This window comes from Triturus cristatus, chromosome 8 (assembly GCF_964204655.1).
Source record: "Triturus cristatus chromosome 8, aTriCri1.1, whole genome shotgun sequence".
In the NCBI taxonomy this organism is placed as follows: Eukaryota; Metazoa; Chordata; class Amphibia; order Caudata; family Salamandridae; genus Triturus; species Triturus cristatus.
This window is the reverse complement of record NC_140591.1, coordinates 176,910,658-176,982,746: the sequence shown is the minus strand read 5'-3', so window position 1 is coordinate 176,982,746 and position 72,089 is coordinate 176,910,658.

Below are 72,089 nucleotides of genomic sequence, written 5' to 3'. Positions count from 1 at the left end.
GGTAAAAAGACCGGATACGAGTCATACGGGGAATTTTTTTACAGGATCGTTATCGGCACCTTTATGATTTGGACATACAAATTCAGGGTGGCACTCCACATACTATTACACTTTTATTCTGGCAGAATTTAACTAACAAATATGATATCCTCTTGGCTGAGGTAGATTGGCTGCTCGAGTTTGTTAGAAAAGTCCCACAAGGGGAGGATGTAATAATACTTTCCTTTTCAGTTATTGTTCCCTAGAAGGTTAAAGCAACTTATACTACAGACTGGGCTTTTGCACAAGCCCCAACATTATATTGCAATCAAGCACATTGGGTTAAAGACTCACCTTATCATGTTATACCTAAAAGGTCCAGCCCACAGGTGCTTGTACAATACCCTATTAAACATGGAGCTAAGAGCTTGTTTAGGGAGATTCTATGACAGTTAGAATATTAAGGTATGATTGAGCCGGGTGTCTCCCCTATGAATGATTCAGTATTTCCTGTGCTTAAACCTGATCATTCTTATCATACAGTCTTAGACTATCAACATTTACCCAGTCCCAAGTACTTTTACTCTACAGAATTACAACAGCACTGGTTTGATAAATAAAATTGTTTGTAATAAAACAAAACTACATTAGACATTTCCAGTGTCTCTATTTTTGTAATAAGCAGTGGGCTACTGACCATACGACTATTCTCAGGCATTTACAGACAGACATGCTTGAGTCTAAACACTTACTTACTCATGGTAACACTACTAACTTAGTGTTTCGCATAATTGTGGGTTCCAGTGGTTACACATATGTTTTATTTAATGAAAGAGAAACAGTGCTGATTGCTTAAAAAAATATATATATTCCAATGCAGAAATGCATTCTGCTTCCACTAAAAAGACTTCGACTGGCGTTCAGACTGCTGTATTAAAAGAACGTCCATTGGCTCAGGGGAAACACACATTTGTAGTGTCTCCTGTTCCTGGCTTACAGTCTGTCATCCCTAACATGAAAGCCTTACATTCAAAATGTATCCAGTAGACCACTTTCTTCATAGCTACTGATGTAGATTATGTTTTTGACCCTACTTTGCAAACACAGAAATATCACCAGTATGAACAGGAATTTCCCATGCCTAGTGACATTTTGCCTCTTGATGAATATAGTTTTGTAATCATATACTGATGGTTCAGCCCAGCCTGAGATTAGTACAAAGTACAAGTACTCAGTTTCATGCGCTGCAGTAAAGCGTGTAATGAAAGATGTCAGGCACAAAAAACATTAAAGAAACTTTAGGTGACTGTACCGCTCAGCTGGCTAAATTGAAAGCTTTGGTTCTTGCTTGGCAGGATATGGATTCAGAGTTTCCCACACTCATAGATGCCGATTACGATCCTGGAGAAACCGGGTACGAACCATCGGTCGGAGCGTATTCTCCGTCCGACTCGTACCCGGTTGCAAAACTTTACAAACATGAAAGTACGATTCGCACGGAAACACCATTTCCGTACGAGTCGTACAAAACACCGACCGACGAAAATATACATACGAATGTGATCCGGGAATGCTCCGACGTGATGTCGGGACGCTTTCAGGCAGCGTTTCACGACCCAGGAAGTACGAATCGAACCGACAGCAGTCCGGACGGCAATATTTTTACAGCACCCAAAAAGTGCCGGAAAAGCGAAGTACGCCGTGAAACGACCAGATTAGGGGGCCCGGTACGCGCCGTACCCCCCCCCCAGCCCCCGTGAGTACGCGCCGAACCCCCGTGTATGTACACCCATGTACGTACGCGCCGTACCCCCATGTATGTACACCCGTGTACGTACGAGTCGTACCCCCGTGTATGTACACCTGTGTACGTACGCACCATACCCCCGTGTATGTACACCCGTGTACGTACACGCCGTACCCCCGTGTATGTACACCTGTGTACGTACGCGCCGTACCCCCGTGTATGTACACCCGTGTACGTACGAGTCATACCCCCCGTGTATGTACACCCGTGTATGTACGCGCCGTACCCCCGTGTATGTACACCCGTGTACGTACGAGTCGTACCCCCGTGTATGTACACCCGTGTACGTACGAGTCGTTCCCCCACCCGTGTATGTACGGTGCGTACCCCCAGCGCTACGTGCTGGGGGTACGCACCGTACATACACGGGGGTACGACTCGTACGTACACGGGGGGTTCGGCGCGTACATACGGGGGCTGGGGGGCTGGTTCGGCGCGTACATACGGGGGCTGGGGGGTGGTTCGGTGCGTACATACGGGGGCTGGGGGGGTGGTTCGGCGCGTACATACGGGGGCTGGGGGGGTGGTTCGGCGCGTACATAAGGGGGCTGGGGGGGTGGTTCGGCGTGTACATACGGGGGCTGGGGGGGTGGTTCGGCGCGTACATACGGGGGCTGGGGGGGTGGTTCGGCGCGTACATACGGGGGCTGGGGGGGTGGTTCGGCGCGTACATACGGGGGCTGGGGGGGTGTTCGGCGCGTATGTGGGCACATGACTCCATGGTTGCTATGGGAGTTCAGTGCGGACAGTGTATTTTCCATACGGTTGTGACATCGGACGCACGGGATGGATCGTACGTGCGCGGTCGGACTTCACTTTTCACGTTTGTACGCTAAATCGTCCGAGGACGTGTTGGACACATTTTCCGACCCGAGGACGTGTGGGGAATTATTCCCAATGCGATTCGTATGGAGTTTTTCCCATGCGAATCGTACTTGGCAGTTTGTACGGCACTTGTACGATTCGTACGGTAAAAAGACCGGATACGAGTCGTACGGGGAACATTTTTCCAGGATCCTAATCGGCACCAAAGTGTGTGATTTCTATTACTGCATCCAGACCTTTAATGATAACTTACCTTAATGGTGCTTGAATGGATTCAGAGATTCTAAAGGTACCTCTATTAAACATAAGCTTATTTGGTGAAAGGTGGCAGCACTGAAAGATGCTTTGCCTCAGGCTTGAGGTGCCTGCCACTGGGTGCAGGGATGAACTGTACAATTGCTCTTTCAATGAGAGCACGCATTCCGTTCGGAGTGCGTGCTGTCATTGAAAGATATAGGCATGCGACCGAACAGGGTTGGGTAGCATCCTACTTGCAGATCTGTAACCGACGACAGGAGGTCATTCGGTTACAGTTACTGACCGATGTCGGCCCCTTAATGTTTTGTATACGTCACTTGAAATGAAATTTGGAAACTTTTTCAACAAGAAACTGCTGAACACTTAAGACAATTGATAAGGAAAGTTTGGATAAGGCATTGGCTGTTGTCAATAATGGGATGACCACATTGCCAAATCGTATTTACTCATTCAATAATGTTATTTTCCTTTACATTTGATATCATACAAAATTACATGTCTATGCTTTAACATGGCCAAAGTGAATTAAAAGAGCAATTTTACAATTGAGTTGGACTTCACAGGTGTTTAAGTCTATTTGAGTGGCATGAAAGTATTTGAATGCAACTGAAATGTTTTTGCTTTATAATTTGAAATGCACACAAAAGATTATGGCTATGAAAGAAGTAACCTTCACTATGGTTAATATTGAACGTCTAGAAAAGTTGCCTTTACTGTTGCTGAAACACCATCTGCCACTCGGCTCATTCACAGTTTCATTTCTCTTCCCATTTCAAAGTTTTATTTCACATCATGTCATAAACGTTTTACAGTGGGCAGATATGAGGAGATAGGTGCAAGTTTTTTACACGAAGCTTGGTTTGTCCCTTTTCAATACAGATGCATGAACTAGAAGAAAGAGGTTTTTGTTAGTTTACATGATTTTGGCCACTCCTTCATCTGTAAGGAAATAACGATAATGCTCCATGGAGTCTGTATTATATCCAAGGCTAACATAGCATGTTATTTAAAGGATGTTCCTGTACAGTTTATTATGCCTGAATTTGTGTTGCTTTCTAATGGAAACTACTTATTTTAAATGAGCAGAGTTGTTGCATGATGGAACCAAGTGTCCCTTATGTAGTCACTGTTTCCGAGGTTGTGACTTGCTGTATGAATATCTTATATCCTCCTACAAATTCCACTTGGGAAGTTCCTTTGTAGCCGAAGGTCTCTGTTGCTCAAATTAACTTTGACCGATTAAGCCGACTGAAAGCCTTATTGTTTCTAAAAACATGTGTCCCTAACATCTGCTCAAGAAACATTTTATCTCCAGACAGCATGATCGTCGTCTGAGATGCAATCACTTTTACAAACTCAATTACCACAGCATTTTGGTGAGCTTGTACACTGTATTTTCAATGCTTCTAACACTGCTGGTGTGGCGCATTTTTCTTAAAGTGATTTGACATGGATTTGTTTCTGTATTTCAGACTGTGCTTGATGTTATCCTGTGTTTTTTACATTAGCTGTTTTCAAGCTTTTTTGAAGGCATTCCAATTGCATTATTCCTTCTGGTTACTATTTTCAATCAGTTTTTGATGCTTCGCACTGGATGCCCCACAATGAGGCTTTATGGTAATGGAACTGCCACACATCCCTCTGTGTAATGAAGGTATGCTACAGTACAGTAGAGAGTCTCTGTTATTGGAACTCAATGAGAACTGTTCTCTGTCCTTCCAGCCTGTGTGGTTTCAGAGAGTGAAGCCTGTGTTCCGCTTCCTGTGGTACTCTTTCGACTGTGCACTTGACTTGTGCCTTGCTATGCAATTGTTGCAGACTATGGATCTGCTTGTGTGTCCTTTGTGGTCGCATCTGCTCTGGTGTCCTGTGATGACGCTTCCTTTGCTGCAAGATGTTTATTATGAGTTACCTCCGCCAATGTCGGATGCTCCTTCAATTTCAGGTCTGTCATCTGGGTCCTCTTTGGAGACTGCACTCTTGCAGCTGTTGCCTTTGGTTGCTGCTGCATGGGCTTGAGATGGCTCTCTTTGTCCTCCGGATGTTGCTCTTCAGGTCTTTGTTGCTGTGTTGTCTGCAGATGAGGGTTCCATCCTGGACCCCGACGACACTTTAAAAATGGATGTGTTGTATGTTTTGGAGATGCCGTCTTTTTGATTCGGATGCCTTCTAGACTCTTTAATTGTTTTTTTGTTTTTTTAAAAGTGTTTTATTCATTTTTCAGTAGTTTGTGTGTTTTTGATTTGGCATTTTGTATGGCTTTATGCGTCTACATATGCAGTTCAAGTTTTATATGAAACTCAACGCTTTTTTTACATATATTCATTGCTATAGTCGTCTCATCCAACCAAGGGATGCATCTTTTTCTAATGGTGGTTTGCACATATTTTCCCCTAATATGAGAATGTGCCACACACATGTTTACATTCTTGTTGTGTAGTCTACACATGTAGTTCCAGGGTCACACATATTAGAACACAATGTCCTTGTTTTATTTCTGTGCTCATAGGAGATGACTCTTTCTCCCCAGACTAACTAAAGATGTGGTTCTGCGTTTCTTGCAGAATACGATAAGGCTGGTGTTTTATTATTTAAACAGCATCCATGCTAGACAGGGTGCCTTCGTTAATGCACTGAGACCACCTTCCTGACACATTATACCACAGTATGGGGTTAGATCATTCCAAGTGATCTGCCAGAAGGGTGTTCCCGATATGAACTTTCTAGTTTAGTGGTATTAGTGATAGATATGAGTAATATTAGGAACAGTTAACATGGTTGAATTATTTTTTTTACCATTCTAATAATGCTTATAACAATGATGTGTTTCATCTGTCTAATAATCGCAGCCATATTTGAATAAATATAAATAAATATTTGAAAATGCATTTTGGTATCTTTTCTTTGTGACACCTCGTGCATGTAAAAGTGACAAATGAAAGTAAAGTGTTAAATCTGTTTCCAACAATTCATTGGGAATCAAAATGGTCATGTTCGAGGTTACTGACTTAGGTGCCGATTACGATCCTGGAAAAAAAATCCCCGTACGACTCGTATCCGGTCTTTTTACCGTAAGAATCGTACAAGTACCGTACAAACTGCCAAGTACGATTCGCATGGGAAAAACTCCATACGAGTCGCATTGGGAATAATTCCCCACAAGTCCTCGGGTCGGAAAATGTGTCCGACACTTCCCCGGACGATTTCCCGTACAAACGTGAAAAGTGAAGTCCGACCGCGCAAGTACGATCCATCCCGTGCGTCCGATGTCACAAGCGTATGGAAAAAACACCGTCCGCACCGAACTCCCATTGCAACCATGGAGACATGTGCCCACATACGCGCCGTACCCCCCCAGCCCCCGTGAGTACGCGCCGTACCCCCCCCAGCCCCTGTGAGTACACGCCGTACCCCCCCAGCCCCCGTGAGTACGTGTCGTACCCCCCCAGCCGCCGTGAGTACGTGTCGTACCCCCCCAGGCCCCCAGCCCCCGTGAGTACGTGTCGTACCCCCCCAGCCCCCGTGAGTACGTGTCGTACCCCCCGTGTATGTACACCCGTGTACGTGTCGAACCCCCCCGTGTATGTACACCCGTGTACGTTTTGAACCCCCCCGTGTATGTACACCCGTGTACGTGTCGAACCCCCCGTGTATGTACACCCGAGTACGTGTCGAACCCCCCGTGTATGTACACCCGTGTAAGTTCGAGTCGTACCCCCACCCGTGTATGTACGGTGCGCACCCCCAGCGTCCCCGGAGGCTATAATAGCATGAGGTGGATGTGGTCGCGATATGGTCCTTCATGGACAACAACCGATCAATTTTTATGCCCAGGTTTTTTACTGAAAATTTGGGGGTAGGGGCAGAGCCCAATTGAGCAGGCCACCAATCATCGGACCAGATATCAATTGCTTTACCCAGCAGCATAATCTCTGAAGCATGGTTCAGAGACCACGTGGCACCTGTGGGACTTTCCCCATACTTTTGCATCGAACGGGCTCACAGAATTCCAACTGGACCGCCCAGACCTGGCGCACCGCCCCGCCCTCTGATAGTAAAAATCCTAAACTATAGGGACCGCGACGTCCTACTACAGAAGGCGAGAGAAAAAGCACTAATCCAATTTGAAAACCACCGTATATCATTATACCCCACTATAGCATCTTGGTGCAGAGGCAGAGATCGTCCTATCAAGCGGTAAAGAAAAAACTACAGAAAGCACAACTCAAAAACGCACTTCTGTATCCAGCCCGGCTGAAAGTTATTTACGACAAAAAGACTCCCTTCTTTGAGAGCCCAGCAGATGCTGAGGAGTTGATGGAAGTTATGTGGATTGGCTCTAGCCAGCTCAGCCACTCAGACCGCTCTTCTCAGGACTTGGACACACTCCCTAAACGGGGCACCCATCGATCCCAGAACTCCAACCAGAGTAAAGGCGGCGCCGGTCCATTGCGCGACCAACAACGTTGCAACCAGGAGGGGGCCCTTGCAGTTGCTGGTGCATTCCATGCAGATTAAAAAAAAATCCCCACGGATTCGGAGGAGAGCACTCTGAATTCGGACTCTGAACACAGTATAACTCTCTTCCCCACGATTACACCCCGGGCAGCAGACGACATAATTGATAACTGAACACTGACGACCAATCTACGATGCCACCAGAAATATCCTTTGGTATCCGCTTCTGTAGATAGCACGGACTCCACAAATCAGAGCCTGTTTTCACAACTGTACATATGAACATTATCACTCTGCTATAGCCGGTTTATTAATATGGAGGGCTTGAATGGTTTGATGCAGTGATATAGATTGATCTCCTCTGTAAATGTGAACAGAACTATGTTTTTGTGGGGACTTCGGAATTCTCTTACAAATGATTGTTTAAGACGGGAATAATGTTTTGACAAGTCTACTTATAACACCCCCCCAGGGCAGGGTTCCGTAGAGCCGCCAGGTTGCGGACCTCATTATGACCATGACTAGGGGCGGCCGCCTCCCTACTAGCGTATGCACCGTTATCTGTTATGTATTGCTTGTGCATTATTGTTGGGCCCAGCAGAGTTCAGGCGCTGAGCCAAGTTCTGTTAATGTTTCGGGGAAAGGGGACTCCTGGTCGAGCTAGGTCTACTGGCTCCGCGTGCGCTGGAGCTCCACACTATACACGGTGACATGCCCAGGACTGTTACAGCTTTAGGGTCTTACAACCTAATCACATGGAACGTATGTGGGCTGGAGGCGATTCAGAAACGTCATGCATATCTCCTCAGGCGTAAGACACATGTAGCGTTCCTCCAAGAATCCCATTTAACTGAGTCTGAAACACAAAAAACGCGCAAAAAATGGAGAGGACAGATTTACTCTACTAATTATTAGGCTTTTGCCAGAGGTGCGACCATTTGGATACGCCACAGGGTCCCATTTCTTTAGCTGGAACGCCGAGTTGATGACCAAGGGAGATATATCCTGTTGAAAGGTACGCTTGATGGTTCTACGGTGGTCCTCGGCAGTGTTTATGCCCCTAACTTTGATCAGTACCGCTTCCTGCATAGACTAGGAGCAGCATTAGTGGACTGGGATGGTATACCCTGGGTACTGGGGGGAGATTGGAATGTTGTATTGGACACTACCCTAAACAGGTCACATCCGCCCCTACATGGAACAAATGCTAGTAAATTGCCCGACCAGTTCACGACATGGGCTGACGGATGGGCACTCTCTGACACATGGCGATGTCTCCACCCCACCCACAAAGAATACTCCTTTTATTCTTCAGTACACAGTCTCTATACCAGAATTGATAGATTCCTTTGCTCTAGATCCATCATCACTCATTTCTGCCAGTCCACATATTTGGCAAAAACCTTCTTCGATCATAACCCTCTAGAGTTCACACTTAACTGGGGTAATGTGCCCACCCCAGTGCTCACCTGGAAGTTCCACCCACAGCTGCTAGAAGATGCTCCATGCCGTACAGCTCTTTCCAACACCATAACTAACTATCTAGCCGAAAATTGGAACACAGCCTCTTCTAATCTAATTGAATGGGACGCCCTGAAAGTGGTGTTATGGGGGGTAACGATAGGGCAGTTGGTGGGAGCCTCTATAGCAGAGTTTTTACAGGATCTCCCCTTTCCGGTAATCCCCGAAGACGTACGAAAAGACATGGATGGCCCCATAACCCAACAAGAAATTTGAGTGCAATTAAGGGTCTGAATCGTAACAAAGCACCTGGGATGGCTGGACTACCAGTTGAATTTTACCATACATACTCAGAGACCATGGTACCCACACTGGAATTAGTATACAAAGTTGCCTTTGAGACTGGTCACCTACCACATTCCACCATGCAAGCACTGGTCACATCAATACCCAAACCGGGACGTGACGGCTTAGAGCTGTCTAATTATAGACCCCTCTCCCGGCTAGCCACTGAATATAACATTTTCAGTAAGGCCCTTGCTAATCGTATACAGCCATATCTTAATACACTCATACACAGTGACCAATGCGGGATACCTACCGAACCGTAGCACATCCCTTAATAGCAGACGGTTACACTACGTAATGAAGGCTACTCCATATGCTTACCAGTCTGCGGGATGCATAGCATTAGACCTCAGGCAGGCCTTCTATTCCCTCTCTTGGGACTTTATGTTTGCGACTTTGCAACGTTTTGGGTTCCCGGACACATATCTCATATGGGTTTGCTTATTATATACATCCCCCACAGCCAGAGCACGCACGGGCCGTTACATCTCAGATCAATATACTATTCATAGGGGGTACAAGGCAGGGGTGTCCACTATCCCCCCTGTTGTTTGTGCTCGCGCTGGAGCCCCTGGCTATAGCACTTAGAGGGTCGGCGGACCAGCTCGGCATCCCCATTGATGGTGTAGATCACCTACTATCCATTTATGCAGACAACATACTCTTGTATTTACGAGATCTGAAAGCTGATAATACCCCTCTTCCCGAGGTATTTGCCAATTTTGAACGCCTTTCGGGTCTGGCTATAAAGCCTGGGAAATCTACCGCCTACTTCTTTCAGGACACACCATACCCAAATAACCTGCAGTTTGGCGACTACACCCTACCGGTGGCCCCCACCACCTTTAAATATTTAGGCATTCACATATACAGAACGCAGACAGATCAAACTGACGGCAACATTGTGCGAGCGATAACGGCCCTTCATGCCAGTGTGGTCTTCTTGTCATCTTTGCCGTTATCGGTGAAGGGAAGAGTCACCATCTCGAAGATGGTGATGCTGCCTCGCCTATTATATTATTTTGTAAACTTGCCTGTGGTTCTCCCACTGTCCATTTTTAACACACTGAATACTATACTGGTGAATCTCATTTGGGGCACAAGCCGCAGACGAATGAGTCTGTGGAAGCTCCAACTGGAGAGCCGAAGTGGTGGCCTGGCAGTCCCTGACTTCAGGGCCTACTACTACGCCAGTCAGCTCCAGTGGCTATCGTACTGGACTGCGGGGAGAAATCTGCAAGAGATTGGGTTTATGCCACATAGATTAGACCGGGGCGAGCTGCACTCACTACTATTGCCTAGGACCAAGATTCCTACAGATAGCCCTCCTCTACTGAAGACAGCCCCTACAATGCTGGAGGAAGGCATTATCATACACCTCCCCAGCGACCCCTTACGCAACGAACATCCCCCTCCTGGGTATTCCCACACCACAAGGCAGACTCACGAAGGCCAGGATACAGGACTGGGGTGGAAGACATTGGTGCATTCTTCGGCGATGGTACCATGCTGGATCATGACTCCTTTCTGCAGGCTACGGGCGCACCACTACGCTTATACTTACTACACGCTACAGTGTCACACTATATTAGGCGCGCCTGGGCCCCACAGTGGAGTGAACACTCATATCATAATCTAGTACACCTCTTATGCTACATGGGAAATGGGGGACACTTGGTCCGTTGGTTATACACAGGTATCCGAACACATGCAGCAATCGCACTCACATCCCTTAGGGCGCACTGGTCCGAGGACTCCAATATTAAAATTACTGACAAGGCCTGGGAATGTATGATTGAACAACCCAAAAAAGTGTCACGTAACGTGAGACTGAAGTTTATCCAGACGATGGTTCTCCATAGAGCATGCCTTACCCCTGGGAGGATTCATCGCATGTTCCCAGACTCTCCCCATCACTGTCCCTGCTGTAAGGGAGATGAGGCGGACTTCCTCCATATGCTATGGTCCTGCCCCTGCCTTAGAGGCTACTGGGTGGGAGTCTGCCACGCTCTGAGCGAAGTCATACATATCCCGGTCCCGGACGATGCTCTGAACTGCCTCACAGGCCTCCGCAGACGCACAAAGGTGCAGAAGGTACAGTTAAAGTTTTTATACCTGGCCCTCATTTTAGCAGTAAGAGCCCTCACCATGAGGTGGAAATCTTCCAGGGCTCCCACGGTATCCACGTGGCAGGCTGACATGCTTCAGTGGGGGAGAGCAGAGGGTGCAGCTCTTCGCAGAGAGGAAGAGAGGGGGCTGAGAAAGCAGCCCATCTCGATGGACTGGGAGGCGATGATGCTTGAACTAGAATCGCTTGACTTATTAACTCCGCAGGATACCCCAACCCTATAGCACACAATGTCGCCCAGTGACTTCTCATCTGTAGGTTGTGAGACCCAGACACATACTTTCTAACCCAAGGACACTACAGTCCTTCGAGTGTTATACCGTTAGTGACCTATATTGATTGACATGAAAGCCGAAGTAAGACTGACCAGGAGTCGGGGTTGGGGGGGCTAAGGAGGGAGGGGGACACTGTTGAATAGGTTCTTCTTGTTAATTGGGAATATAACGGCTTTATACTGTAAATTTCTGTACTGGGACTCCAACGTATTAGTACCAACGACGTCATTGGAGATCAAGGTCCTCAGTTTTCTATATCACATAGAGTGACATATACAGAAGTTGCATGTAACATGTATATTGTAAATTCCTACAAAAACAAAAGACTGCCTCTGTAGGATGAACATTGCATTGTATGAAATGTCAAAGTCATCAATAAAGTGTGTTAAAAAAAAAAAGAATTTAAAAAAAGTCTCTGACCGGGGTCATAATAGGCCCCTGAATATCAATTAAATAAATATTAAATAAAAAATAATCATAAATTTATTATAATTAAATTACTTCACACCCTATACCCGTATAAACCCACAACCTGCTATTGAACTAAAAAATTCAACATTTAATTAAATTTTATTTAATCACTTAAAATCTACCACATATATTAAAAAGCATAAACAATAATTATACAAAAGAATTACATCATATATATTTAAAATATATACTAAAATAGATAATAATAAAAAACTATATTTTTTTCAAACAATTATATTTTTGCAAATGATATTAATCACTTCTATATTTTAAAACTCAATGTTACTTACCTTCAAATCGATATTCTTGACATCGATACTCTTACTGATGATATTTCCATATCACAATATTTTGGACTTGATATTTTGGTATAGGGATATATTTCTTTCGATTTTCTGTCTAAATACCTATTTTAAATAGTGATAGATTTAAATAATTGTAATTTAATGTAAAAACAATCTAAAAATGAAGCATAAATCATTTTATTTTAACAGATTTATAACCTTTTTTTTAAATTAAGTTAACTTTCGTATTTATTAAAATATATCTAAATTAATTTTAATTATTTCGAGACATCACTTTAAGTAATTATTAAACCACAATAAACAAATATATTATTTCACTTAAGGTGGGATTTGTTTTATTTAAAACATCAGAAAAAATATTTGTTTTAATTTAATATGTTCAGAATAATACATTTTTAAATGTAAAGTAATTTAGTATTAAAATTAAAGTGCAATATTTTTTAAGAAGAATTATGTTTCTTTTTTTTCAAGTTTAATAAACCTTTTTACTTTTCTGTAAGAAATTGGGTTATAGGTTGAATGGGGTGTAAGCCCTGGTCAAGCAGCAATCCCTGTCAGGGTAAGGCACCAGCAACACCCAAATAAACGTCTGCTCATCTCCCTGGTAGCTTGGTACAGAGCAGTCAGGTTTACCGTAGAGGCAATGTGAAAAGCATTTGTGCAACACTTCAAACAGGAAAACAGGAAAAACACCATACAAAAAGATCTCACACTCAGGGCCGATTAGTATGGCGGGCGGATTTTATTCCGCCCGCCACCATAGCGGTGCTGGGACCGGCCGCCAGTGGTGCGGCGGTCCCGCACCTGCAATTAGGATGCCACCGCCAACGTGGCGGTGGCATCCTCCTTTCCCAGCATTGTGGCGGGCGGTGCTCACAGCACTGCCCGCCACAATGCTGGGAATGCACTGTGTGCATTGTCATGCACAGGGTGACTGGCACCACGCGGTGCCTGCCACCTTGTCCATGACAATGTAGGGGGGTACCATAGGTACCCCCCCTTAGTACCCCCCACCCCCCAATACCCTGGGGGCCCACAATCCGCATGCCTTTCCGTGGCAGCATTGGTGCCACGGAAAGGCAGCTTCCCGCTGCCTTCCTAATATGGATGGCGGTGTCTAACAGACACCGCCACCATAGCAGGCCCCTTTTCCGCCCGGTCACCTGTCCGTCCGCCGGGTTCCCCCCACCATACTAATATGACGGGGAGAAATGGGTGGCGGGCGGGGAAGTATGTAGGGCAGATCGCCACCGCCATGCGGGCGGTGGCGATCCGCCCTACATCCTAATGGACCCCTCAGTAAGAAGAATAGAGCTGAATTTAATAAATAAAACAAGACCAAACTGATAAAAAGCCAATCAGTAGAACTGAAGTTATGAATTTTCAAAAAATAAAGTGAACAGCAGCACCTAAAAGCCTAAAGCGCCAACACTTCGATATCCGGTCATGCTAGACTACGTCAAATTCAAACGTTTAGGCCGATGGCAATGGGGTGCGGGTCAGACACAATTCCAGGTTAGTCCCAGGTTAGTAAGTTTATCTTCTCAAGTTTTTGTGCCAAGAGATCTGTTTGTGTTAAAGAGGTCAGTGAGGAGCAAGGAGAGCCTCACTTTAGGCTGCTGTTGTGGCGCCAATAGCAGGCCAGGTGTTGCAGATGGATGGTCCCCCATGAACGGTTAATACTGCCATACGAAGAGACGTCAGACAGCCATTTGCATGGATTTTCAATCGAGTGGTGCGGTCTGAGTGGGAATGGGCCCGTTTGTGGTCTTAAAGAGCCCAAAAAGCTTGATTTAAGCTTGTTGAGCCACACCAAGGTTCCAGGACCTGAGGGGCACCACTTGGGGGTCAGGAACTCAGCTGGGTCCTGGAGCTGGTTGGGGAACCTTTTATGTATCTGAGGGTCAGATCAGGAGGCCAGCAGACTGGCCCTTGAAGTATCTCAGGGTTCCTGGGTTCAAGACGAAGTTGCAGGCCAGTTCTTCTTCCCCATGGAAGATGGCAGCAGGTCAGCACAGCAGGGCTGCTGTTACTTTAGAGCAGCAGACCAGCAGAGTGGCAGTCCTTGTAGCAGCACAGCAGTCGTTCTTCCTGAAAGAGTATCCACAGGTCAAGACGTGTCCTGAAGTGGTGGTGTCTGAGGTCCAGTATTTATACACAGTTGCACCTTTTAAGTGGGAAGAAGTTTCTAGAAGCATGCTTTTAAAGTGCCCATGTGCCCTGCCATACCGACCTTAGCTAGGGACTGCATCCCTTTGTGTGGAAACAGCCTATTCAAGTGTAAGAGGGGCTGGGCCCAACTCCTCCTACCCATTCTTCCAGTGATAGCCCATCTAGTCACACCTAAGCTCCCCGTTGTGTCTGGCTGGCTAGGAGGAATACACATAACACAACTGTCAACTACACCCAGTGATGTGACCCAGAGAAAGGCATAAAATGTCTAAGGAAAGAAAATGCCAACTTTCTAAAAGTGGCATTTTCAAAATTGTAATTTAAAACCCAACTTCTCCATACGTTAGGATTTTAAATTCCAAACATGAACTGATTTTCCATTACCATTTGGAAATTATACTTATAAAATGTAATAAGGCAACCTCAATGTTATCCTATGGGAGAGATAGGCCTGGAAGTAGTGAAAAACGAATTTAAGAGTTTTTCACTACCAGGACATGTAAAACATAAATGTACATGCCCTACTTTATAAACATGATAGTCCAGGGTCTAACCTAGGGGTGACTTATGAGTATTATAAAGGAAGGTGTGGGCCTGGCAAAAGGTTTATTTTGCCAGGTCGAAATGGTAGTCTAAGCTACACACACAAGCTCTGCAAAGGCAACCCTGAGACGTGTTTAAAGTGCTACTTAGGTGGGTTGCACAACCAGTGCTTAAGGCTGACTAGTAGCATTTAATATACAGGCCCCGGGCACATGTAGTATCATCTTAGTAGGAACTTACAAGTAAATAAAATATGCCAATTGGTTATGAGCCATATTTAAGGAAAAGAGCACAAGCACTTTAGCACTGGTTAGCAGTGGTAAAGTCTGCAGAGTCCTAAGGCCAGCAGAAACAAAGTCAGCAAAATCAGGAGGTATCAAGCCAAAAAGTCGGGGGAAACCACACCAAGGATGCAGGTATAACAGGCCCTATCTCCAAGTCTGTTGGCCTTTGGTTCATCAGAACAAAAGTCATCATATCACAAAGAGTGATGTAATAGAACATAAAGAAAAGGAAACATTAGCAAGCAAATATAAGAATATCCAAAAAGATAAACTTTATGAGGGGGATGGGAAATCAACTGTCTATAAGTAACCTCTTAATAGGAATAAAGGAATAGTGATGTGAATGCAGTACTTAAACTGTAATAAAGTGAAAACACACTTGAGAAAAATCCCATACCACTTTAGACAAGTACAGTACAATATAATGAATTATCTGACACCAAAATGACAAAAATCCAATCAGTAGAATCGCAGATATGCATGTTCAAAGTTTTAAGGTAAATATAGCACCTATAAGCACAAAGCACCACTCACTGTTATTTGGTCGTTCAAGACCAGGTGAAAGTCACAAGTTCAGGCTGACCGTGAAAGAGTGTGGGCCAGATATAGGGAGCAGGTTAGCTCTGCTGAAAAGCTACATTTTAAAGTCAAGCATGAAGAGTCACATTCACGGTACCGTAAGCGCGAGAAGCAGGGAGAGCATTGCGGATGGTCGTTGCAGTAGGGTAAAAAGCAAGCCGGGAGTCAGGGATAGTCAACGCTGTAGTGCGAAGATCCTGTTGGACGTCCCTGATGGCTGCTGCTGGAGATTTGTGTTGGTGGTCACTGCGGGCTGTCGATGCTGTAGCACGAAGTGCAGAACTCGCATTACCGGTTGCCTCTGACGTTCGCTGTAGCGGGAAGAGTCCGGTTCACCAGATCTTTGCGTTGGCTGTTAGTGTAGGTGGCAAGATCTTGGCACGAACAAGCCAGTTCACCATCATGAAGAGCCCAAAACTTCAGGATTTCTTTCTTTTTCAATGATGAGCTCAACTTTTGCCAAACCACAGGTTCAGGACTTGAGATACACCTCTTGGGGATCAGGAACTCACTCCAGCAGAGGCCATCAGGGCTCAAGCAGGCCCAGGGAGGCCTCTGAAGCTTATGTCCTCATAGCTCAGAACAGGAGGTCAGTCTGCTGTTCTTTTGAGTCACTTTAGCCTGGGATGAAGAATGAACTTCCAGTCTTCCTTCTCAGACAGCAGAGTAGGCCTCAGGCAGGTCCAGTTGCAGGTCCAAGCAGGCCTGGTGCATCAGGTGAGTTGGGTAGTCCTTCATCTGTAGTATTCACAGATCCAGGAGTGTCTTGCAGAGTGGATCTAATGGTCCTCTTTTTACACCTGGTGCCCACTTTGAAGTAGAAGAAGGTTCTGGAGTTGTCTGGAATTTCCTACCTCCCTACCCTAGTCCCAGTCTATCTGAAGGCCCAATAGGCTAGTGTGAAGTATACGTGTTTTAGCTGAGGCACTGTCTTTGAATTGCAAGTGTGACAGGTGACAGGTCCCCTCCCTCGTCAGCTCAGGATGGCCCATCTTGCCCACGTCCAGACCCTCTAATGTGTGGCTGTGTGCAAGGAATACACAAAGACCTGCTGCTAACTACACCTAGTCATGTGACCCAGAAACAGGCTGCCGGTACCAAATGGTTAGGGCAGAAAATGCCAACTGTCTAAAAATGGCATTTTTCAGAATTGTGATTTAAAATCCTACTTTATCATTAAAGAATCTTTTGAATTACAATGCCCCAGACACCAAACATAACATTCCTACCTGCTCCCAACAAAATGTTTGCACTTACTAAATGTAATAAGGTAACCAAACGTTATCCTATGTGAGAAGTAGGTCTTGCAATAGTGAAAAGCAAATTTGAGGGGTTTTTCACTACTTGGACAACTTGAAAGTACATATTGAACTTTTTAAATACAACGCACGCTGCCCTACGGGCCATTTAGGGACTACCCTAGGGGTGACTTATATGTAGTAAAAAGGACGGTTTAGGCTTTGCAAAAGGTTTATTATGCCAGGTCAAAATGGTAGTTTAAAACAGCACAAACAGGGTGCAATGGCAGGCCTCAGACAGTTTAAAAAGACTACTTAAGAGGATGGCACAATAAGTGCTGCAGGTCCACTGGTAGCATTTAATTTACTAGCCCTTCATACAAGTAGTACCACTTTACTAAGGACTTACAAGTACATAGTATGTGCCAATTGGGTGTAGGCCAATTTTACCATGTTTAGAGGAGAGGGCACAATCACTTTAGCACTGGTTAGCAGTGGTAAGGTGCACAGAACCCTAAAGTCAACAAACATCAAATCAGCAAAACAGAAGGGGTGAATGCAAAACGTTTGGGGGTGACCCTGCAAAGAGGGGCAGGCCAAACAGGTAGAGAAATCTTCTTTAGGGAAACCTTCTCTATTAATATAGCCAGGAGAAGGTGATTTTGGTAACTGAATAATATTAACTGTCATCTTGAACATTAGCCTTTGCTTTATTTCTCATGAACAGACCTAGTGACGGTTTTAAACTACACATTAGGGAGGATCCCGCTTGGGGCCTAGCGGGATCTTAGCAGAGATGGCAAAGTAAATCACTTTCTGATGACTTTGCCTTTTGTACCTTTTTTCCACCTGACCAGGAAGACTTATTATGACATCTTCTTAATCACTTGAGGTAATATCAATGCTGGGGCAAAGAAGCACGATTGTGACAATAACTCCTATGACTGGTTGTTAGAAGGACACCATGTGGGTAGTGATATACTGCAGCACTTGTCAGACATTATTGCTTATGAGACTGGTGCATGCTTCCATGGCAACAGGTACCTAATATTTTATAGCCACATATGACTGACAACTGGGCACAGATTTACTAACAGTTGGTGCAAAGCAACATAGCAAGACAACTTGCCGAACTGAGACAAATGGTGACATATGGAGAGAGCAGAAATGTGCCATAGTTACTAAGATATGGTGGATTCCTGCTCTCTTTCTGTGCAGGCACGCTGAGTGCTGCCAATGCAGGCACTCTTTCACCATGGTGAAAGGGTGCCTGCATTACAGGCAGGATTGTTTTTATGTAGGAAGGAGCACCTTTCTCCTCAAAAAGAATCCTCAGGGGCGCTTTCCTCTTTCTATGTGTGCTGTAGAATGTAGCACATATAGAAAGAGGAAATAACTACGAGATATAAACATATTTCTCCTCGTTATGCCTCTGTTGGGATGGTATACCATTCTGATGCATTCTCAAGTTACTAGTCTCAGTAAAAGTGGGAATGCATCAAAATCCATTGGTGGAAGGCTGGGAATGCCGTCACTCCAACCATGGAACACCTTCCCAGAGCAGAGTAATGCAAGGCAGCAATGTGCACTACTTTGCATTTACTCAAGATTTACTAGGCAATGCAAGGTGGCTTTGCATGGCTTTGTAAATCTGACTTAAGGGCTTGTGTTGCGTTACGCCACCTTGAGTGACACAAGGGCAACGCAGGTCCTTAGTAAATCTGATGTACAGGGGAGTAACACAGTCCCTGTGGTGCAGGGGGCTGCTAAGCCTTCAGGTCCCACATTCAGCCTATGGTCAATTAATATCTGCGCGATGTAAGAGGCTCACGGGCTCCTCACCACATTCTGCAGGGGAGCCCCATCATCACTGCTCATTAGAATGTAGCGGAGATACAAGCACTTAAAGGGAATGCTAGACGCTGGTTCAACTGTCCCATTTCCAAAAAATGCCACCAAAGCAGTGGTTCCTGTAGTTCAACATTCTGGATTCCATTAAACTCCTCCCAGCAGGTTAAGGACCTCAAAAAACCTGTGCACGTCTGGCTGGCAATGTGCTTAGTTTTTTGCTTCAATACCTTTCAATTAGAAATAGTCACTTCTGAATTCTTTGGTGAGGATGCTAATAGCACATAGCTGCAATTTTGCTGGTCATTGTTTCACGATTGAAGAGATGATTGCATATGCAGAGAAAAGTACTTTCTTTATGTTGTATTTCCAATCTTCAATTCCACAGGTCTCCGAGGTATTTAAATGAATTTGGTCTGTGATCTTCTACATTTTATTTTATTAATTTCATCTTTTTTTTATATAGATCGGAGCCTTACTAGAGTGCCAAAGTGCCACTTTGGGAAAAAAGTAATACAGTGAATTCAGCTGTTAAACAGAATCTCTCTTTGCACATCAATACATCAAAAATACAGGTCATACTTGTCTATGGCAGACAGAAAATTTACATACTTAGGGCCTGATTGCCAAAGAAAGTTGTAAATATGTCCTCGCAGATTTACCCTGTTTGTTAGTGCTGGTTCACAACGTGTTGTAATTCACAAACATTTCTAGTAATACACATGGAAAACTGCCCCATATGCAGGTTCCCACTCCTATTACTGAGAGACCATGTGACAATCCCAGCAAGATCATTTTCCCGCTGTGCAGAATTCTCCATAATGTAGGACTTCACACAGAGGGAATAGAATACCCTTTGAGAACACCGAATTTTTTTGTTTTTTTTCTACTTGGAGAAAATATTTTCCCCCCTGGTGAGAAAAATTCACCTCGGGGTTGATCCATTCCCCTTTCAACCCTGAAAATCCATTTATACCAGCCTTTGGCGGGAGTACAAATCAGACCCTTTCCAGGGTGGAGTGAGAAAGGCGAGGAATTTTATTTAATGTTGTCAAATATCCATATTTGTAGGCAATAGCACACTTTCAAAGCTGACCATGCCTTGGACCGCCTACTTTCCCACCCCTTTTGTAGGATTTGTGGGATTCAAATAACTCTGTGCTACTGGTAGAAATCTTCACACATTTAACTCGGCTGACATCTATCAGCAATCGACTTGTCAATTCCTCGCAGGCGTAAGTAATGTAAACTTAATCAGAAACATGCAATTATGATCAAATTAAACTTTGTGACATGGCCCAGACAGGCATGGGATGGTCCGGCTCGCAACTTCATCAGTTAGATGGTTGGACTACCCAAGGCCAGTGGTGATGTCATGATAGAAACTTGTGACAGGGCCCATAGGGTAGCATCATTTTGGGACAGAAACAGTGACTGCTGATTCCAATCTGACTTGGGGTAGTGGGGGGATAGCGCGGAGAAAAAAGTAATAATAATAAAAAAATTAACTTACCTTTCGTGGCCGGCCGCCGTAATCTGTTATTGCGCCGTGGTGCTCATCTGCTGGCACTTCCAATCCCAATGAGCACAGGCTCCTAGACTCTCCACGCAATCCCAACGCTGCTCTCATGCTATTACTCCCAGCATGAGAGAAGCACTGGGATTGGGTGGAGCAGGCCAGTCTCACGCTCCAGCACGGAGTGGGAGCCTGCGCCTTGAGCGCTGGGGATATCTCCAAGGGAACATCCTGGAGATATCCAAGTGCACATGTCGGTTTGGCAAACCACTCTCTGCAGCTGATGACGCGACATAGCCCCATCCTGTTCTAGACTCGCAGACTAGAAGTAAAAAATAAATTGACAATAAAATAGTTTTATTGTCATTTTGTTTTTCTTTTGCGTGCTGCGTTTCAGCAGTGGGGCGATGCTGCTCTGCTATAGCGGAGGAGCCGCCCCTGTCCAGAAAGTATCCCTTATGTTGGTCGTGAATAGCAGAAAGGAGACAGTCATGCATGTGTTTGTTGGGAGGCAGTTCAGTGAGAAGACGAGCTTTATCATAGAACCTTTATTTTTATTTTTTTTTGAAAAACCTTTATTACAGTTTCAGAGACATACAAGTATGGGCCTACAACCAACAGGCCGGCCGCTAATGCACACTATAAGCATAGACACATCTTAACAGCCACATCGGTGAAGCAATAAGAGAGCTACTGGAGTGCTAATCAACTCAGCCAGCCGCAGCCGCAGTCCATAGACAAGCAAAGAAAGGTTTCATATTTTTAAAGAAAACGAAAAACATCACACACACAAGGCAGAGAAGGTCAATAGTAGTAACATGTGCTCCCCGTATCGAAGGGGTAAACAAACCCAGGGAAAAAGAGGGGGGGAGGGGAGGCAGAAGAAACCAAATGCACATGTCGCAGGAGCATAGAGGAATGCGCGGGCTAGGGAGACAGAGCAGCATCCATCTCTCGCGTCTGGGGCGCCCCGCAAATACCTCCACGATAGGAGTTCCAGGGACCCCACACCTTAATCCACTTCCCAGGCTTGCCTCTCGCCACATACACCGTTTTCTCTCTGAACATACACCAGTCCATGTGTTCCTTCCACGCTGAGACCGTTGGTGGCCTCTGGGAGCCCCACAGTTGTGCAATGTCACGCTTCGCTACCATATAGCGTCACCCACTGCATCTGCATCACATTGTAATCAGTCGGCTCCCAGACATTCAGCAAACATCTCCGTGCCTCCGGCAACAAGGCAACATGCGTGACTTCTTCTAACACCGCATGCACTCTACACCAAAACCGAGTCACCTCCGGACACTCCCACAGGATATGGAGGAAAGTCCCCAGTAGTCCACAGCCTCGCTTACACAGACCATCCACCGAATACCCCATACGCATCAAACCAGGCCCCGTGACGTACACTCTATGAAGAATCTTAAGCTGGACGAAACGCAAGCGGGCCGGGATAGCCACCTCTTTCGGGGAGGCCACCGCTGACACCCAATCCTCGTCGTCAAGTTCCAAACCGTCGGCAGTCCATGTCTCTCGCAATGAGGTCAGCAAACCCATTCGATCATTGATAAGCTTCTTATAAATCAGCGAAATGGTGCTATCCGGCACATAGCCGTCCAATACTCTATCTTCCAACGGGGAGGACTCCGGAATAGCCGCAACGTCCGGGAATACGGAACACAAAGCGTGATGAACCTGAGCGTACCGAAAGTATTCCCTATCGTTCAACTGATATTCGGTTTTCAGCATGTCGAACGTCTTAAATTTCCCTTTCGTCCAGAGATCCCCTACCTTGCTGATACCAATCATATCCCATTTCTCAAAGCCTTTCGTAGTACATAGATAACCCAAACGCCGGGAAGCGTACAATGGCGTTGCCCGAGTCAAGCGATCCCTCCATCCCATCGCCGCATTGGCTGCATGCCACACCTGCACCGCGACCCGCGTCGGGCCTGTCAATCGCGCATCAAGGGACCCCGAGTATAGTGCTCGATTATAATCCCCGCTTGGCAATAACAATTTGTCCATCTCAAAAGCCGGGTTCAAAGCAGGCCCATACATCCCGTGATTGACAGCAGCCAACTGGGAGGCCCAATATTATCGTTTAATATCAGGGAGAGCGACCCCCCCATCGTACCACGGTAGGGTTAGTTTGGCAATCTACGATGCCACCAGAAATATCCTTTGGTATCCGCTTCTGTAGATAGCACGGACTCCACAAATCAGAGCCTGTTTTCACAACTGTACATATGAACATTATCACTCTGCTATAGCCGGTTTATTAATATGGAGGGCTTGAATGGTTTGATGCAGTGATATAGATTGATCTCCTCTGTAAATGTGAACAGAACTATGTTTTTGTGGGGACTTCGGAATTCTCTTACAAATGATTGTTTAAGACGGGAATAATGTTTTGACAAGTCTACTTATAACACCCCCCCAGGGCAGGGTTCCGTAGAGCCGCCAGGTTGCGGACCTCATTATGACCATGACTAGGGGCGGCCGCCTCCCTACTAGCGTATGCACCGTTATCTGTTATGTATTGCTTGTGCATTATTGTTGGGCCCAGCAGAGTTCAGGCGCTGAGCCAAGTTCTGTTAATGTTTCGGGGAAAGGGGACTCCTGGTCGAGCTAGGTCTACTGGCTCCGCGTGCGCTGGAGCTCCACACTATACACGGTGACATGCCCAGGACTGTTACAGCTTTAGGGTCTTACAACCTAATCACATGGAACGTATGTGGGCTGGAGGCGATTCAGAAACGTCATGCATATCTCCTCAGGCGTAAGACACATGTAGCGTTCCTCCAAGAATCCCATTTAACTGAGTCTGAAACACAAAAAACGCGCAAAAAATGGAGAGGACAGATTTACTCTACTAATTATTAGGCTTTTGCCAGAGGTGCGACCATTTGGATACGCCACAGGGTCCCATTTCTTTAGCTGGAACGCCGAGTTGATGACCAAGGGAAATATATCCTGTTGAAAGGTACGCTTGATGGTTCTACGGTGGTCCTCGGCAGTGTTTATGCCCCTAACTTTGATCAGTACCGCTTCCTGCATAGACTAGGAGCAGCATTAGTGGACTGGGATGGTGTACCCTGGGTACTGGGGGGAGATTGGAATGTTGTATTGGACACTACCCTAAACAGGTCACATCCGCCCCTACATGGAACAAATGCTAGTAAATTGCCCGACCAGTTCACGACATGGGCTGACGGATGGGCACTCTCTGACACATGGCGATGTCTCCACCCCACCCACAAAGAATACTCCTTTTATTCTTCAGTACACAGTCTCTATACCAGAATTGATAGATTCCTTTGCTCTAGATCCATCATCACTCATTTCTGCCAGTCCACATATTTGGCAAAAACCTTCTTCGATCATAACCCTCTAGAGTTCACACTTAACTGGGGTAATGTGCCCACCCCAGTGCTCACCTGGAAGTTCCACCCACAGCTGCTAGAAGATGCTCCATGCCGTACAGCTCTTTCCAACACCATAACTAACTATCTAGCCGAAAATTGGAACACAGCCTCTTCTAATCTAATTGAATGGGACGCCCTGAAAGTGGTGTTATGGGGGGTAACGATAGGGCAGTTGGTGGGAGCCTCTATAGCAGAGTTTTTACAGGATCTCCCCTTTCCGGTAATCCCCGAAGACGTACGAAAAGACATGGATGGCCCCATAACCCAACAAGAAATTTGAGTGCAATTAAGGGTCTGAATCGTAACAAAGCACCTGGGATGGATGGACTACCAGTTGAATTTTACCATACATACTCAGAGACCATGGTACCCACACTGGAATTAGTATACAAAGTTGCCTTTGAGACTGGTCACCTACCACATTCCACCATGCAAGCACTGGTCACATCAATACCCAAACCGGGACGTGACGGCTTAGAGCTGTCTAATTATAGACCCCTCTCCCGGCTAGCCACTGAATATAACATTTTCAGTAAGGCCCTTGCTAATCGTATACAGCCATATCTTAATACACTCATACACAGTGACCAATGCGGGATACCTACCGAACCGTAGCACATCCCTTAATAGCAGACGGTTACACTACGTAATGAAGGCTACTCCATATGCTTACCAGTCTGCGGGATGCATAGCATTAGACCTCAGGCAGGTCTTCTATTCCCTCTCTTGGGACTTTATGTTTGCGACTTTGCAACGTTTTGGGTTCCCGGACACATATCTCATATGGGTTTGCTTATTATATACATCCCCCACAGCCAGAGCACGCACGGGCCGTTACATCTCAGATCAATATACTATTCATAGGGGGTACAAGGCAGGGGTGTCCACTATCCCCCCTGTTGTTTGTGCTCGCGCTGGAGCCCCTGGCTATAGCACTTAGAGGGTCGGCGGACCAGCTCGGCATCCCCATTGATGGTGTAGATCACCTACTATCCATTTATGCAGACAACATACTCTTGTATTTACGAGATCTGAAAGCTGATAATACCCCTCTTCCCGAGGTATTTGCCAATTTTGAACGCCTTTCGGGTCTGGCTATAAAGCCTGGGAAATCTACCGCCTACTTCTTTCAGGACACACCATACCCAAATAACCTGCAGTTTGGCGACTACACCCTACCGGTGCCCCCACCACCTTTAAATACTTAGGCATTCACATATACAGAACGCAGACAGATCAAACTGACGGCAACATTGTGCGAGCGATAACGGCCCTTCATGCCAGTGTGGTCTTCTTGTCATCTTTGCCGTTATCGGTGAAGGGAAGAGTCACCATCTCGAAGATGGTGATGCTGCCTCGCCTATTATATTATTTTGTAAACTTGCCTGTGGTTCTCCCACTGTCCATTTTTAACACACTGAATACTATACTGGTGAATCTCATTTGGGGCACAAGCCGCAGACGAATGAGTCTGTGGAAGCTCCAACTGGAGAGCCGAAGTGGCGGCCTGGCAGTCCCTGACTTCAGGGCCTACTACTACGCCAGTCAGCTCCAGTGGCTATCGTACTGGACTGCGGGGAGAAATCTGCAAGAGATTGGGTTTATGCCACATAGATTAGACCGGGGCGAGCTGCACTCACTACTATTGCCTAGGACCAAGATTCCTACAGATAGCCCTCCTCTACTGAAGACAGCCCCTACAATGCTGGAGGAAGGCATTATCATACACCTCCCCAGCGACCCCTTACGCAACGAACATCCCCCTCCTGGGTATTCCCACACCACAAGGCAGACTCACGAAGGCCAGGATACAGGACTGGGGTGGAAGACATTGGTGCATTCTTCGGCGATGGTACCATGCTGGATCATGACTCCTTTCTGCAGGCTACGGGCGCACCACTACGCTTATACTTACTACACGCTACAGTGTCACACTATATTAGGCGCGCCTGGGCCCCACAGTGGAGTGAACACTCACATCATAATCTAGTACACCTCTTATGCTACATGGGAAATGGGGGACACTTGGTCCGTTGGTTATACACAGGTATCCGAACACATGCAGCAATCGCACTCACATCCCTTAGGGCGCACTGGTCCGAGGACTCCAATATTAAAATTACTGACAAGGCCTGGGAATGTATGATTGAACAACCCAAAAAAGTGTCACGTAACGTGAGACTGAAGTTTATCCAGACGATGGTTCTCCATAGAGCATGCCTTACCCCTGGGAGGATTCATCGCATGTTCCCAGACTCCCCCCATCACTGTCCCTGCTGTAAGGGAGATGAGGCGGACTTCCTCCATATGCTATGGTCCTGCCCCTGCCTTAGAGGCTACTGGGTGGGAGTCTGCCACGCTCTGAGCGAAGTCACACATATCCCGGTCGATGCTCTGAACTGCCTCACAGGCCTCCGCAGACGCACAAAGGTGCAGAAGGTACAGTTAAAGTTTTTATACCTGGCCCTCATTTTAGCAGTAAGAGCCCTCACCATGAGGTGGAAATCTTCCAGGGCTCCCACGGTATCCACGTGGCAGGCTGACATGCTTCAGTGGGGGAGAGCAGAGGGTGCAGCTCTTCGCAGAGAGGAAGAGAGGGGGCTGAGAAAGCAGCCCATCTCGATGGACTGGGAGGCGATGATGCTTGAACTAGAATGGCTTGACTTATTAACTCCACAGGATACCCCAACCCTATAGCACACAATGTCGCCCAGTGACTTCTCATCTGTAGGTTGCGAGACCCAGACACATACTTTCTAACCCAAGGACACTACAGTCCTTCGAGTGTTATACCGTTAGTGACCTATATTGATTGACATGAAAGCCGAAGTAAGACTGACCAGGAGTCGGGGTTGGGGGGGCTAAGGAGGGAGGGGGACACTGTTGAATAGGTTCTTCTTGTTAATTGGAAATATAACGGCTTTATACTGTAAATTTCTGTACTGGGACTCCAACGTATTAGTACCAACGACGTCATTGGAGATCAAGGTCCTCAGTTTTCTATATCACATAGAGTGACATATACAGAAGTTGCATGTAACATGTATATTGTAAATTCCTACAAAAACAAAAGACTGCCTCTGTAGGATGAACATTGCATTGTATGAAATGTCAAAGTCATCAATAAAGTGTGTTAAAAAAAAAAAGAATTTAAAAAAAGTCTCTGACCGGGGTCATAATAGGCCCCTGAATATCAATTAAATAAATATTAAATAAAAAATAATCATAAATTTATTATAATTAAATTACTTCACACCCTATACCCGTATAAACCCACAACCTGCTATTGAACTAAAAAATTCAACATTTAATTAAATTTTATTTAATCACTTAAAATCTACCACATATATTAAAAAGCATAAACAATAATTATACAAAAGAATTACATCATATATATTTAAAATATATACTAAAATAGATAATAATAAAAAACTATATTTTTTTCAAACAATTATATTTTTGCAAATGATATTAATCACTTCTATATTTTAAAACTCAATGTTACTTACCTTCAAATCGATATTCTTGACATCGATACTCTTACTGATGATATTTCCATATCACAATATTTTGGACTTGATATTTTGGTATAGGGATATATTTCTTTCGATTTTCTGTCTAAATACCTATTTTAAATAGTGATAGATTTAAATAATTGTAATTTAATGTAAAAACAATCTAAAAATGAAGCATAAATCATTTTATTTTAACAGATTTATAACCTTTTTTTTAAATTAAGTTAACTTTCGTATTTATTAAAATATATCTAAATTAATTTTAATTATTTCGAGACATCACTTTAAGTAATTATTAAACCACAATAAACAAATATATTATTTCACTTAAGGTGGGATTTGTTTTATTTAAAACATCAGAAAAAATATTTGTTTTAATTTACTAAGTTCAGAATAATAAATTTTTAAATGTAAAGTAATTTAGTATTAAAATTAAAGTGCAATATTTTTTAAGAAGAATTATGTTTCTTTTTTTTCAAGTTTAATAAACCTTTTTACTTTTCTGTAAGAAATTGGGTTATAGGTTGAATGGGGTGTAAGCCCTGGTCAAGCAGCAATCCCTGTCAGGGTAAGGCACCAGCAACTCCCAAATAAACGTCTGCTCATCTCCCTGGTAGCTTGGTACAGAGCAGTCAGGTTTACCGTAGAGGCAATGTGAAAAGCATTTGTGCAACACTTCAAACAGGAAAACAGGAAAAACACCATACAAAAAGATCTCACACTCAGGCCGATTAGGATGGCGGGCGGATTTTATTCCGCCCGCCACCATAGCGGTGGGGACCGGCCGCCAGTGGTGCGGCGGTCCCGCACCTGCAATTAGGATGCCACCGCCAACGTGGCGGTGGCATCCTCCTTTCCCAGCATTGTGGCGGGCGGTGCTCACAGCACTGCCCGCCACAATGCTGGGAATGCACTGTGTGCATTGTCATGCACAGGGTGACTGGCACCACGCGGTGCCTGCCACCTTGTCCATGACAATGTAGGGGGGTACCATAGGTACCCCCCCTTAGTACCCCCCACCCCCCAATACCCTGGGGGCCCACAATCCGCATGCCTTTCCGTGGCAACATTGGTGCCACGGAAAGGCAGCTTCCCGCTGCCTTCCTAATATGGATGGCGGTGTCTAACAGACACCGCCACCATAGCAGGCCCCTTTTCCGCCCGGTCACCTGTCCGTCCGCCGGGTTCCCCCCACCATACTAATATGACGGGGAGAAATGGGTGGCGGGCGGGGAAGTATGTAGGGCAGATCGCCACCGCCATGCGGGCGGTGGCGATCCGCCCTACATTCTAATGGACCCCTCAGTAAGAAGAATAGAGCTGAATTTAATAAATAAAACAAGACCAAACTGATAAAAAGCCAATCAGTAGAACTGAAGTTATGAATTTTCAAAAAATAAAGTGAACAGCAGCACCTAAAAGCCTAAAGCGCCAACACTTCGATATCCGGTCATGCTAGACTACGTCAAATTCAAACGTTTAGGCCGATGGCAATAGGGTGCGGGTCAGACACAATTCCAGGTTAGTCCCAGGTTAGTAAGTTTATCTTCTCAAGTTTTTGTGCCAAGAGATCTGTTTGTGTTAAAGAGGTCAGTGAGGAGCAAGGAGAGCCTCACTTTAGGCTGCTGTTTTGGCGCCAATAGCAGGCCAGGTGTTGCAGATGGATGGTCCCCCATGAACGGTTAATACTGCCATACGAAGAGACGTCAGACAGCCATTTGCGTGGATTTTCAATCGAGTGGTGCGGTCTGAGTGGGAATGGGCCCGTTTGTGGTCTTAAAGAGCCCAAAAAGCTTGATTTAAGCTTGTTGAGCCACACCAAGGTTCCAGGACCTGAGGGGCACCACTTGGGGGTCAGGAACTCAGCTGGGTCCTGGAGCTGGTTGGGGAACCTTTTATGTATCTGAGGGTCAGATCAGGAGGCCAGCAGACTGGCCCTTGAAGTATCTCAGGGTTCCTGGGTTCAAGACGAAGTTGCAGGCCAGTTCTTCTTCCCCATGGAAGATGGCAGCAGGTCAGCACAGCAGGGCTGCTGTTACTTTAGAGCAGCAGACCAGCAGAGTGGCAGTCCTTGTAGCAGCACAGCAGTCGTTCTTCCTGAAAGAGTATCCACAAGTCAAGACGTGTCCTGAAGTGGTGGTGTCTGAGGTCCAGTATTTATACACAGTTGCACCTTTTAAGTGGGAAGAAGTTTCTAGAAGCATGCTTTTAAAGTGCCCATGTGCCCTGCCATACCGACCTTAGCATCCCTTTGTGTGGAAACAGCCTATTCAAGTGTAAGAGGGGCTGGGCCCAACTCCTCCTACCCAGTCTTCCAGTGATAGCCCATCTAGTCACACCTAAGCTCCCCGTTGTGTCTGGCTGGCTAGGAGGAATACACATAACACAACTGTCAACTACACCCAGTGATGTGACCCAGAGAAAGGCATAAAATGTCTAAGGAAAGAAAATGCCAACTTTCTAAAAGTGGCATTTTCAAAATTGTAATTTAAAACCCAACTTCTCCATACGTTAGGATTTTAAATTCCAAACATGAACTGATTTTCCATTACCATTTGGAAATTATACTTATAAAATGTAATAAGGCAACCTCAATGTTATCCTATGGGAGAGATAGGCCTGGAAGTAGTGAAAAACGAATTTAAGAGTTTTTCACTACCAGGACATGTAAAACATAAATGTACATGCCCTACTTTATAAACATGATAGTCCAGGGTCTAACCTAGGGGTGACTTATGAGTATTATAAAGGAAGGTGTGGGCCTGGCAAAAGGTTTATTTTGCCAGGTCGAAATGGTAGTCTAAGCTACACACACAAGCTCTGCAAAGGCAACCCTGAGACGTGTTTAAAGTGCTACTTAGGTGGGTTGCACAACCAGTGCTTAAGGCTGACTAGTAGCATTTAATATACAGGCCCCGGGCACATGTAGTATCATCTTAGTAGGAACTTACAAGTAAATAAAATATGCCAATTGGTTATGAGCCATATTTAAGGAAAAGAGCACAAGCACTTTAGCACTGGTTAGCAGTGGTAAAGTCTGCAGAGTCCTAAGGCCAGCAGAAACAAAGTCAGCAAAATCAGGAGGTATCAAGCCAAAAAGTCGGGGGAAACCACACCAAGGATGCAGGTATAACAGGCCCTATCTCCAAGTCTGTTGGCCTTTGGTTCATCAGAACAAAAGTCATCATATCACAAAGAGTGATGTAATAGAACATAAAGAAAAGGAAACATTAGCAAGCAAATATAAGAATATCCAAAAAGATAAACTTTATGAGGGGGATGGGAAATAAACAGTCTATAAGTAACCTCTTAATAGGAATAAAGGAATAGTGATGTGAATGCAGTACTTAAACTGTAATAAAGTGAAAACACACTTGAGAAAAATCCCATACCACTTTAGACAAGTACAGTACAATATAATGAATTATCTGACACCAAAATGACAAAAATCCAATCAGTAGAATCGCAGATATGCATGTTCAAAGTTTTAAGGTAAATATAGCACCTATAAGCACAAAGCACCACTCACTGTTATTTGGTCGTTCAAGACCAGGTGAAAGTCACAAGTTCAGGCTGACCGTGAAAGAGTGTGGGCCAGATATAGGGAGCAGGTTATCTCTGCTGAAAAGCTACATTTTAAAGTCAAGCATGAAGAGTCACATTCACGGTACCGTAAGCGCGAGAAGCAGGGAGAGCATTGCGGATGGTCGTTGCAGTAGGGTAAAAAGCAAGCCGGGAGTCAGGGATAGTCAACGCTGTAGTGCGAAGATCCTGTTGGACGTCCCTGATGGCTGCTGCTGGAGATTTGTGTTGGTGGTCACTGCGGGCTGTCGATGCTGTAGCACGAAGTGCAGAACTCGCATTACCGGTTGCCTCTGACGTTCGCTGTAGCGGGAAGAGTCCGGTTCACCAGATCTTTGCGTTGGCTGTTAGTGTAGGTGGCAAGATCTTGGCACGAACAAGCCAGTTCACCATCATGAAGAGCCCAAAACTTCAGGATTTCTTTCTTTTTCAATGATGAGCTCAACTTTTGGCAAACCACAGGTTCAGGACTTGAGATACACCTCTTGGGGATCAGGAACTCACTCCAGCAGAGGCCATCAGGGCTCAAGCAGGCCCAGGGAGGCCTCTGAAGCTTATGTCCTCATAGCTCAGAACAGGAGGTCAGTCTGCTGTTCTTTTGAGTCACTTTAGCCTGGGATGAAGAATGAACTTCCAGTCTTCCTTCTCAGACAGCAGAGTAGGCCTCAGGCAGGTCCAGTTGCAGGTCCAAGCAGGCCTGGTGCATCAGGTGAGTTGGGTAGTCCTTCATCTGTAGTATTCACAGATCCAGGAGTGTCTTGCAGAGTGGATCTAATGGTCCTCTTTTTACACCTGGTGCCCACTTTGAAGTAGAAGAAGGTTCTGGAGTTGTCTGGAATTTCCTACCTCCCTACCCTAGTCCCAGTCTATCTGAAGGCCCAATAGGCTAGTGTGAAGTATACGTGTTTTAGCTGAGGCACTGTCTTTGAATTGCAAGTGTGACAGGTGACAGGTCCCCTCCCTCGTCAGCTCAGGATGGCCCATCTTGCCCACGTCCAGACCCTCTAATGTGTGGCTGTGTGCAAGGAATACACAAAGACCTGCTGCTAACTACACCTAGTCATGTGACCCAGAAACAGGCTGCCGGTACCAAATGGTTAGGGCAGAAAATGCCAACTGTCTAAAAATGGCATTTTTCAGAATTGTGATTTAAAATCCTACTTTATCATTAAAGAATCTTTTGAATTACAATGCCCCAGACACCAAACATAACATTCCTACCTGCTCCCAACAAAATGTTTGCACTTACTAAATGTAATAAGGTAACCAAACGTTATCCTATGTGAGAAGTAGGTCTTGCAATAGTGAAAAGCAAATTTGAGGGGTTTTTCACTACTTGGACAACTTGAAAGTACATATTGAACTTTTTAAATACAACGCACGCTGCCCTACGGGCCATTTAGGGACTACCCTAGGGGTGACTTATATGTAGTAAAAAGGACGGTTTAGGCTTGGCAAAAGGTTTATTATGCCAGGTCAAAATGGTAGTTTAAAACAGCACAAACAGGGTGCAATGGCAGGCCTCAGACAGTTTAAAAAGACTACTTAAGAGGATGGCACAATAAGTGCTGCAGGTCCACTGGTAGCATTTAATTTACTAGCCCTTCATACAAGTAGTACCACTTTACTAAGGACTTACAAGTACATAGTATGTGCCAATTGGGTGTAGGCCAATTTTACCATGTTTAGAGGAGAGGGCACAATCACTTTAGCACTGGTTAGCAGTGGTAAGGTGCACAGAACCCTAAAGTCAACAAACATCAAATCAGCAAAACAGAAGGGGTGAATGCAAAACGTTTGGGGGTGACCCTGCAAAGAGGGGCAGGCCAAACAGGTAGAGAAATCTTCTTTAGGGAAACCTTCTCTATTAATATAGCCAGGAGAAGGTGATTTTGGTAACTGAATAATATTAACTGTCATCTTGAACATTAGCCTTTGCTTTATTTCTCATGAACAGACCTAGTGACGGTTTTAAACTACACATTAGGGAGGATCCCGCTTGGGGCCTAGCGGGATCTTAGCAGAGATGGCAAAGTAAATCACTTTCTGATGACTTTGCCTTTTGTACCTTTTTTCCACCTGACCAGGAAGACTTATTATGACATCTTCTTAATCACTTGAGGTAATATCAATGCTGGGGCAAAGAAGCACGATTGTGACAATAACTCCTATGACTGGTTGTTAGAAGGACACCATGTGGGTAGTGATATACTGCAGCACTTGTCAGACATTATTGCTTATGAGACTGGTGCATGCTTCCATGGCAACAGGTACCTAATATTTTATAGCCACATATGACTGACAACTGGGCACAGATTTACTAACAGTTGGTGCAAAGCAACACAGCAAGACAACTTGCCGAACTGAGACAAATGGTGACATATGGAGAGAGCAGAAATGTGCCATAGTTACTAAGATATGGTGGATTCCTGCTCTCTTTCTGTGCAGGCACGCTGAGTGCTGCCAATGCAGGCACTCTTTCACCATGGTGAAAGGGTGCCTGCATTACAGGCAGGATTGTTTTTATGTAGGAAGGAGCACCTTTCTCCTCAAAAAGAATCCTCAGGGGCGCTTTCCTCTTTCTATGTGTGCTGTAGAATGTAGCACATATAGAAAGAGGAAATAACTACGAGATATAAACATATTTCTCCTCGTTATGCCTCTGTTGGGATGGTATACCATTCTGATGCATTCTCAAGTTACTAGTCTCAGTAAAAGTGGGAATGCATCAAAATCCATTGGTGGAAGGCTGGGAATGCCGTCACTCCAACCATGGAACACCTTCCCAGAGCAGAGTAATGCAAGGCAGCAATGTGCACTACTGTGCATTTACTCAAGATTTACTAAGCAATGCAAGGAGGCTTTGCATGGCTTTGTAAATCTGACTTAAGGGCTTGTGTTGCCTTACGCCACCTTGAGTGACACAAGGGCAACGCAGGTCCTTAGTAAATCTGATGTACAGGGGAGTAACACAGTCCCTGTGGTGCAGGGGGCTGCTAAGCCTTCAGGTCCCACATTCAGCCTATGGTCAATTAATATCTGCGCGATGTAAGAGGCTCACGGGCTCCTCACCACATTCTGCAGGGGAGCCCCATCATCACTGCTCATTAGAATGTAGCGGAGATACAAGCACTTAAAGGGAATGCTAGACGCTGGTTCAACTGTCCCATTTCCAAAAAATGCCACCAAAGCAGTGGTTCCTGTAGTTCAACATTCTGGATTCCATTAAACTCCTCCCAGTAGGTTAAGGACCTCAAAAAACCTGTGCACGTCTGGCTGGCAATGTGCTTAGTTTTTTGCTTCAATACCTTTCAATTAGAAATAGTCACTTCTGAATTCTTTGGTGAGGATGCTAATAGCACATAGCTGCAATTTTGCTGGTCATTGTTTCACGATTGAAGAGATGATTGCATATGCAGAGAAAAGTACTTTCTTTATGTTGTATTTCCAATCTTCAATTCCACAGGTCTCCGAGGTATTTAAATGAATTTGGTCTGTGATCTTCTACATTTTATTTTATTAATTTCATCTTTTTTTTATATAGAGCGGAGCCTTACTAGAGTGCCAAAGTGCCACTTTGGGAAAAAAGTAATACAGTGAATTCAGCTGTTAAACAGAATCTCTCTTTGCACATCAATACATCAAAAATACAGGTCATACTTGTCTATGGCAGACAGAAAATTTACATACTTAGGGCCTGATTGCCAAAGAAAGTTGTAAATATGTCCTCGCAGATTTACCCTGTTTCTTAGTGCTGGTTCACAACGTGTTGTAATTCACAAACATTTCTAGTAATACACATGGAAAACTGCCCCATATGCAGGTTCCCACTCCTATTACTGAGAGACCATGTGACAATCCCAGCAAGATCATTTTCCCGCTGTGCAGAATTCTCCATAATGTAGGACTTCACACAGAGGGAATAGAATACCCTTTGAGAACACCGAATTTTTTTGTTTTTTTTCTACTTGGAGAAAATATTTTCCCCCCTGGTGAGAAAAATTCACCTCGGGGTTGATCCATTCCCCTTTCAACCCTGAAAATCCATTTATACCAGCCTTTGGCGGGAGTACAAATCAGACCCTTTCCAGGGTGGAGTGAGAAAGGCGAGGAATTTTATTTAATGTTGTCAAATATCCATATTTGTAGGCAATAGCACACTTTCAAAGCTGACCATGCCTTGGACCGCCTACTTTCCCACCCCTTTTGTAGGATTTGTGGGATTCAAATAACTCTGTGCTACTGGTAGAAATCTTCACACATTTAACTCGGCTGACATCTATCAGCAATCGACTTGTCAATTCCTCGCAGGCGTAAGTAATGTAAACTTAATCAGAAACATGCAATTATGATCAAATTAAACTTTGTGACATGGCCCAGACAGGCATGGGATGGTCCGGCTCGCAACTTCATCAGTTAGATGGTTGGACTACCCAAGGCCAGTGGTGATGTCATGATAGAAACTTGTGACAGGGCCCATAGGGTAGCATCATTTTGGGACAGAAACAGTGACTGCTGATTCCAATCTGACTTGGGGTAGTGGGGGGATAGCGCGGAGAAAAAAGTAATAATAATAAAAAAATTAACTTACCTTTCGTGGCCGGCCGCCGTAATCTGTTATTGCGCCGTGGTGCTCATCTGCTGGCACTTCCAATCCCAATGAGCACAGGCTCCTAGACTCTCCACGCAATCCCAACGCTGCTCTCATGCTATTACTCCCAGCATGAGAGAAGCACTGGGATTGGGTGGAGCAGGCCAGTCTCACGCTCCAGCACGGAGTGGGAGCCTGCGCCTTGAGCGCTGGGGATATCTCCAAGGGAACATCCTGGAGATATCCAAGTGCACATGTCGGTTTGGCAAACCACTCTCTGCAGCTGTTGACGCGACATAGCCCCATCCTGTTCTAGACTCGCAGACTAGAAGTAAAAAATAAATTGACAATAAAATAGTTTTATTGTCATTTTGTTTTTCTTTTGCGTGCTGCGTTTCAGCAGTGGGGCGATGCTGCTCTGCTATAGCGGAGGAGCCGCCCCTGTCCAGAAAGTATCCCTTATGTTGGTCGTGAATAGCAGAAAGGAGACAGTCATGCATGTGTTTGTTGGGAGGCAGTTCAGTGAGAAGACGAGCTTTATCATAGAACCTTTATTTATTTTTTTGAAAAACCTTTATTACAGTTTCAGAGACATACAAGTATGGGCCTACAACCAACAGGCCGGCCGCTAATGCACACTATAAGCATAGACACATCTTAACAGCCACATCGGTGAAGCAATAAGAGAGCTACTGGAGTGCTAATCAACTCAGCCAGCCGCAGCCGCAGTCCATAGACAAGCAAAGAAAGGTTTCATATTTTTAAAGAAAACGAAAAACATCACACACACAAGGCAGAGAAGGTCAATAGTAGTAACATGTGCTCCCCGTATCAAAGGGGTAAACAAACCCAGGGAAAAAGAGGGGGGGGGCAGGCAGAAGAAACCAAATGCACATGTCGCAGGAGCATAGAGGAATGCGCGGGCTAGGGAGACAGAGCAGCATCCATCTCTCGCGTCTGGGGCGGGGCGCAAATACCTCCACGATAGGAGTTCCAGGGACCCCACACCTTAATCCACTTCCCAGGCTTGCCTCTCGCCACATACACCGTTTTCTCTCTGAACATACACCAGTCCATGTGTTCCTTCCACGCTGAGACCGTTGGTGGCCTCTGGGAGCCCCACAGTTGTGCAATGTCACGCTTCGCTACCATATAGCCCAGAGTCACCCACTGCATCTGCATCACATTGTAATCAGTCGGCTCCCAGACATTCAGCAAACATCTCCGTGCCTCCGGCAACAAGGCAACATGCGTGACTTCTTCTAACACCGCATGCACTCTACACCAAAACCGAGTCGCCTCCGGACACTCCCACAGGATATGGAGGAAAGTCCCCAGTAGTCCACAGCCTCGCTTACACAGACCATCCACCGAATACCCCATACGCATCAAACCAGGCCCCGTGACGTACACTCTATGAAGTATCTTAAGCTGGACGAAACGCAAGCGGGCCGGGATAGCCACCTCTTTCGGGGAGGCCACCGCTGACACCCAATCCTCGTCGTCAAGTTCCAAACCGTCGGCAGTCCATGTCTCTCGCAATGAGGTCAGCAAACCCATTCGATCATTGATAAGCTTCTTATAAATCAGCGAAATGGTGCTATCCGGCACATAGCCGTCCAATACTCTATCTTCCAACGGGGAGGACTCCGGAATAGCCGCAACGTCCGGGAATACGGAACACAAAGCGTGATGAACCTGAGCGTACCGAAAGTATTCCCTATCGTTCAACTGATATTCGGTTTTCAGCATGTCGAACGTCTTAAATTTCCCTTTCGTGCAGAGATCCCCTACCTTGCTGATACCAATCATATCCCATTTCTCAAAGCCTTTCGTAGTACACAGATAACCCAAATGCCGGGAAGCGTACAATGGCGTTGCCCGAGTCAAGCGATCCCTCCACCCCATCGCCGCATTGGCTGCATGCCACACCTGCACCGCGACCCGCGTCGGGCCTGTCAATCGCGCATCAAGGGACCCCGAGTATAGTGCTCGATTATAATCCCCGCTTGGCAATAACAATTTGTCCATCTCAAAAGCCGGGTTCAAAGCAGGCCCATACATCCCGTGATTGACAGCAGCCAACTGGGAGGCCCAATATTATCGTTTAATATCAGGGAGAGGGACCCCCCCATCGTACCACAGTAGGGTTAGTTTGGCGAGAGCGATCCGTGGCCGCCCATCCCAAAACAATCGACGCTGAAGACACTCCACCTCCCGAAAATTGCGGGCCGGCACTACGTCCACAGTGTTCTGTAGGGCGTACAAAAAGCGTGGTAGTGACATCATTTTGAACAACGCCGCCCGGCCGAGCGGCGAGAGCGAGCGGCAGCCGCCGCCAACCCGCCACATCCGCCCTTAGGCGCTGAAGCGGGGGGAGAAGATTCCGCTGATACCGGGCCACCGGGTCTAGGGTTATAAAGATTCCCAAATACTTAAACCCCGACTGCGCAACCTGGATAGGGCACCCCCGCGGAAGGGGGGGGCCTCCCCGGAGAGAACGTACACACAAGACTTAGCCCAGTTAATGACCAATCCGGAGTTGCGACCAAAGGAGCTCAACACATCCACCAATACAATGAGCGATTTTCGCGGAGATGCAAGATACAAGAGGATATCGTCCGCATATAGGGAGACACGATCCTCGTACTCCGGCGTCCATCTAAGGCCACGCATCGAAGGGTGCCACCGCAGCCACTCCGCAAGGGGCTCCAAACAAAGCGCAAAGAGAAGAGGCGACAACGGACATCCCTGTCGCGTGCCCCTACCCAAAGCAAAAGGAGCCGACACCCGTACGTTGACCACCACCTGTGCCAGTGGGTTATCATAAAGCAATTTCACCCAACCGATGAACCCCGGGCCGAACCCAAACTTCGCCAATGCTGCCCAAATATACGGCCATTCCAAGGTGTCAAACGCCATGGTAGCGTCCAGGGACGCCAAAATGGCCGGCTCACGCATGAATGGCGCTCTAGCGAGGACGCCATGCAGTCGCCGCAGGTTCAAAGCGGTATTGCGGTGGGGTATAAAACCGGATTGATCCTGATGGATCAGGTCGCCCACGACCCGGATCAGGCGATTGGCCAGTACCTTGGCAAGGATTTTGGGCTCCGCGTTCAACAAAGAGATAGGCATGTAAGAAGTACACCGATCCCGCGGCTTCCCTTCCTTATGGATAACAACAATAGTAGCAAGACGTTGGTCAGGGGGGAGGGAGCCCGCCGCCTGTGCCTCGAGGAACATGTCCTGGAGATACGGCGCAATCTTATCTGGGCGCAACTTATATAATTCAATGGGAAGGCCATTAGGACCCATGGCCTTGCCAGAAGCAATAGAGCGAATGGCCAAAGCAATCTCATCCGGCGACGGGGCCGCGTCCATCAATAATTTATCCTCATCAGATAGAGATGGCAAAGCAATGTCTTTAAGCAGCAGGCGAGAGTCTTCCTCCGATCGCTCAGAGACCGGAGAGTAAACCCCGTGAAAATACTCCGCAAAGCAATCAACAATATCACCGGGGTCCGTCACACACACACCATCCACCCTCTCAACAACCGGCACCACTCGACTCGCTCTCTCCTTCTTATCCAACCAGGCAATCAATTTCCCCGCCTTATCACCCATATCGTACAAACGCCCCTGTTGCTCCCTGCTCATACTCTTAGCAGATTCAGTAACCAGCGCCTTGTAGTCGGCTGTTTAAGCCCCAGCACATGCAGTCTGTCATCCGTAACACCTTGCTCCAAATCGATCTCTAACTCGGTGATCTCATTTTCTAGTCGAACCACCTCTTTCGCCTCGCATTTTTTGGTATGGGAGATGAGAGACAGGGCCTGGCCCCGGAGCACCATCTTAAAGGCCTCCCAAAGGGAGACGTCGGAAGACACCGACCCCACGTTGTCGTTAAAATAGTGTTCCAGGGACCTAACCAGGTCTGCATGGATCGTGGGGTTTCGTAGGTACCAGGGGTTGATCGGCGCCACCCTCCCCACCGCCCCCATGGCGATATCTAAGTGTAGCAAAAGAGGGGAGTGATCAGAAATACCGCGGGCCAAGTGTCGCACCTCCCCAATCATCCCAGCTTGGGCCGCAGGCACTAGCATATAGTCAAGCCTCGAAAGACTACCGTGGGCCCCGGAGTGGAAGGTATATTGTGCTTGTCCAGGGTGTTTCAACCGCCAACAATCTATCAGTCCCAGGGTATCCAAAAAGCCCCCCAGCCAGTTCTGGGCCAGAGGGAGGTCCCTAGGGGGGTGTCGATCTTCAACTCCGGAAACCACTGCGTTAAAATCCCCCCCCAAGACCAAAACCCCCCCCGGAAGCCCAAGTAGCAGGCGCCCCAAATCAGCAAAGGTTGCCGTCTGCAGGCCCGGCGGCACGTAGACAGTAACCAGCGAAATCAACTTACCCTCCCATCTCCCCACCAGCACAGTGTAGCGCCCTCTGTCGTCGTGGAGCACCTCATCCACCTCCAACGGGAGAGAGGTCCTAACTAAAATGCCCACTCCCCTCGAGCCAGAAGTGAAACCAGAATGGGCCAGAAGGCGATATCCTCGCCTGTTCATGGCATGGAAAGAGTTCCCTATGAGGTGCGTCTCCTGCAGAAACACAATGTCAGGCGAAATACGTTTCAAGAACTGCAGGACCACCCCCCGCTTTATCCTGTCCCCCAGCCCATTCACATTCCATGAAAGAAGTCTCAACCCCTTACCCCCCATCCCCCCAGCACAAAATATCCCCCTCCCGGAGAGCACAATCATAATAACACAACAGAAAACATTACCCCGCCTTGTGATGCAAACAAACAAACCCCAACCCCACCCCATCAACCCCAACAAAACTCCCCCCTCCCTGCACCCCTGCGTGAGCCCAAACAGCCCCCCCAACGTGCAGTGTGCCTGTCGCCCCAATATGAAACTCACTACAAAGAAGACAAAAAAAAACCCAGAAGGAGGAAAGGGCCCCAGCAAGCCCCCCGCAACCTCCAAATACCAAAGGGCAAAGTGTTACAAACTGGAGTCCAGTGCAGCCACAGGTACAAAACGTTACCAGTCCGGTCCATAGCCAGGATCCCAGTTCTATTCCTACTCCGTCGAGCACTCTCCGTTTTCCGCCATCCGACCTTCCCGTCCTCGACCCCTAGGTAGGGCATCCAGCCATTCTCCAACCGCCTCCGGCCGGTCAAAGAGATGCGAGCGACCCTCTAACTCAACCCGCAGCCTAGCCGGGAATAGCATCGCATATTTCAGCTCCATGTCCCTCAAGCGCCGTTTGATGGCCAAAAATCCCAACCGTTGCTTTTGAACCGCTTGCGTGACGTCTGGGTAAAAGCTAACATTAGAGTTCTCAAACTTTAATGGCCCAGCCACCCTCGATGCCTGAAGGATAGCATCTCTATCCCGAAAATTAAAAAGTCGGGCAATGATAGGCCGCGGGGGAGCACCCACCTTGGGCGCACCACCCGGAATCCTGTGGGCCCGTTCCACAGCGAAGAACTTGCTCAGTCCCTTGGGTGCTAGATGAGTCACCACTAGATCCTCCATAAAAAGATCCGCAGCAGACTCCTCCGATCGTTCGGGCACCCCAATAATACGGACATTATTCCGCCTGGCCCTGCTTTCGGAATCCTCAAGGCGACGATCAGTCAGGTCACTGGCGAGCCGCAACCTTCGCACCTCCGTCTGCAAAGCGGCCACATCCACAGTTAGGCTCGACGCCGCTTGAGTCAATGAGTCGACCCGGTCATTTGTTTTGGACAGGTCCGCTCTGACCAAATTCACATCAATCAACACCGAGTCCAATTTTTTAGCCAGGGTATCAAATTGCTGGTTCACAGTCGCCTTCATCTCCTCAATGGCCCCCATGACATCCAGCAGAGTCAATTCGGACGATGCGCCCGAGGCCTCCTTGGGCCGCTCAGGCGATTTATGTGATCCACTAGGGGATCCCTTTGGCTGCGCATAGCGGTCCATGTTGTTGGCCTGGGTATAAGCTCCCCTCCGGGTGGACTTGGGTTTCAGCTTGTCGCCGTCCACTCTCGCCGCCATCATCAGCGACCACCAAGGTCAGCACCCTCCAGCACCCGGAGGAAGGCCAGGCGACCAATGCAGGAGATCCGGGCCACCAACTGAAATAGGCCCGTTTACAGTTCGAGAATCAGGCCATGCACTCCGTCCTCGGCGCTGCTTACCCGAAGTCCCGACGTCAGTTTCCGCAGATCAACTCGAAACCGAAAGTGAAAGCACGGGGTCCGGGGCAGGCCCAGACTGGCATTGTTCACTTCGCGCCCGGGCACCTCACCAACTCGAGTACGGGACCAAGGCCGGAGAAGGCCGCAAACTTCAGATCGCCACCAGTCCGGTTCCCGGAGTCCGATTTCGATTTGGAAAACGAGTGGCACCCTAGCGCAAGATCATAGACAAAAGCCCGTCTAGAAAACCAGGATTATGACAGGATAGACGTGGGAGGTTGCGGAGGCCCCCGGGAGCCACAAGCCTACGCGGCCATCTTGGTTGCGCGCTAGGCTCCTCCATAGAACCTTTATTGTACTTGTGGGCGTGGAGGTGGAAAGGTGTTTGTTTTCCTCGTATAGTTTGGTTTCCCTCAGAGATGATACATTTGTTTCTCAGCTACTTGAGATTCCCAAATGCAGTGTTTTATATGTGATAAGATATTCTTATGTGTGCTTCTTACTTTTGGAGGTTACCAGTTCAATGATGCTAAGACTGACTTGATGTGTTTGTATTTTCATGCTCTGGTGATGATTTAGTGTCAGAGTGGATGTCTGCTTTTAGTAGTGCAAGTTAACTCATAGACAGGCCACTGAGCAGAGCATTCCCTCTTCAATGCTAGATATGACTTGTATCATCTCATCATTCATCGGTATGTCACATCTTGGTAGAAGAGGTTTGGGGCTTTTTATAACTCTTTGGAGGTAACTGGCACTTGATGCTGGAGCCTTGAAGCATCTGCCCATGTTGAATCTGCAGTCTAGAATAAAGCACAACAGTTTTGCCCATGACATGCTTTTTGATATGATTTCCATTTTGCTTAGATATTCAGGCCCAAACTTATCATACTTTCACGCAACACAACAAGAAACCTTGCTGCCCTGTGTGAAAGGGAGAGGGCAGGAATGTGCCATATTTAACATTAAATGGTGCCTTCCTACTCTTTTCCTGCCTAGGCGCACTTTTGGCTGACTAGTACCAACACAGGCACCGTCGTGCTGTGGTGCAAGGGTGCCTGCCTTGTAGGCAGGATTGTTTTTGTTCAGGACAAACTGCACAAACACAATCCTCAGAGGCATTTTCCTCTAACTTTGTTGCAGAATGCAGCACTTATTCAAAGAGGGAAAAACGAGGAGAAATAAAAAATATTCTCCTCGTTATGCCTCTCCTGGGAAGGCGTAGCATTTTGACACATTGCGAGGTTTACCTGTCTTGGTAAATCTAGGAATGCGGCAGAAACCATGAGTGGATGCCTGGGAACATTCACGTTACTCCCGTGAAACACCTTCCCATAGCAGAGTAACGCAAGCTGCCATTAATTACTCCAGATTTACCAAGCAAGGGTCATGCAAGGTGGCTTTGGATTGCTTGAAAAATCTAACTTAGGGATTGTGTTGCCGTTGCGACATCCTGTGCGACACAAGGGCAACACAGTTCTATGATAAATATGGCCCTCAGTGTAGTCAGTTGGTAGCTTACAGGTCCATTTAAGATAACGCATGAGGATATTATTTTTAGGATTGAGCCTTCGGTTCAAGATTTTCCTCCATGTCTGCAAACAGTTCCTCCCCTCTCTTGCCACTTAAACACACAAGAGTTAGAATCGAATGCAAAGGTCCTCACCCAAATCCGAAAAGGGAGTTACCGACAGACAATAATTTATGACTTCAATAAATGTCATCTTGAACGCCTATTGCATCATTATGCAAATATGCAATTGCAATGCCAATAGGTTTGGCTAATACCTATAAGTGTCTCTGCATTGATTGGAAAAAGTGTGTGTTCGGTATTGTGGATAGGAGAGTTGGTCAGCGTAAGAATGAGCAACTCGGTTTGTTTACTATCCCAAAATAAATTAAGGAAAAATGCTACAAATTAATATGTACATTGACTAGTGGATGTGCTCTTAAAACTAGATTGATATTTGACCTGGGGATAAATGGAACACTGGATAAGTGGATGTCTCTCACTCACCTCCTGCTATCCTGACTCGGGCATAACTGTCTCAATGTGCAGCTGTCACTCTTTTATTTCAGGCTGGTGATAGGATAACAGTCAGGGCCTCATTTATAAGCTCATTGCGCTGCCGATGAATCACATTTTTAGACGTACCGGCAGTGCAGCGTGCCGACCATATTTACATGACCATGTAAAGTCACACTCCATCACTTTTCATGGCCTTGTAAATATGGGGCTGCGTTACATGGGTGTTGCTGTGGGTGTGCCCACGCAACATCGCTGGAACTTGCCACATTCCCAGATTGGCAAAGTGTTGTAAACCTGGGAATGTGTCAAAATCCTACGACTCCCTAGGGGAGGCGTAGGAGTGGCCCAACAAGGAGAAATTCTGTTATTTCTTTGTGTTTTGTGCTCTTATTCATATGCGCTACATTCTACAACACACATGGAAGGAGCTAAATGGCATTAATAATTGGTTTTGTGTAGAACGGTGTTCCATCATGCATGAAAACAATAATCCCTGCAATGCAGACACTCTTGCAACATGGTGCAAGGGTGTCTGCATTGGCAAACAGCTGCTGTTTGTGCCACGGTGCAGGGGAGAAGGACAGTAATGCACCGTATCTTGTACATATTCCTGCCCTTTTATTTTGACACACAGCAGCGCAGCAGGAAGGCTTGCTGCGCTGCAGTGCATCAAAATATATTAGAACATTGGAATGTGGAGCACTCCATTGAAGACAATGGAGTGCTCCGTACTTCTACGGGCAGGTAAAGGCCCTCAAAGCAACATTCAAATGTTGTTTCCACAAAGGCCTCTCGGAGCCCGAGGGAATTCAAAACCTGTCCAGAGGCCTTTGTTTAATTTGTTAGAATATTATGCCCTCTAGTGGCAGAATGTTCTAATAGCCTTATAGTCCTTTGTAGTTGTGCTGTACCGGCTATTAAAGTCCTGCTCCCTTGTTAAAGGCCCGAGCCGGAGCGGGCCTTTAATATCTGGTATAGCCAGCTACGGGAGGCTATAAGGCCATAGTAAATGATGCCCTTAGTCAGGACCACCAAGGATAGGGTCCGATAAGGAGACCATGAGGGTCATGTAGATGCTGGTTGGGTGCTTGCTTGTTCACCAGGTCAGCGAAGGCCATGCACGGCCCAGAGGGTATCTTTAAATTTACACGGAAGCAGCTGCACCAAAAGCTCCACTCTGTGATCAGTGAAATGCAGAGCAAGTGGCATGTTGTTTTAGCCTCCAAGGACATTTGGGGATGTTTAACACAAACAAACTCATAAAGTCATTGTTTTTGTGGAAAACAATCAATGACCCTTAGACGCATGTCGTTTTTTCCTTGCATGTGGGGTCATTGATAGACTTTCCTGCTTGGGAACATGGTACCTCACATGGTAGTCCCAGGCAGGGAAATCTAGGGGTTGCTACTCAACTCTAAATAGGCCAAGACCTGACAGCATCATGTGGGATGAGTTTCCAAGTAAACAGTATCCACCAGTAGAACCAGATGAGTTCTGCCTGTGGAAAACGTGTGCTTCTAAATGAAGCAGGCTTCGAGTTAAGCGGGGACGCAACCCAGCTGACTTACACAGGGATACCACTCCACCAAACTCTTAATGACTCGCAGAGTACCTCGACATACTGGTTAGATCCGCACCAGAACAATTACATGGTGTGAGGGCTGGAACAGGAGCATGGAGGGGTGTTCTGCAATCTGCCAGTGGAAGCTCATGCTATGCTGCGCCAAGGTGAAGAGATGGGTGCAGGATGGAGAATGAATCAGTGTGAGTGGCAGCAGCCAGTTAGTGTGCAGTATTGTAAGAGACAGTGGAAGGCACTAGATCAGTACACTGTGAGCAATGTCACTAGGCTTGGAGTGGTGAGTGATCAATAGAAGCAGCTAAATAGATTGATGAACTGCAAGTGACAGCAGCATCTTAGAGATGGTACAGCAGCTGACTATAGTCCAGTTGGAGACAGCAGCCTGCTGGGAACTGTTGCACAAATGCAAAAACAACAGTTGATGGACAGAATGCAGAACAATGTCATACATTCACCCCAGTACAGAGATCTGGGCCTAAATCCATCGTTTTTTTGCTCACCATGCCATTCCAGTTTGAACCCAGCCATATGCAAATCAGTCTTGACCCTGTGCCTCATGGGAACAGTCCAGCCCGAATTGCCAAACCAGGTCCTCCCTGAACCCGAAACAAGCATCCTAGGACCAGTTTCGGGTTTTCACCCCTCTTCAGCCAGGATAGCTTGATTCCAGTGGCATGGAGAGCACGGGACTCACGCCTGAGCATACCCGTCCCACTCGGGGTGACAAATGCAAAAACAACAGTTGATGGACAGAATGCAGAACAATGTCATACATTCACCCCAGTACAGAGATCTGGGCCTAAATCCATCGTTTTTATGCTCACCATGTCACCCCAGTTTAGACCTGGCCATATGCAAATCAGTCTTGACCCTGTGCCTCATGGGAACAGTCCAGCCCGAATTGCCAAACCAGGTCCTCCCTGCTCAAGGCATGATAGAAGGAGATTCGATTTACCTGACCTCAAAGTGGTGAAAGCACCTGCGGCACCGGAACTGCAAAAAAGCTCTTGAGCAGTCACCAAAGCAGATTTTGGGGCTGCAGAATGTGGGATCTGCTGGGATGACATAATAAACTGCAAGAGAGCAGAAATAGGAATTCAAATCAGCAGAGAGACAGGCAACAGAGAGTGGGACTCTGCCCACCATCTGACCCCAGAGCTTGATGGGCTACACACAAACCTTGCGGTTCCCTGCCATGCACTCAGTGGGCTTACCCAAACTGCGTGTCCCAACATAGGTTTACTCACTCATCCTACACTACAGCAAATTGCATGACCAGAACACTCCTTAAGAACCTGCCCAACCACCACAAGACACTGAAGTAAATGTCAATTTCGGTGAAAAACTAGCCACCAAACCGCGTACTTGCCACACACTTTGGAAGCCCAAGGAACACAATATGAGAACACAGTCCTAAGCACCCAAAACAGAGTAATATGGCAATGGAACATACCGATCCTTTGGCCTTTGACAGACCACCTATGACAAAGAGCAAGATAACCAATCTTGACAACTTGATGTCCCCATTGCAGAGAGCCAATAACCTGTAACAACACTGTGGAGCTAGTACACGAAACAGACCCTAGGAAATCTGTCTCCCTAAAATATACTCTGTGAACCCACCCATTTAGAAGTCTGTTTATCCAAGACACACCAGGAAAATTAAGAGTTAACATGACAACAAATTCCAGAATGTCACTCCACCTATAGCACAACATACGGTGATCATTTCCATTCAAAATACAACAAGCGCTGACAACCACAACACACACGAGCCGAATGACAATCCTCTTGCATAGGAAGAAATTGCTCGCTGCCGCTCAGTAAAAGATTGCTGAGCTGGTCTGGCAATAATCATAAACTCAAGGTTGTATGTCAGACTATCAAATATGAAAATGTTGCGTAATTTAAGCCTGTTTGGGTGAAAATCCTGTTGCGGTTGCACCGGACCAGCGCGAATGAACAGAATGCAAGCAGCTCTTGTTCACAGCATTTGTGTTTTTTGCACAATTTTTTGAATGGTTAGTAAATAAGCAAAAATGTTATTGTGATATTAATTACAATATCCTCCCAAATGTTTAACATTTGAGTCAGATTGTTAAAATTAGTTTAAAACCGCAGGATATAAAATGACCATTAAATCTACAAGATTTCACTGCGCCACTTCTAGGACGCCACTGCGTCACAATCTTACGCCTGCTTGAAGAAGGCGTAAGGAGTGACGCAGTACAATAAGCATAGGCTTCAACATTGCTGGAGTTGCATCGTGCTTGAGACACAACTCCAGCAATGCGTGACTTTTGGGCCAAAAGATGGGTCAGAATTTCAGAAGCACCTGTCAATCCTTGAGCAATGGTGCGCCGTATTGTAAATACGGCACATACATGGTGGCGCAAGGGTATCGCAGGCTGGCGCAGGGAAACTGACGCATCTCTACAGTTGCATCAGTTTCTTGTAAATCTTCCCCGAAGTGTGACTGCAGTTGGGTATCCGATGGCTTAAAGCATGCAATTACTGCATGCCCGCACGTACGTAGGCCCTGCTGGTTAGAGTGCTTTTAACAGCCTCTTCCTTTCTTTCAGCAGTGCTGGGCAGACACAACTCAGATGAATAATGTTTTCTTCCCCTGTTTTACACAATCTACAGTGAGTACTTTTTATGTCCTGGATCCAAGGCAGTGTGTGGGAGAGACTAGGGAGGACACCAAACCGCAACCTTATGAAATCATTTTTTATCTATCTGGCCCATCCTGTCTCTAATTAGGCCAAGCATGAGATCTACGGACAAGGATCCCTTTATCTTTTAGAAGTGAGATTTGTGTCATCCAACCATTGCTAGCTTTTTTAAAAGACTCCAGAAGCAAGGACATTTCCCGTAATGGGCGAACTGCCAGCTCGTCGAACGCTGCTTCTATGTACTGTAGTGATAGGGCGGTTGCATTTATTTGTAAATCTTGCCAGAGAGCTTGACATAATTGATTTGATTTGTATGATTTTATTATTTCCCACACTTGAATATATGCCCCTTTCCTCGCAATGGTTTGATTGACTCGAGGGGAGAGGATGTGGTCCGTCAGCTAGACTGCCGACTTTGGTGTTGGAAACCAGGATTCGAGCCTCAGAGTCGCGTCCATATCCTGTGATTCTGGACAAATCACTTAGGGGCATATCATCAAGACAGGCGATAAAATTATTATGTGAAGGACATCTAACCTGAGCTTCAATTGGAATTCCATAGAGCATATTATCAAGCCCATTTTCGCCGTTTTAGCAGTAGTTTTCCGCCGCTAAAGCGGCGACAATTTTATCGCCTGTCTTGATAATATGCCCCATAATCTCCCCGTGCCTGAATGTGTAAGTAACCGGTGCTCATGTAAAGCGCCCCAATACCTTCGGGTCGAGTTCACGCTATATAAAAGCTGCAATAAAAAAAAAATTACAAGACCGAACTCTAGCCTTGTCTGGGTAGATGAGATATTGTGGGGGAGACGAAAGAGCGATCTGCATGTCTTGGATAAAATTGTGTTTACACTTGAATCCTCCCTTCCAGGCAGCGCCTCGTTTCTATAGGTGATACTTGGTAACAGTTTTGCGGATATCTCTTTTAGCAATAGTAAATAACTTGGTCCACCTTATGACCTCTCTAATGCATGCTTTGCGAGGAGTCGTTTGTTTCTCTTCCTCTGCAGGTCCTTTTATACTGCTGGAAGGAGCCCCTTTCATCAAATAGTACTCCCAGGTATCTGTATGTTTTGACCTGCTCCAATTATTGGCCTTGTAGGTACCATTTGTGTTTTTTCTGGAATCCGCTATTCACTTCCATGATGTTAGTGTTCTTTTCGTTAATTGTTTCAAACCCTGTGAGGATTCACATTTCCTGGAAAAGAAAGAGCCGTCCACTATTTTCACCTTTGCCAAAATATCCGAATACCACAGCGGAACTGCTTTTAAAAGGCATTCAGGAATACCCAGGAAGGACGATCTTTGCCAGAGTATATGTTGTTGTAGGCAGTCGCACAGCGACGTAAAGTCCACAATGCACAGGTCAATTGGTTGTTGGTTTAATTTGTATTTTTCAATAAGTACAGAGAGTACAGGTATGCCTGTCACCGTCCCGGGTCCTTGGAGAAATCCTGTTTGGTTTGTGGGGATTATGTGTTTTTTTCTTCCGCCCAACCTGAGTGTTCCCCTAAGAGAAAACTTGCAAAGAGTTTTGCCTCAGTATCTTGTAACTAGACTGCAGCTTTCTGGTCGATGCCAATCTCCTCCTTCAAAAATAGGTGCTAATATGGAACCCTTCCATGACTCTGGGAGGGCTTGTGGTTGGGTTGCGGAATTCCGTTGGTCTTTTCTGCTTAAATGAATACATTTTCCAAATTTGCTGCGCATAAAAGTTAAGCTCTTGATCATCAAGGTTTGTTTGTTCAATTATGTGTTTACTACCCTTTTTTTGCTCAGTACCTGGTATGGCTACCCGGGGTTGGTTGAAATGTTTTGATAAATGAGGAGCCCAGTACACAGTTAACGTTGAGGTCGTAATCGCCGTTGGGGCCCTGTTCAGGTTATTAACTGTCCTCCCAAAAATTGAGTTTTCTATTTACTGAGAAATAGTGCTTTTGCTAAGAATTCTTGTTTTGTTGTTGTTCTGCTTCTCAGAGCAGTCTCTTGAAGGCTTTATTTATAGATTTCAATTTGGGGTTTCTTGGCAAGTCCTAGGATTCTATCTCGGATCCTCTGTAGGATTCGACACAATGCCGATATTTTAATCTTGTTCAAACCTTGTTACTGGAATTATGATTGACACTCTTGGTGTTAGCTTCCAGTGGGCAACTGGTCAGTGTCTTTTCTGTGAAGTTTGCCCTGTTCTATTGGATTGTGAGAAGTTTGTTGTCACTATCTCCCCCAACAGGGAGTTCACCTTTTGATGAAGGTCGCATTTTGTCTTAATCTTCAGAATTTGTTGCCCGTGGTCACTTTAGTTTATTCTTTCGATCTTAAATAATGAGATTTGACAAAATATAGGTATACTTACAACTGTAAAATCGAGTCTTGAGTGGGAGCCAGCTGCTGGAGATGTCCATGCTAGAGGAGAGTTTTGTTGCTGCCTACCATTGACAACTCTTAGACCCAAGGCATGCAAGTCTTTTACTAACGCCAATGCCCTTTCGTCTTTTTGGCCATTGTCGTCAGGGCCAATGTGCTGATTAGGAATTGCTCATAGGCGATCCTGTGGTGTTAGGTTTTCCTCTCTTGGGAATGGCGGAGCAAATTAATATTAAGATCATCAGATACTATAATATCCACAGGCGCTGTGCCCTGTAACATTTTTAGCAGCGTATTTCTCAGAGTGGTGAATATTGATTTTCTTGCTCCTGAATCTGGATGGGTGTAGATATTTATTATCTGAAGACGACTGAAGGCGCCTTTGTGCCAATTCCTCAGTTTTACAGCTATATTATTATTGTTCTCTTCTAAGGCCACCTGCCCATTTTCCATTTTTAGACATGCAGCTATGAAACTTGCCAAGCGCCCCTATGGGGGCCCATAGTTCTTAATTTTAACAGCTGGACTGAAGTAGCCTACAAATCCATCCAATACCAATGGCTGTGTTGACCATGTTTCCTGTAAAAGAACGATACTAAAGTTCTTAATGAGTGTTTACAAATAGTTGTTGCAACATTTGGTGTGCACACCGTTCATGTTGCATGAGGACAATTTCAAATTATCCTTTTGTTGATTGAAAGCAGCTGATTGTAAAGGCTGCATATTTGTTAAGACTCAGGCAGTCTGCATCTTGGCTTGCTCAAAGGGTGGTTGTGTGCTGTCCTATCCTGTCTCGGGACTGGTCAGGTGATCGGGAGGGTCTTAAGCCTTCCGGACTGCTAGCGCGACGCTTGGCTTCGATTGTGGAACCTGCCCTGTGCAGTTTTGGTGCTTCTTCCCTGAACTCCAGAGTTATATTCCTGTTTTGGTTTCCGAAGATTCGAAGACGCGTCTCCCCCTTGATTTCGCTTTTCCGAGAACATTCCTGTGCCCTCCTCCGATCCTGGTCTCAAGCCCCTGCGCGAGGACGCGCTGCTACGAACACCGTTCCTGTTTTCCAGTACCAGCGCAAGGTCACGCTGCTACGATACTCGCTCCTGTCTGCAAGTTGTCAGCGCGAAGAGCGCTGCTCCAGGCACGCTCCTATCCTCCAGGCTCAGAGCGAAAACGCACTGATACGGATACCCCCAGTTTCCGGTTTGTTGTGATTCCCCTCCAGCATGAACCAGTCACCACGCCCTCAAGTTTCATACGTTTTGTCTTAAACGCGCACACGCGTTAACAACTCACGCAGTGCTGTAAATCTTTCTGGACTCTCCTGGCGGTGTATGATTGGGGCTGCAACTCATCAGAAGATCCCTGTCTAATAGGACGCCTTTCCCCCCCACCTTTACAGAGTACAGAGACGTTATCTGTGCACGTTCAAACTTTTCCCAATCCTGTGAAGAGACTCATTTATAAAGCTTGGGCACTACTTGATAAAGCAGGCTTTCGCGCCCTGCGGGACTCTGCCTGCTGGTCTATACTTAGTTAAAGCAGTCATCTTTTTCTTTTTCCCTTCTGGGGAAGATACCTGACCCCCCTCAAGGAGTATACAGAAAACTCTTCTTCCTGTACTTGTGAGGTAAGGAGTGGGATGGTACACAACCTACTGAACAGTGGTTACAAGGAGAGTAGTAATGTATAGGGGTAAGCATCAGATATACGAGTAATCTCCTGTTTTGTTCTTCTTTTTGTATCTAGATATTCCCCTTTTCCTGTCCAGAGCCAGCCCTGTTGAGAGATTGGATCAGCGGCCAAGTATGCTTCTGGCTCTCTTCACTTTTTGAAGATAGGCGCCTTCCTCTAGTGTATATCAGATTTGGCACTAAGGAGACGGTATCTTTTAAGAGGGGAGAGATATTTTCTTCGCTCCTGGGGAACTTGAGTTGTTTGTTAGAGACATCCGTTTGAATCCCGACAGAAAGCCAAGCCCACGGTATTTGTTCCCCCTGAGCGAAGACGGTAGAACGGCCTCCCATCACACTCAGGATGGATGAGGCCATGTCTGCCGAAGCTCCAGAAACCACAATGAGAGAGTTAGCCGCTGCTGTAGTCAATCTACAAACCAAGCTTAAATTGGTGAAAGGCGAGAACCAACGCCTTCTCTCCAAATTAAGCGTATTAAAGACACTAAAACAAGTGGAGGTCAGAAGTACAAAAACTAGCCCCAGACAGAAAAGAACATACATACAACTCGCACACTTTCAGGTCCCCACCCTCGCCTCCGTTGTAGTACCTACAGAGACCACGCCTTCCCCTGTGAACGTCACAGTGGTCACACCACCTCCAACCCCTCTTGCCATGCCCGAAAGATTCAATGGGGACTGTAACAGATATGGGGTACTTATGAACCAATGCCATTTACAATTCCTCTGCAGAGCAGCTTCTTTTCCCGATGATGCAGCAAAGGTTGCTTTTATAATTTCGTATCTGAGTGGCAATGCAGCGCTTTGGGCTGTGCCTTTAGTAGAAAACGATGATCCCATTCTATACAACCTAGATCTTTTTAAGGATAGGATGAGGAATCTTTTTGCTAGACATTCATACATGCAGGCCAGTGATAATGAATTATTAAATCTGAAGCAAGGGTCTAAGGACTGGTTGACTTATATCACTACTTGTAATCGTCTAGTCACAGAAACTCGCTGGCCTGAAGATAAGAGGACTTCATTGTTTTACAGAGGCCCTAAAGACGAACTTAGAGATATATTGTCGCAAATTGTAGACCCGCCGGAAGACTGCGCTGCCTTCATGGATCTAGTTGTTAAGTTGGATCATCGACTCTCAGAGAGAAAAGGTGAAAAGACAAGAGGGGAGTATCCCCGTTTGTTTATGGCCAGAAGCGAGAAGAAAGAGATTAGAGACACTAGCGAACCGATGCAAATAGGAGGGATTAGAGGACCATTGACCATTGATGAAAGAGAAAGGCGTAGAAAATTGAATCTCTGTCTGTACTGTGGCAAGGGAGGGCACTTCGCTAGAGAATGTCCTGCTAAACCTAAGGTGTCCCAAAGACCTGCTACAGGGCGAACCGGTATGGCGTTGCAGTCGGAAAACTAACGAACTTGGGGAGTTTCGAGGTCGCTCTTCCAAGTCTTATGGTGTCTCAGACCTCTAAATATCTTGCCAAGACGTTAGAACCTGTACCCAAGCATTTTTCTATCAACGTGGTCTTCCTTTTGCCTTCTCAGCGGAGACACACCATGGCCATTTTGCTGGATTCAGGAGCCACTGGAAATTTTCTGGATATATCCGTAGACAGGGCTCTGGGAATAGAGTTTGTTACAAAAGAACATCCGAAAAGGTCCGGGCAGTAGACGGGTCCGAATTGTCTTCTGGCCCGATAACATACCAAACATCAGACATTATCATGCTGTGCGATAACGGTCATTCAGAAGTTATGGTATTTGATCTGATAGATACTCCTACGTTTGGAGCCATTCTCGGAGTACCTTGGCTCCAGAGACATAACCCCCAAATAGACTGGGTCTCTAGGAGGGTTACTCTTCGCTCTCCTTTTTGTATAAACCATTGTTATCGAGAAATCACCCACTGGCAAACACCTGTATGTTGTGCCCTCTCATCAACTGAAGTTACTCCTTTACCCAAGACATACCAACAGTTCGCAGACGTCTTTGACGAAGTCAAGGCGATAGCCCTGCCACCCCATAGGTCTTACGACTGCAGGATTGATTTGGTGCCTGGCTAAGATCTACCAGTCAGTAGAGTGTATTCTCTTACAGAACCAGAGACTAAGTACTTATCCGAATACTTACAAGACATGCTAAAGAAGGGGTTCTTAAGAAACTGGACCTCCCCTGTTTCCTCTCCTATTTTTTTTATCCCTAAGAAGGAAGGAGGTCTAAAGGCTTGCTTGGACTATCGTGCCCTGAACAAAGTGACCATTAAAAACAAATACCCTCTTCCGCTTATCTCCAACCTCTTGGATCAAGTAAGAAAGGCCACCATTTTTACAAAACTTGATCTGAGGGGAGCCTATCATTTGATCCGCGTCCGAGAGGGAGATGATTCGAAGACGGCATTCCGCACTAAATTTGGCCTCTATGAGTATTGCGTTATGCCGTTTGGCCTATGTAACGCACCGGCGGCTTTTCAGTTTTTCATAAACGAAATCTTGAGAGAATATCTGGATATTTTCAACATTGTCTATATAGACGATATTCTGATTTATTCACGAACAGAGGAAGAGCATGTGCAACATGTAAGTCTTACTTAAGGAGTTCCCATCACCAAACTCCTTAAGAAAGGGGTGGAGTTCGCATGGACCCTGTCGGCTGACAATGCTTTTCAAGAATTAAAGAACAGCTTTACCTCTGCGCCTATTATTCGGCATGCAGATGAGACACAGCCCTATTAGGTCGAGGCTGACGCCTCCCAATACGCGGTAGGTGTGGTTTTATCTCAATGAGACACTAACACCGGCACTCTCCACCCCGTAGCCTATTTCTCTAGAGCCTTGTCACAGGCAGAACAAAACTACACTATAGGAGAGGGGGAATTATTGGCCATTAAACTGGCTTTTCAAGAATGGCGTCATTATCTGTTGGGGTCCCCGCATGTAATCACTATCTATTCCGATCATCGGAACTTACAGTATTTCAGGACAGCCAGAGCTCTCACTCCGAGGCAGATGAGATGGGTGTCTTTTTTTAGCAAGTATGATTTCGTGATCCATTTCCGCCCCGGGGTAAAACAAGGAAAAGCGGACGCTTTATCTCGACTAGGCAAGGAACATAAAACCTCTGTAGAGACACCTGTACTTATTATCCCTGAACATAAGATAGTGGCTGTAGGAGATAGTAATGCCCTATCACCAGATAACTTTCTCCCTCACTTAGAAAAAGCCTTGACCTTATTGAATCAAGAAGAATGGCTCGCAGACCCCCTAAATACGATATCCAACAACCTTTTTTATCACGAACATCGACTGTTCCTTCCCACAAGAGACACTCAAACCATGATCATGAACTGGTGTCATGCCTTACCCTTGGCGGGGCACCCTGGAATAACCAAGACTTTGCAGACTTGTCAACGATGGTTCTGGTGGAAAGGCATGTGCCATGACATCTCTGAATACGTCAAAGCATGTCCGACCTGTGCCAGGCAGAAAACTCTACACTGTGCTCCTGCCGAGCTTCTGCAACCTTTATCTCTGCCCACTAGCCCGTGGTCTTCCATTAGCATGGACTTCATGACAGATGTACCAAAGACTAGAGGATATAACACCATATTAGTGGTGGTAGATCTGCTGTCCAAAATGGCTCATTTCATTCCTCTCAAAAGACTACCCACTGCCATAGCCCTCACAAATACATTCATACAACATATTATTCGACTTCATGGAGTACCATCTGTGATTATTTCCGATAGGGGCCCCCAGTTTTGGCAAGGATTATGCAAATCCCTCCACATAGACCATCGTCTCTCTACCGCTTATCATCCGCAAACGGATGGTCAAACAGAGAGAACGAATCAAACATTGGAACAGTTCCTGAGATGTTTACTTAGTACCATCACAAGTGACTGGGTTCAAGCCCTACCCTTGGCCGAGTTTGCTTACAATAACTCCACACACTCCGCCTCCAAAATTTCCCCTTTCTATTTCACAACAGGATATCACCCCAAGTTCCTTCCTTTGAACCTGCCCCCTTCAGTAACACACACACCTGCCGTTGTGGACCATCATGCTCACCTCCTGTCTATTTGGGAACAAGCCAGACACGAGTTCCTTGAAGCTAAGAACACATGAAGACACAAGCAGACAAGCACAGACGCCAGCTACCTGAGTACAAAATAGGAGATCAGGTTTGGTTAGCAACCCGAAACCTGAAGTTAGACAGGCCACGTAAATTACAACCCAGATATCCAGGTCCGTTCGTAATCTCTCAGGTGGTTAATCCTGTAGCCATGAAACTGCAACTCCCACCAGAAATGCAAATAAATCCAGTTTTTCACACTTCTCTGTTAAAACCATACGATCCTCCCTCATGTCCTGAGCCTCCCACAGCTCCTATAAACATAGAAGGCGAGCTGGAATACGAAGTCAAACGGATAGTGGATTCAAGGAGACATAGGGGTAGGTTGCAGTATTTGATACACTGGGTGGGATATGCCCCTGAAGACAGAACCTGGGAACCAGCTGAAAACGTCCACGCACCTTTATTAGTTAGACGCTTTCATGCTCTACATCCCTCCAAACCCAGACCTGTGAGGAGGCCGTTAGGGGGGAGAACCGTTAAGACTCAGGCAGTCTGCATCTTGGCTAACACTACATGTCCCAGAAAGCCTAGCTCAAAGGGTGGTTGTGTGCTGTCCCATCCTGCCTCGGGACTGGTCAGGTGATCGGGAGGGTCTTAAGCCTTCCGGACTACTAGCGCGATGCTTGGCTTCGATTGTGGAACCAGCCCTGTGCCGTTGTGGTGCTTCTTCCCTGAACTCCAGAGTTATATTCCCGTTTTGGTTTCCGAGGATTCGAAGACGCGTCTCCCCCTTGATTTCGCTTTTCCGAGAACATTCCTGTGCCCTCCTCCGATCCTGGTCTCAAGCCCCTGCGCGAGGACGCGCTGCTACGAACACCGTTCCTGTTTTCCAGTACCAGCGCAAGGTCACACTGCTACGATACTCGCTCCTGTCTGCAAGTTGTCAGCGCTAGGAGCGAAAACACGCTGATACGGATACCCCCAGTTTCTGGTTTGTTGTGATTCCCCTCCAGCATGAACCAGTCACCAGGCCCTCAAGTTTCATACATTTTGTCTTGAACGCGCACACGCGTTAACAACTCACGCGGTGCTGTAAATCTTTCTGGACTCTCCTGGCGGTGTATGATTGGGGCTGCAACTCATCTGAAGATCCCTGTCTAATCGGACGCCTTTCCCCCCCACCTTTACAGAGTACAGAGACGTTATCTGTGCACGTTCAAACTTTTCCCAATCCTGTGAAGAGACACATTTATAAAGCTGGGGCACTACTTGATAAAGCAGGCTTTCGCGCCCTGCGGGACTCTGCCTGCTGCTCTATACTTAGTTAAAGCAGTCATCTTTTTCTTTTTCCCTTCTGGGGAAGATACCTGACCCCCCTCAAGGAGTATACAGAAAACTCTTCTTCCCGTACTTGTGAGGTAAGGAGTGGGATGGTACACAACCTACTGAACAGTGGTTACAAGGAGAGTAGTAATGTATAGGGGTAAGCATCAGATATACGAGTAATCTCCTGTTTTGTTCTTCTTTTGTATCTAGATATTCCCCCTTTTCCTGTCCAGAGACAGCCCGGTTGAGAGATTGGATCAGCGGCCAAGTATGCTTCTGGGTCTCTTCACTTTTTGAAGACAGGCGCCTTCCCCTAGTGTATTTCAGATTTGGCACTGAGGAGACGATATCATTTAAGAGGGGAGAGATATTTTCTTCGCTCCTGGGGAACTTGAGTTGTTTGTTGGAGACATCCGTTTGAATCCCGACAATATTAGATTGTCAGGCGTGTCCTCCTCATTTAAAGCTGCTGTTATCCAGCCTGGTTTCAATTATGTTGCACTGTGTGTTCCGAACCCAGAATGTGCTACATGGGTTAGGGCCGGGGTGATGTTTTACCTTTTGAATTTTCAAGTATTGAATGTACGTGCGTTTTTACGTTTATACTTCGTAGCGGGGAGAGCTTATCCTGAGGCATAAGCGGAGCTCGTAGTATTCTGGTCAGAGTATATTCCTTTTAATTCCCCTATTAAGGAAACACTCATTTTCCTGGTGAAATTTCCTGGCTCATCAAATAGAAACCCAGGTCACTAGGGTGGAGTCTTGTCAACATAGTTGATGCCCTTTTAGGTGCCCTTTCCCAGAGATGGGATTGCTCGCAAAACCCATAAAATATTGCCATGATTAAGTATATTGTGCCTTCCCCTTGATTGATATTCTAGAGTAACAATTATTTGACTACCAGCATCTGGAGGATCTAATAGGATGGTCATGCTGCCTAAAATAGGGTTAACACGGCCATTCCTGAACGATTCATGTGCCGTGGATGTATACGATTGTCTTGTCGAGTAGTCAGATGCAGCAGGCCGGAAGGATTCTTGATGATCCACCCTGTTGGCCATAGGTTCTTGATGGAGCCCCCTATCCTTCCCGTGGTGCCCATTTGGGATAGTTTGTCCCCCTTCAGTTGGATATTCATACTCTTCCAGTGAGGAATCAATTTTGGGATTTTTCAATGCTTTGTTGTCAAAAAGGGGATACAGTTTCTTCCTTTTTGCAGATCCCTTGCATACTTGTTTTGCATCCTCATAGACTGTTAATTGTTCCTAGTTGTGCTGTCAGCATTAGTATTGATACAAAGAATGTCTATGGCCCTCTTTTTCTGCTTATTCCTAGCCTTACATTGTTTTTTCTTCTGTTCTTTGGTCATTGGTTTCACTGGGGTTTGCATCACGAATGCCTGCGTACTCCCCCATGATTTGGGTTATTGTTCAGCAATCTCGTCTTCCTTCACCTTTAACTCTACTGGTTGACTGTTAACCCTCTGCTTCCAAGAACATGGTCCTTGTGTTACATATTTTGCTACTTTCTTGGCCTAATTGTGCTGGTGGCTAGAAATCCTTTGTGAGGCCTAAGTTATCTAGGTTTGCTTTCAGGTCACCTATTAAGGTGGTCATAGCATCTGGAACTGTTGCATGTTTGTTAATAAATGAAGCACAATGGCAGTTGATGGGGGGATACCACTGCTTGTTTTTGCGCTCAAATTATTAGGTTGTTTAGATCGGCCAGCTTCTGGCCAATACCTGCAACTGAGTTTGTTATCTTGTTGAACAGGTCCATTAGGATGCCGACTTTATTCGATTAATTGGACAAAGCATCTAACGCATAGGCCTCCAACCTTTTCTGTAATGAGAGCTACTTCTGATCAGTGAAAATCATAGTGAGCTACTGAAGGCCATGTAACTTGCGCATTGTTAATAGCTTTATTGACTTTAGACCTAATGTCCATAGAGCCCAAATCTATGGTTTGAACAAAATACTGTGACTAGGGGTACAATGATAGAGCTGCTATGTGCGTCCTTGAGTGCATGGTCTGTGGGAATGTATGACCATGTGTGTTAATGAATGGGATATATGTGTAGGGGTGAGTGAGAGCCTGTGTCGCATGTCATTGTTGTACAGGACATGCCTTTTGCCATATGTGGCACCGTTACATGTACAACGCAAACATTTATATTTAAAGTGCAGAAAAATGTTCTGCAGAAATATTCATAATAAGCAAACATTTTCTGCACTTGTTGGAACATTTTATTCACTCTAAATATCTTCTAATTAATGCAAATAACTGTATTTTTCAGTTATAAATATGGCAGTGCATCTACCAGGCACTGGGAGCAAGATGTGTGTAAATGTGACACTTGGAAAGGGAAGAAAATTCAACTGAAGAGTTAACATTATGTTTATATGCCTTACATAAAACTCATCATTTTAATGTTTTTAATGTCCTCCCATGTCAAAGTGTCTTTCCAAACAGTAGTCATCTTACTCCCAGTGGCCTAAAGACACAGTGCCAGATTTATAACAGGAAACTAGTCATTTGTTTAAATGTGAGGAATTGAAAGTGAAGAAACGTGCTTTATAAAACTTTAGGACTAAGGTGACTTAACTTAAAGTAGAGAAAAACATTTTTCTTCACTTTAAATGTATCCCATTTAAAAGAAAATGACTGTATTTTTCAGATACCGATATGGCACTGTCTACCAGCCACTGGGAGCTAGATGCCACCTGTTTGTAAATGTGACACTTGAAAAGGGAGAATATTAAAATGACGAGTTAAGTTAATCACTAAGTTAACTCTTCATTTTAATTTTTGCCCATTTAGAAAGCATTCATAAATATAATTTCATTCTCATGCTCCAATATTGAGAACGGCTTTTATTTAAGAGTTAAATATCTCAGTGGTTCAGTTCTGAACCTCTGTGACCCACATAAGTCATTAATCTGGCTGAGCACTGCTCATTATCAGGCTCTGCTATCTGAAGCCTGATAATAATGTAAAACAAACTCAGCATGTCCTTAGCTTTAAAAGGAAAAAGGCAACACTTACTTATTGCAGTACTTAGTTAAAAATTAACTTAAGCCTGGGAGCTACTCTGAAGGTTTCTGCAAGCTACTGGTAACTCGCGATTGACTGGTTGGAGACACCTGATTTAATGTCAATTGCAATGTTCTAAACAGTATATCCCATATATCCCTTGAAAAGGGTGCATTTGGTGAACCTTGCTCCTGTGAAAACTCCAATTTATTTTTAGTGGAGTCATTACTTCCTAGTTTGGATTCTGCCTGGTTCTCAGTACCCATTTTAGTTTGTACAATTTGAAAGCTATTGTCATTGATAGTTAAGCATGGGCTACTCCAAAGTTGTGTATTCCTTTCTTAACCCCTTCGGTGCTCATGACGGAACGGTTCCGTCATGAGCCACGGTTGAGCTGTGCTCATGACGGAACCGTTCCGTCATGACCCCGCCCGCGCAAGATTCCGTCAGCACAGCGGCGGAATCTGCGCAGCATGGAAGGGGTTAAGCTAACTCCCATCAACTGGCAACTGATCTGTTCTTACAGAGGTAGGGCTACAACAGCATGAATCTGTGGCTCTTGTACCAGCTTGAGTTATGGAGCCAGGTTGCTGTGCTCTCAAAGTATTCCTATGATTTGACTGTTGCATGTGTTCTTTATCTAAATCTTGATCAAGGATTTTTTGTTTTTTATATTTTTTACATTAACCTCGATTGTTTGTTGGGCAATGACCTCAGTATTGATATTGACACATGTTGAGGTGATAGTGACATAGAGATGTTTTGTGGTTATAGTGATTTCAACGAAAGTAGTTCCAGGTCAGTTATTGGCTGGATTGTTCCCATGGGGAACAGGTTCAAGACTGATTTGCATATGGCTGGGTCTGACTGGAATGGCATAAAGAGCAACATATTTATGGATTTAGTCCCAGATCTCTGTACTGGGGTGAATGTTGAATGTTTGACACTGTGCAGCATTCTTTCCATCAATTGTTCTTTTTGCATTTATCACCCCGAGTGGGCATTATGGCCAGACATGGGTCCCGTGCACCCCATGCCACTTGAGTCCAGCTAGCCTGGCTGACGAGGGGTGATGCCTCGAAACCGGTCCCAGGATGCTTGTTTACAGTCCAGGGAGGACCTGGCCTGGCAGTTCCAGCTGGACTGTTCCCATGAGGCACAGGGTCAAGACTGATTTGCCCATGGCTGGGTCTGAACTGGAATGGCATGGTCAGCAAAGAAAACACTGGATTTGGGCCCAGATCTCTGCACTGGAGTGAACGTTGAATGTTTGACACTGTGCAGCATTCTTTCCATCAATTGTTCTTTTTGTATGTATCACCCCGAGTGGGCAGTATGGCCAGACATGGGTCCCGTGCACCCCATGCCACTGGAGTCAAGCTGGTCTGGCTGATGAGTGCTGATACCTCGAAACCGGTCCCAGGAAGCTTGTTTACAGTCCAGGGAGGACCTGGCCTGGCAGTTCCAGCTGGACTGTTCCCATGGGGAACAGGGTCAAGACTGATCTGCCCATGGCTGGGGCTGAACTGGAATGGTATGGAGAGCAAAAAAAACGATGGACTTGGGCCCAGATCTCTGTACTGGGGTGAATGTTTGACATTGTGCAGCATTCTGTCTATCAATTGCTCTTTTTGCTCTCTCAAACCTGGCAACGGAGCTCAGGTTGGAGGCAGATTCAGTGCGCAAGGCCGTTTGGCCAGCCCGAGACAGCCGGCCAAACTGTCATGCGCACTGATCATAGTGCACTACCAAACCTCCTGCGCCTGTTATCCCTCGTGGGCCCGCCACCAAAGACTTGGCAGAAAAGGAAAAATAAAACGATAATGAAAGGTGTTTATTATCGTTTTATGTTTCCTTTCCTGCCGTTTTGAGGCAGCGGGAAGGGGGCACACTCCTCTGCCAAAGAGGAGGAGACACGCCTGTCCAGACTGTGTGCTGGTCCACAATGTGACAGGCAGCCTATCGAGCCAATGTCTGAAGTGGTATCATAAAAACAAGCCAGTATTTGAAGAGGGCTGACCTAAAGCTCCTTCCTCAAGGCCATATGTTCGGTTCTGCAAGTGAGTTGTGCTGACATGAAATCACTAAAGCTGTCTGTATGGAACCTAAAAAACAGAGCAACCTTCCAAATTTTATTTCAACATGGTGCATTGTTCATGCACAAACAAGTGGAACAGGAAAACATCCATTCTATCCAGAACAGCTCGAAATGTTGCCCACCACATTTTTGAAATTCCAGATTAGCAAAACATTGGGTGAAATCTAACAACACAGCCGGTAAAAAAACACAAAACGTCAGGTTTACAATTTTTTCTTGCAACAAAGAACAGCAACCAAATGTACTGAGCTGTGATGGACAAGAGGAAAAACACAGCGCAGCAGGACAGCTCCTAAGACTGGCCCCCTGCTTCTGCTGGCGCTCTAATTAGGCGCTGTGCACAGCCTCTCCCCACGGTGCAGAGGTGAGTGTGCGCTGTCCGTCTCAGGCTATGCACTGGGCGCATTCCCTCACGGTACATCTTCGTTTGTCGTGACAAATTCCGAATGATCCCACGCCTTCGATGTTTGTTGTGCACTTCAGAACACATAAAATGTACGGGTTTTTTGATAAACGAAAACCTTCCCCATGTTGACACCTGCTTCATGGAGGTGTCAGTTTTTGATGTAAAGCCTGGTCTGACTGTCTTAGTAGAGCAGGGTTGAGTCAAAGACTTTGGTATACGCGGCGATTGGCCCAGGTTTGCCCCAGTTACAGTCAGTCGTGGCCGACATGACGCGCGGGTGGGGGTAAATAATATTAAAAAAAGGAAACTTACCTTCCCGGGTACCGCGATGTTCCAGCTCCTGGCCGGGTCACGTTTTCCTGCTCTCCTGCTGAACAGAAAGTAGGCAGCCCCTCCCTCCTCTCCCCTCCCCTCAGCCAATCACAATGCTGCAATGGCAGCAACCTGATTGGCGGGAAGGTGCCCAGCCAGGCACCTATGGGGAGACCATTTTCTTCATGTAGCCTGAGAAAAGGGAGAGTGCGCATGACTTGTTTGGTCGGTCCCAGAGGGCCAACCAAACAGTCAGGGCCCGCAACATTGGGCAAGCCATTCCTCCCCTAGCCCCCGCCCACAACCAGGCATACCCTTCTGCTTTCTCGCAGTGCGAGAAGCAGAGACAGAAAATGGTAGTTTTACCATTTTATGTTTCTGCTTTTAGCACTGCGAGAAAGCAGTGGGGCGACGCTCCTCCGCCCTAATGCAGGAGCCACCCCTGGAGTCACTTGAAGCAAAGTGCCACAAAGCATCGCAAAGCACTTTTAGCGCTGAGACAAGAGCACCTTTCAAGTGCAGAATACATTTTGTGTCCGAAAGTGAATACCAAAGTGTTACTTTGCATCACTCTGCGATGCTGAAACGCCTCAGTGAATCAGGGCCAAAGTTGCATACATTTGCTGTTCTAGAGGTGATCATGAAAACGTTGAAAAACTTGCAGATTGGTGGCAGGGCCCGTAACAGAGGGAACTGAGGTCAGGAATGGGGGCCTGGCAGGACACCAACCAAGCCATCTGCCCATTTGGGCCTCCATTTGCTGTAACAAAGAGAAAAATGCCTTCTGCATGATCTAGTGCAGGGTGTAAAAAGGTTCATCACAGCAAGCCCTACAACTCTTGAGCCATCCAATGCCAACATTTTAATGAAATGCAGCATTTACTAAGATGTGACTCTCGCCCTCTTCTGCACTCTCATGTGATGCCAAACTGCAGCACAAATGTTCCCTCTGGCATTACAGCACACGCAAATGAAGGTGACATGAAGAAGCACTCTTCCCGTGTCCCTTGCATTAATATCATTTAGTGTCTCTTACCCTCTGAAAATTCAGCTTATTCATTTAGAGAGAGTGTACTTTAATGAAGGGAAATACTGCAGTCCTTTAGTGCACCTCTTTATTAGCTTGTTTATTAGTCTAATGATGAAAATTAAGCATTTCATCAAGGAATATATCATCACAAACTAGTTCTACTGTCTCTAGAAAAGAGAGAAGCACAGATCTCCGTTTCCATTTGGCATCTAGGCAGTTTTCGCTTTCCGCATGGAGAGTGCTAAACATTTTCTGAGCGAAATACTGGCTTGGGTACGTATTTATAATGTGTGTAGGTCATGCATGCCTTCCTTTTGTTATGATATATTTATATTGTCTTGAATCAGGTATTTGACTGCTGGAGTCGTAGAGGTCTGCAGATCAAAACACGATTACGTACGCTCTGCCCTAAAACTGAAGAACATGGTTGATTGTATATATTAATATTTTATATACACTTTTGTATAGCAAATAAAATATGTAATTGTAATCCTTTTTTCAATTGTATATAGAATTTATAACATTTTAAATATAAAAATGTCAAATTTATAAACAAGAATAAACATGTATATTTGTAAATATTATTATATATACACTTTTGGGAGACAGCTGAGCTATAAGTGTAACTTGGACTCATCTGCTCTTTCACTCTTAGCACCCTTAGACACACCCTTCAATGTCCAAATTTGCCCTTAGTCTTGCAGGGGAGCTATTGAGGCCACATGCGTGGCTCCACACATCAGCTCACATAAAACAGTTGAATATGTGACGTTACAACACATGCCATTGCCTCGCATGCCATTGCAACGTCAACTTTTACATCGACTTTCAGTCGGGGGAACGCTGGAAGTTGGAATAGATCAATTTTCTATTCCAACTCCAGTGTGAGCAACAGTAGGGAAGGTGTTGGAGTTAAATCCAACACCTTCTACCCACTGATGCACACCTTTTTCTTTGCAACGTCATGCGATGTAATGGCATGTGTTGTAACGGTTGCGTAGTAAAGGCTGTTTCCCAAAACAGTCATGAAGGGAGGGAAACCCCAGGCCACATCTACCTGTCAAAGCACCCAACAACACTCTGAGCCAGAAGCACAAGCCTTTCCGGAATGAGTAGTTGTCACTTTCTTCTGGAAAATTAGGAGGACGTCAGGAGTAGGTCAAGAGTAAGTCAAATCTACTCATAAAATAATCTTTGTGACTGACCCCATGCATCTTTGGTCAGATGGGCCAACTCCAGATAAGTGAACCAACGCGGAGCGTGGGATGAGAGTAGATTGGACATTGAAGGATGGAGATTTACTTCGATATATAATTGCTACAATTGATACTCCCTTGAGAGGAGATTTGAGAGAAGAAAAGGTGGAAAGAAGGAAATCAAACTTATGCTGGATTGGATTTCCCTTGGTTACCCTCAATCGTAGAACAACTCCTTGCCTGAACACTGTCCGATTGAGTGCTGGCTTGTTCAGAAGGAGATGCTGCTCAATAGAAGACTATGGTGAGAATAGCATCACCAGCTCTGCTATGAATCTATGGGACTACAAGGCTGCTCCAAAGACTTAAGTAATATAGCCTTCTTCTGGCCCCAAAGGTCATTGGAGTCTGGGTCCTGTCCTGTGTTGTTTGGTTGCCCAGAGAAGGTCTCTACTAAAGCTAAAGAGTGAGGCAGTCCTGGACACAGAAGAAACTGTGTCCATCTAGAAGAGAAAAATCGGATTAGCTGCAAGTGGAAATGTCTTCAACCTGTCCAAGTGAATCTTCTCCCTAGCATGTGGGTTGCGATGTAAGACCTGTGGACAAGTAAGCTAGAGCTGTGGCAGAGGAAACCCTCATTAAAGGATCCACCACAGATTTAGGTTTGGGAACACTGGGGGCCTGAATCTCTAGGTCTGGGAGACTGGGTGAGGGCAGAGCAGGTGAGGAGAGAGTTGGAGAGAGCATTTATTAGTTCTCCCAGTTGTGCATGGGGAACAGAGGATGGGCAAAGCAGCTGCCTAACCACAGTTCCCGAATCAATCCCAACATGGCTGGGTTGCGTGTTCTCGGGACCACAATTACTATGTAAAGAGTTTGAGGAACTCTGCAACTGAAAAACGAATGCAATTGTTTGATAAATAAGCCTTAAAGAAATGAATACTTTAATCAATGTAGTTTGTGACAAAATCATTGTTCTTGCTTCTAACTTCGTGGGAGGTATTGCTTTGTTTCAGTGCCACAGATGAAAACACTTCAGTATCATATTAAAGGTTGTGGGGGCCCTGGGTTTGAGGAATTGGGTTGTTGGTTGACTGGGGTGTGAGCCCTGGTCAAGCAGCAGCCGCAATCTTTGTCAGGATGAGGCATGAGCCAACCCAAAATTAACCTGTGCTCACCGTCTGGTAGTTTGGCAAAAAGCAGTCAGGTTTAACTTAGAAGCAATGTGTAAAGTATTTGGATCAACAATTCAAACAGTAATAAAGTGGAAACGTCTGGAGATATGCAGTTTTAAAGATTTCAGTAAAAATAGAGCATAAAAGCACAAAGAGCTGACTGTGATTATCTGGTATTGACAGACCAGGACAAAGTCCCATGTTCAGGCTGACTGGAATGGAGCGATGGCTGACTGTAGGGCCCCACTTTGGTCTGATGAAAATAGTACCTTAAATCGTGGTGCGTGGTATGTGCAGGGTTGCTTTACAAGACATTACATTGTCCAGCATTGGTGGCAAGCCTTTGCAGGGATTGGGATAGCTTTGCATCGGTCCCTGGGAGGTGTGTGGCGAGGCTTTGTGGGACTTGGTGTTGCTTTGCATCAGTCCCGGGGAACTATGCAGGAAGCTTGGAGGGGCCTGGCATCGCTTTGCGTTAGTTCTGATAAAATCTGGCAGCTGTGCTGTGAGGCTTTGCAGGGCTTCACACCGCACAACATCAATTCCGATGAGGCTGGCAGCTGTGCGGGGACGCTATGCGGGTCTTTGTGTCAGTTCCAATGGTCCTGGACTGGGGCAGGAATTACATATGATAGAGTTCAAGTGCTGGATTAAAGGTTGTTGGAAACCTGTTATGTCCCAGAGGCTTCAGATCAGGTGGCCAGCCAACTGGCCCTTGGAGTCACTCTGGGTCTGGGTTCAAGAGATGCATGTTCAGTCCTCCTTCTCATCTAGGCAAGAGGGCATCAGGCAGAAGGTCAGCACAACAGGGCAGCAGTCCTTCAGGGCAGCAGTCTTTCAGAGCAGCAGTCCAGCAGAGTGGTAGTCCTTTTAGATGCATAGCAGTCCTTCTTCCTGGCAGAGTATCCACAGGTCCAAACGTGTACTGAAGTGGTGGTGTCTGAGGTCCACTATGTGTACCCAGTTGTGCTTTTGAAGTGCTTTTGAAGTGGGGAGAATCTTCTAGAGGCATGCATTTGAAGTGCACAGGTGCCCTGCCTTCCTGGCCCTGGCTCCAGACTGGTTACAGGGGGTATGCAGCCCTTTGTGTGGAGATAGGACACATCCTATTCAAAAGTAAGTGGGGTTGGGCCCAGCTCATCCCTCCCATCCTGCCAGTCATGGCCCATCCATTCACATCTAATCTCCCTATTATGTGCAAGTGTCTATGAGGAACACAGAAAGCCCAACTGTCACCCACACTCAGTGGTGTGACCCAGAGACAGGCTGTAGGCACCAAATGGCTAAGGCAAGAAAGAGCCAACTTACCAAAAGTGGCATTTTCAGAACTGTAATTTAAAATATGACTTCACAATTAGTTAGGATTTTAAATTGCGATTACAGAGACACCAAACATGAAGGGGTAACCTGTTCCCATTTGTAAAATAACACTTATAATATGTAATAGTTTAACTATAATGTTATCCTATTGGAGAGGTAGGCCCTGCAGTAGTGAAAAATGAATTTTTGAGGTTTTCACCACCAGGACATGTAAAACATAAAGGTACATTTCATACTTTTTAAATACATTGCACCCTGCCCATCCAGGGCCTCCCCTAGGGGTGGCATATGTATTGAAAATGAATGTTTGGGCTTGGCAAAAGATTTACCTTGCCACATCGAAATGGCAGTTTAAAACTGCACACACACAAGCTGCAACAGCAGGCCTGAGATATGTTTAAAGTGCTACTTAAATGGGTGGCACATTCAGTGCTGTAGGTCCTACTAGTAGCATTTAATTTGGAGGCCCTGGGCGCAGTTATTGCCACTTCACTAAGGATTTACAAGTTAATTAAATATGCAAATTGGGTATAAGCCAATATAACATGTTTAGAGGAGAGATCACAAGCACTTTTGCACTGGTTAGCAGTGGTAGTGTGTCTAAAGAAAACTTGTTGTGTTATCTGAAGGGTTCTCCAGCTGCTGTGATTGGCCTGGCATTCAGATTGCTTTCCAGTGGTAGCTATTTGATGTTGAACGATCAGGGCTGCTGTCGGATGAAACCGGAAATCGCCTATCTGGTGACGTGTTTTGCGTCATGACTTGTTGTACACACAACATGACATTTCAATATTTATCGAGGCATTGTCATTCTTAAGTAAAATACATCTGGTACAATAATCAAAAGAAGGAAACAGAATAATGTGATTAGCATAATGAGAATGGTGAAGAAGATAAACAGTTCAACCATTTTGCTGTTACAGAGAATGTATGCTTGCATATACGTACTGTAATATATGGTACTCCGATCTAGCGCTACCTATCCTAGTGTGCCTAGGGTGGGTGAAACTGCCAAATCCCTGCATGGTGAATGAACACCCCCGTTACCTGTGGGTAAGTGTCATCAGGGGGCCCGTCTTGGTGGAGAGCTGGGCCTCATCACCCATGTTACCATGCCGAATTCCCAGTCAGGCAGCTATTGATGATTCTATTGTGATAGCTCTCGCCGAATGGACAATAACGAACAACATCATTTTTCGCAGAGAACTTAGCCCTTGTCTAGAATGTTCAAGGTATTTGATAATATACCTACGGAGTGGAAATGTAAGTAAAGCTGTATCAGCGAATATTATCCTTCACATGCACGCAAGAAAATGTGTGTCAAATGTGATTGTGTTTAAGAAAAGAAGGCAACTTAAAAACATGAGCATGTGAACTGATGGTGTTTCTACTCAGGCCTATCATTTGACCACATAACACCCATTTCTTGGACATAAGAAGGCTAAAAAGCTTCCCAAAAAGAATGCTGTAAATGTATAGGGTTATATTTAAAATCATGAAAGCAATGTGCTCTTTGAAAATAAAAGCTTTCAGAAAGCCACAATGTATCATCAATATAAAAGCAAATGAAAGAGAGTATCATTTAAAAGCAATTTGGAATGATAAAAACTAGACCAAATTAAAAAGCTGTACTGCTCGAAACTGCCAGATTGTTTAAATGTTCCGAGGAGTAGACAAAACATTGCTGTTTGCAGCATCCGCAGATGATGATTCTAGTGGCACCCATCGCACTAACTGTGTAGAGCAAACATGATCCAATCCAACTTCCTCAGCAGCTGCTGGAGGAGGAACGGGCACTACCAAATCTGCAGATGAGGAGTCAGGATCCAAATCACCAGGAGCTGAAGCATCCAAGGAAGGCTCATAGTATGCATATTTGCAGCTGAAATCATGAACAGCATCGGTACAAGTGGGTCTTTAGAAGACTCACCAGTAGTTCTATGTCCTTATATTGACCCGGCTGCACTCCCAAGCATATTTCCAGAGCACACTCAAAAGTACACAGTATACAGCGTAAGATGGGCAGCATGCATTGTAGCCAGACGGGATGAAAGGACACAAACCAATCATTGTTAAGTTCTTGAAGAAAGGGTGCACCAGAGGACTGGATCACCCTTTCATGGCATAGGAGCACCAATGCAGTGGCTTCCCCATTTGGCCGTGTGATGGAACATCCATGAAGAAAGCACATATAGCTGTAAACATCCTGTGGAACTTTAATACCTATGTCTATGAGTGACCTCACCCCAGGGGTTCCAGGACTGAATATGCTGACATTAACAACGGCCGCAAGTTTGTCTATGCCATGACACATGACAGAAATTTATTGGTGCCATGTTTTGTTCATTACCTCAACCTGAGTGTGCAGAACGTCATCATAGATGAAACAGTCAAAGACATACCAGTCATGTGTAGCAGACTTTGCACAATTTTTAGCTAAACAAACTAAAACCCAGAAGCTATTGAGGGTTCTTTGCATGCTTTCAAAGTCTCTATTAACTATCGACCTATAGCCAGACTACCAACACCAGCTAAAATAGTAGATAAAATTATGACTATTCAATTATCACAATTTATCAGTGAGAACAATCTGTTAGATCATTCCCAGTTCGGATTTCGCAAGGAACATAGCACTGAAACGGCGCTTATTATGGCTACCGAAGAGATCAGAGCGGCGATGGATGGAGGAGGCACAGCTGCTCTTGTGCACCTCGATCTATCTGCCGCGTTTGACACGGTTGATCATGTTGTTTTGCGGCAGCGGTTGGAGAAGTTGGGAGTAGGTGAAACAGCCCTGGCACTGCTGTCCTCCTTCCTAGAGGATCGGAGATCAACGGTGTCACTTGACGGATTCGACTCGGCTCCTTATGTTCTGCCGTGTGGAGTCCCACAGGGCAATTCACTAAGCCCTTCTTTGTTCAACATTTACGTTTCCGAACTGGCTCCACTGATTCGAGAATTTGGGTTTAGTCTGACGTCATACACCGATGACACCCAGATTGTGGTAGCTACATATAAACATCAAACCTCTCCTTTCCAGCAGTTCCAAAATTGTATGTGTACAATTAACAGATGGATGAGTGCACATTGCTTCAAACTTTATTCCGATGAAACGGAAGTTCTGATTTTTGGTAATATGCAGCCAAATTGGGGCTATCTGTGGTGGCCGGCAGATGTGGGCATACCTCTCAAACCAGCAGCCAAAGTCAAGAACTTGGGTGTATGGATTGACAATAAACTAACACTCTGTCAACAGACCAATGTTATTGTCTCGGCTTCATATTTTCTTATAAAGAAAATAATGAAGATATTTCCGTACATCCCGGTGGATAGCAGAAAAACGGTAGTTACATCTCTTATCCAGTCCAAATTAAACTACTGCAATGGGCTATATCTGAATGTCCAGAAGCAGTGCCTAAAGAAGCTTCAGATGGTTCAAAACTCTGCGGCACGCTTACTGTTCAATATTCCCAGGCACAAAGCGGTATCTAATGAAATCCGCAATCTGCACGGGCTCCCTGTACCTCAGCGTATTAAATTTAAGGCATTGTGTCTTGCCTACAAGGCCTTCAATAACACAGGCCCCTCTTTTCTCTGGAACCTTTTTGTATGGTACCAACTGACCAGACATCTACAGTCGGCGGGGGCAAGACTGCTTTTAGTGCCAGAATTCGTACTGCGCACTGGGGCGGCCGCAGCTTCCACTACGGCACCTCTAAACTTTGGAACTCTCTTCCAATAGAACTTAGGAATGCCAGCTCCTTGACGGATTTTAGGAGAAAATTAAAGACCTAGCTGTTTCAGGAGTAGGCGCCGAGTTTGCTTACTGCTGTCTGTTAGAAACGGGGTAGCGTGGTGTGGATCGGGTAGGCCAAACTCCAGGGCATTGTGTAAAGCATCTGCGCAGCACACTCACAGGCGACACACTGGGCACACTACAAAAGAGACTCCACCCCAGGTTGCATGAAAAATAACTTG